The sequence below is a fragment of the Chionomys nivalis genome, chromosome 1 (assembly GCF_950005125.1).
Source record: "Chionomys nivalis chromosome 1, mChiNiv1.1, whole genome shotgun sequence".
Classification (NCBI taxonomy): Eukaryota; Metazoa; Chordata; class Mammalia; order Rodentia; family Cricetidae; genus Chionomys; species Chionomys nivalis.
This window is the reverse complement of record NC_080086.1, coordinates 12,846,539-12,918,627: the sequence shown is the minus strand read 5'-3', so window position 1 is coordinate 12,918,627 and position 72,089 is coordinate 12,846,539. Positions and strand designations below refer to the sequence as shown.

At 40.3% G+C, this 72,089-nt stretch overlaps 1 protein-coding gene across 1 annotated transcript; it reads left to right on the top strand.

The window, feature by feature from the left end:
• Positions 1 to 16,617: 16,617 nt before the first annotated feature.
• Positions 16,618 to 35,063, top strand: Mgst1 (microsomal glutathione S-transferase 1). The gene is made up of 4 exons (XM_057770798.1): positions 16,618 to 16,751; positions 25,387 to 25,543; positions 27,940 to 28,034; positions 34,267 to 35,063. Exons 2-4 carry the CDS (start codon positions 25,418 to 25,420, stop codon positions 34,511 to 34,513), a joined length of 468 nt encoding a protein of 155 aa, XP_057626781.1. The 5' UTR covers positions 16,618 to 16,751; positions 25,387 to 25,417; the 3' UTR covers positions 34,514 to 35,063.
• Positions 35,064 to 72,089: the final 37,026 nt, after the last annotated feature.

Here is a 72,089-nt window from a genome sequence, read left to right as displayed (position 1 = left end):
GCTGTTCCAGGGGCCCATCAAGGGCTGTATCCATCCTTCTTTAAGCAGATTTCTGGTCATTTCTTTGATCATCTTAAGTTTAAGTTCAGGTAATGGCCACTGATCCACCCATATTGGCTTACCCTGGGAGCAGTGGCCTCTACTTTTGGGTGTGAATCCAGGTGTCAGTGGTCTGCCTGATGACACTTTGTTCACTTTTGTCAGCATAAAAGGCTAGGTGGTCAGGGATAATAACGGTATCCATTTGTCCTAACAAATCTTGTCCCAGGAGGTTTGCAAACAACCCTGGGAGGATCAGAGACCTGAACTTTCCTGTCTCCATCCAGCCCCACCCAAGAGCATTTTCATTTCCTCCTGGCAAGTACGGAGCCCTCTTAATTGTCCCTTTCCCCCTTTCCATTTTATCCTTTCCAGGGTGGCTGGGGCATAAGGAGGTGGCCACTTCTTGTCACAGATAATATCTACTTTCCTTTTTGTCTTTGCCTTTGCCTGCCTTATTCCTTCTTCCTGAGACCACTCTTCAGTAAATTGCATCCATTTTTGATCTTCCCCCTTGTCTGTCTTCTTTTTCTCCCATTCTTTTGGTTAATTGGTTATTTTTGGATTCTTTAGACCTCTCCCTGTCTCTGACCTTTTCCTTACCTGCCTTGGAGGGGGAGGCAGAGCAGTGGGGGTGAAAACATACCTTAAAGGCTATAATAGTTCAATAGAATCCCAATGGTGTAGGTCTATCAAATTGTGTTTCCTTTTCTCTAGCCAGAGTCTCCACCTGGTTCCACATGTCTTATGAGAAAAGATTTCCAGTGGGTACCCAGGGGGCCAGGGTAATTATACCCTCCCATACCTGGATTGCATTGTGGTCTGACAAGTCCAGGCCTCTGGAGAGTAGCATATACCTCAGCGCCTTAAGTGCTGGATCATTTTTGTGTGAAGCTGCGTTACCCATCATGGGGTCCCACTCACCTTGACCGATCACTTTGCCTGACCTCCTTAGCCTTATTTCCCAGGAAAAGGTGAGTGTGCTATCCTCCTGCTCCATAGCCCCACGATGCAGGACATATGCAATAAATAGGGAGTCAAGTCAAAGCAGGAACTCAGTTTATTATTGTGAGCATCAGCTTATATAAGTTAAGTGACATCATGTGAGGTGGGGATACCTCCAGCCAATGAGAGACAGCCAAGCCCTCTCTCTGGACGGATGTCAACCTAGATTTTGCTGTCTCATCCCCCCTCAGTAACCTTAAAACTATTCTTCAAACTCAAGCCAGGCTTTTCTCTGTTTTACAGGCCTTGAGGTACAGGCCCTAAGATAATTCTAGCCCAACACCCTACCCTCTCATCTCTTTCCCCACTTCAACCTCTTTTCTCATTGTTCTCCTTTTGTTCGGACTTTTGTTGTTGTTGCTGTTGTTGTTTCAAACTCCGTTAATCTGCTTAAGTTATTGATTTCTTATTGGTTTAATTTTGGTGGTTTGGATATTTCTAGACATTTATTAATTTCTTTTAGGTTTTCAAACTTAATGGGGTATAGGTTTTTAAAATATTCCCTTGTGATTTTTCTGTGTTTCTTTAGTATATAAGATTTTCTCATTTATTTCTAATTTCATTAGTTTTGGTTTCCTTTTTCTTTTGATTAATTCAGCTAAAGATCTCTCAATCTTGCTTATCTTTTCAAAGAACCAACTCTTAGATTCTTAGATTCTAAATATATATATTGTTTTGGAGGGTTTGGCTTGAAATGCATCATTAAGTTATTTATTTGCATTCTTTCTGATTTTGAAACATAGGCATTGCTTGATATAAATTTTCCTCTTAAAACTGACTTTAGCGTATCCCAGAGGTTTGAGTTTGCTGTGTTTCCATTTTTGTTTATTCATGGGAATTTTTTATTTTCTTCTTTATTTCTTCTCTGACCCATTCAATACCCAGTAGCATGTTGTTTAATCTTCATAAGTTTGTTTAACTTCTATATATTCTTTTGTCATTTTTTTATTTTTTGGTATTTTTTATATTATAGTCTGATAAGATAAATGGAGTTATTTCAATTTTTCTATTTTTTTTTGAGATTTGCTTTATATCCAATACATGATCCATTTTAGCGAGACTTCCAAAGGATGTTTAATAGACTATGCATTCTGTGGGATTTGGGTGGAATGTTCTACAGATATATATTAGGCTGATAACCTATCTATTGGAGAAAGTGTGGTTTTAAGGTCATGCACTAGAACTTGGTTGAGATTGATCTATATCTTGAAGTCTAGTAGTACCATTTTTTAAAAATGAAATTGGGTTTGCCAGAATTTAATACTTATATGCTTAGGATTATAATATTGTCTTGGTTCATTGTTCTATTGATCATAATGATGTGTCTTCCTTTATCTTTTTGTTTAATTTTGGTTTAAAATTTATTTCATCAGGTATTAAGATAGTGATGCCTGTGTTTTCTAGTCATATTTGCTTGGAATTTTTTTTCCATCCTTAAAGAAAATTTAAAGTGCTGCTTATTCTTGAAAGTGAGGTGTGTTTGTAGACAGAAAAGAGCTTAAAATTGCTTCTTAACCTAATTGATTACATGGCATATTTTGAGTGGACACTCGATGACACTATTATTCAAAGTCATTACTGAAAGGTGTATACTGATTGCTGTCATTTTGTTGTATTTTGTGCGTAGTCTCAGTCTGTATATTAGTAATTATATCTTCATTTGTTTACTTTCTCTAGTTTCTTGACTGTACATACTCCTCTCTACAGTTCAAGTACTGATTCTAGTATTCTCTGTAGGGTTGGTTTGGTAGACATTGCTTCTTTAGCCTGTTTATATCATGGTAAGTTTTTCTTTCTTCTTCAACCACAGCAGATTAGTTTTGCTGGGTCAATAGTCTAACTTTGCACTTATAGTCTTTTAGAGCTTGAAGTTCAAAGTTCTCCTGGCTTTAAAAGTTTCCATCACCAAATCAGTTATTCTGGTGGGTTGGCCTTTACTTGTGACTTGTGGGTTTCCTCTTACACTTCCATTTGTTTGTTTGTTCTATTTATCTAATATTCTAGCTATAGGATGATGCAGGTTGCTTCTTCTCCAGACCTATCTATTTAGTGTTCTATATGTGTCAGGTCTGTATTGGTCACATCTATGCCATTGATCTGGAATTATAATTTCTTGTCAGTGTCTATAATTTATATATTTGGTCTCTCCCTCAAGTTCTTTCATATTCTTTTCATATATTTTATTTTTTAAAAAATTTCTATGATTGATTGGTTCAATTTCTCTATTTTGTCTTTGGGTCTCATTGATTGGTTCAATTCCTCTGTTTTGTCTTTGGGTCTCAGTTGTCTTCTGTGTGATCCAGATTTGACTGTGTTTCCAATATAGTTATCAATTTTTTCAATTCCATTTTTTTTTTATTTTGGCTTGTGTGTTCTTTCTTATTTGTATCTACTTATTGAACTCACCTTTCCAATTTTGAATTTCATACCTATTTCATTGAGTGATTTGTTTGTGTTTTCTTGTACTTCAATCTGTGGTTTATTCCTGTTCCCTTTAAGTTCATTCATGTTTTTGTGACCTCTTTAAATTACACAAGTTCTTAATCATTTTAAAAATTGTTCTTTTAAATTCTGCCTTCTGAGGGTCTCCTAGGTAGTTCTCATTGTGGAACATTTCTATGGGGCTAGTGGCCTTTGGGGGGTTGTTGATCGCCTTGGTCTTTTCTATTATTTGTGTTTTTGTGATGGGAGCTGGGCAAGTGGCATAATTTCATTGGTCGTGCATCTAATAAGAGAGTTTCTATCACACATATGTTGAGTGTGAGTCTCATTTTTCTTTTGCTATGCAAACGTGGTTGATTTGAGGCCAGGTAGGAGAAGTATGAAAGTTCTTTCAGTGTAGTCTTTGAGAGAGTTGGTGTTGAATTTGGACTGGAGACAGTGAGGTGACTCCAGTTTGGTGGCAACTGGTGTATTGAAGGGGTCCTAAGTGATGACCCATTTTCTTGAGTGATGTTCAAGAAAGGTCTGGGTAGGAAAGGGCAGTGTCGGTGAAGGCCAGGGACCAGGTGAAGTCATCAAGAAAGCATGCGAATACCTATTCTGTTTCTTTTTCTTAACAGCTACATGATACTTTGAAGTTATTTAAAGTCTGTTCTTCAATTTTATAGTCTTTAAGTAGAGGATGAGGCTTGTCTCCAAGTGTAATTTTGAGGCTCAAAATATCATAAGAAAAAAACTGGGGGAAAAATGGATGTGTTTTAGAATTTGAAAGGCACTTGGGGTTTAAAAATTATTTAAACCCATATTCTTGAATAAGCCATCTTTGTCATTGCTTAAAATAAAAATGACATTTAATTTACACAAAATATATTGTCCCTTCCTCTCAATGTTTGTAATTTGGTGTTGTACTCTTAGATCTGTGACACACTAGTAAACATGAGTATTTGATACATGAGAAAATTTTTAATTGAATATAAACATATAGCTCCATAAAAATCTTTCTTGGTTGATCGGAAAGGTTTTGAATGACATAAGTCAAACCAGCAGTTCTCAGTTTGGGGTGAATTATTCTCTACTCACTACAGAAATTTTTAATAATATTTAATAATCTCAGTGCCTGTCACCTACCCCTTCCTAGCACAGAGGCCATTTCTCAGTTATTCTTGCAAATCTGTCCTGTTGCTATGATGTTTCTTTTTCTAGAAAGAAACAGACTTTCATTTTCGGGGCTGTCAAATGAGGAGCTTCCCGAGCACACACAGACTCCCTCTCTTATTGCACATCACAGAGCTCATGCCTCTAGCTTGGAAATAGAAGTCTTTGGTGTTAGCATTTGCCTGCTTGACAGCTCTGTTCTAAATTTTGAAACTTGCGGTGTGTAAAGTGCCTGTCTGACAATGCTATACCAGAGCTTAGTGGTGCAAAATAATTACTGTTCACGGTTCCTTAGCTGGAGTCAATAACTCCCTGCAAAACACAACATAATGCACAGATCTAAAGTTACTAAATCAAAACTGAGAAGAAGAATTTTAAACAAGTTTGGCAGAGGAAAAAAATGGGCTCAATGAGATTTGCCAAGTGATTTCTCATTACCTATGGATGGGTCTAATCTCAGAGGAGTTTTCTGATAGAAAACTTGGTAATTTCTATTAATACATTCTGGTAGTAAGACAGTAATCAAAGAAACTGGCTATTCCACAGGCAGTAAATGCTGTGCACTGCCTGTTTTCTGAATTTGAAATATACTGTGAATTCAGTATTTGAAAGTCACCAGGACATCACTGAAGAGGTGATGTTTTGTGAAGCACATATGTTTTACAAGTACATACATGGTCATATACCCATATAAACCGTAAGTGTAAACTTTTTAACACTAAAGATGTATGTGTACATAAAGACTTGCTTTACTTACTCATTTCAGTTTTATTTTTGGTGACTGGGATGGCAGGTTGCTTTCCCCAAATCCACATATAGGATCCACAAATCTGTAGAGCAGTAGGCCTTAGAAACGTCAATTATTAATCCTGTAAATGGTGGTTATGTCTCGATGTTGCCCGAAGCCTTTGACAGGGAATCCTGGCAAGATTGGGTGGTGTTGCTGGATGGCTTGAATGAGAAGACGAATCTTCAAGAGGACCCTGTGGAATCGACCTTTAGCTTTTCCCCTTCTTCAAACCACACAGGAACCACCAGGATTTCACAAATTCCCATGTGACTGCTTCACCTTTGCTCCTCTCTTTGATTTGATTCAGGGTCCAAGTGAGAGGAGCCAGGATAAATAAGCAGCAATTGTCTCCAAAGCTCATTGCTAACTTCTGTAAAGACCAAATCTTTTAACTGCTAATCTTTGTGCTGTAATTTGGATATGATGAGATGCACTGATTTTGAGTGTTTAGGTTGTCACCAAACATGATCAATGTATATGCCTGTGCAACAAATACTCTAATTTGCACCACTCCAGAAAGTTCTTTATGTTCTGCAATGGGTCTGAGTACTTGTACCTCCAAAATCTGTGTTGAAACCCAGTTGCCACTGTGGTGGTACTGAACGGTTGGGCCTATGGGAAGTGATTAAATTGGAATGGAGTTAGTGTCTTTATAGAAGAGGTTGGAGGGAACTGCCTTGGAAACTGAGTAAGGTCCTGTTCTACAGGCAGAGCACAGCCCTCACTAGCACCAGATCTGCTTGGTATCATGACCTCAGACTTTCTAGTCTCCTAAAGTTCTGTTACCCATAATTCCAAGATGGGCAGAGAAATCGGACACTTAAAAGAAATCTCACACTGGCTCAGAATTGAGAGATAGATGGTTATTTATTTGGGGGAAAACTTAAAAAACCCGGATTCTCTGATTGAATGGCAGATGGGATGAGATCCAAAAGCAATCTGACTAGCCAAGTGGAAACCAGGGGGAACAGAGAGGGGCCAGACATGCTTCCACATCCGGGTAAATAGTCTGTGAGGTCACACCCTAGTAGGCAGGTAGTTACTAGGTGTAAACCTTCTCACAGCATCTCCCCTTTTGTTTAAATAAAAGAGTTCTAAACCTAATACAAAATCATATACAATAAGAACAAATATCCTATTGTAACTAGCTTAAGTCTTGTATAATAAATAGCTTGGCCAAGACATGAGAGGAAAGTAACTACACTTATTTAGTCTCCAACCTCATTGAAGATTTGAGAAGGGAAATAAGGTTACCTGAGTAATTGGGAAGTGCAATCAAACAACTTCCAAAATATACAACAAATCACAGAGGCAACTGGCTACCTGGGCAATTACCCAAATTCATATTAGCAATGTTGAAGCAACCAACTTTGGTTAAGGCCTAGAATAACTGACAGATTATTTTTAAAGGCAAGAAATTTTTTAAAACTGTTTTACCCTGTCTTGGCAATATTTGACAGTCCTGCTTATCCATTTCCAGATACTATGTATTTTGTCAGTGGTTGAGGTATGGTCAGTTCCTTGCCCAGGGGCAAGTTTTGCCAAGAAGAAGATAAGCTACAAGAGGAGTGTCAATTGTGTCTTACTACCACAGAACTCGAAGTCATTTAAATGACATTTTCTTGAGCTCTTTGAAAAGGTTGAAGATTATCTATCTACACAGGATATAATCTCTATGTATCTAAAGAACCTGATTAGTCTAACTACGAATGTGACAAACATAGATTACTATTATCTATAATTTTTAATACCTATCTAACTTTAAAACTAAGACAAAAAACAACTGTGCAATAAATGAGGACAGTAATCTCCAAATGTAAATAATGTATAAGTATCTTGATCAGAGGTAGAAATGTACACTGCAATATGGTAAATACATACATGGTTAATACATAAAAATGTTTTAAACAGAGGTAGAAGCATGCATGCGTATAATATTTAACATAATTCAAATTTGTATCAATATATAAGAATCTTTATGAATCTATTATCCCATCATCCAATTTTCCCTCTTTTTTTTTTAAAAAAAAAGATACCTGAGCTTATAAAATTTCTCCCCCTACCCTCAACTGTATACCAATTATAATCAACCCCTAAATTAGTCCTTTACCACACCGCCTACATATACCTGAAGGCTGAGGTTTCTTATTCTTGCCATTCCCAGATGAGGTATTATTCCTAGAAATTCCTTGCCTGCAATCCCTTTTCAGATGTCCTAATTTACCACAATTAAAACATTTTGCAGTTTGATTTCTCCTCATTGCTTTGGAAATCGCTTTTCCTACCCAAGATTCATCATCGTAGATAAACACCTCAAAATTCATCGTATGCTGAATCCATTCATCCATAGGTGCTGATCTAGACCTTAAAGGTCCAATTATCTTTTTTCATTTTAAGTTTGCATTTTTAAAAGCCAGAGATTCAAGAATTATTAGTCTAGCTTTTGGATCTGTTACTCCTATTTAAAGAGCCTTAATTAATCTTTGCAAAATGTCAGTCTAGGGTTCTCTCTGTCCCTGCCTAACCTTGGTATATGATTTGATCCTTTTTCCTGATTCTTGTATTCGATCCCAAGCATTCAATACTGCTTTGTGGCATAGGGACAATACTTCTTCGTCATAAAAATCTTGGACCTGTGGATCAGCATACGCTCCTATGCCAAGAATTTGATCCTGAGAAACCTCCACACCTTTTGCTCTTCCTTGCTGTTCCATATGTTTGAATTCTTCCCTGAAATAAATTCCAAACATCAAGGAAGGTCCATCATCTAACACTGCTGATGCTAACTGAGAGAAACCATGGGGTGTAGCCCTGATATTTGAAGCCCAAGTCCTTATCATTTCCTTAACAAATGCAGAGTGCAACCCATAAGTAACGATGGCTTGCTTAATTACTTTTAGATCATTCATTCCTATTGGCATCCATCTATCTTCTTTGGCTCCCTTTGAGCCTTTAGAAGTTTATGCTTTGTAAATTACAGGGTATGATGCTAAAACCCTGGGTAAACCAGTTCTTACAGCTGGTGGTGACATTTTATCCTGTCCTTGTGCCTTCTTACCTTGTTCACTAGCTCCAAGGTCTTAATATTTCCCTTCAAATATAACATCTCCTCCTTGAACTACTCTTAGATATCATGTAAATTGCCATCCTGGAGGTACATTCTGTCTGTTACCTTATCAAAACTCTGTGATAACTTCTGGATGTTAAATTCAACAGCCTGAACTCTTTCAGGTAACTTCCTAGTACCCTTAGATATGGAGTCAATCTTGCCTACTATGGTATCCACTTGTTCAAATAACCTCTGATTTTCGATTGTATTAATCCTATCAACTAGGGCCACATACTTCTTTGATGATATAATATGAAGAAGAAAACTGAAACCTAATAACCAGTAAATTGAGGTATCCCCAAAGTCATATAGGCCTTGGGTAATGCCTTCCATTATGATAGCAAAAAGTGATGCAAAATTTCCATTAGAAACAAAATCTGCCATGTTATCTGTTACCAGCAATTGGTGCTGTTTCCAAGTCATGACTGGAATCAATGCAATGGTGCCTTGACAGGTCCTGTGTTAAAATCTGTCTTTGTACTTGTTAAAAATCTGGGGGAAATGAGTCATTACACAGATTAGGTGTAGTAAAATAAATTCTATACATAGAGCAAAAAACACAGAGTCCAGGGACAGGGAACAGAAACCCAGAAGCCGCACATCAGGCTGCTGTCCCGCAACAAGGAATCATCTTGGGCAGGTTGCAGATTGGTACACAGTGGCCTTCTGTGCTTTGGCTGCTGCTTAAGGGTTGCAAATGCCACTGTGGCAGCACTTTGTTGTGGTGGGAGTTTTAAGGGGATTCCGGCCTGTTAAGTGGCTCAGCTATCCCCCCACCCCCCACAGAGGCATGGAGTCTAAATCCATGTTGGGGTGCCAGGTGATGGGCAGAGAAATTGGGGGCTTAAAAGAAATCTCACACTGACTCAGAATTGAGAGATAGACTGTTACTTATTTGGGGGAAAACTTACAAAACCAGGAATCTCTGCTTGAATGGCAGATGGGATGAGATCCAAAAAACAATCCGACTAACCAAGCAGAAACTAAGGGGACCAGAGAGAGAAGCCAGATGTGCTTCTGCATCTGGGTATATAGTCTATGAGGCCACACCCCAGTAGGCGGGTAGTTACTAGCTATAAACCTTCCCATGGCAACTCCACATACCTAAGGTATTTTATCATAGGAACAGACAGAGACTTTTTTTTATTCCCAGTCATTCACCACCCTCATTCTAATAAAAAACAGCCACTTTTCTCATTTCTATTATTGTAAATTAGTTTCCCCTTAAAAAAATCTTTCACAAAATAAAGTTGTATAATTTGTGCCTGGTCTTCTTTTGTTTAGCACAATAATGAGCTTGAATCATGCCATCATATGAGCAGTAGCTTATTGCTTTTTTTCCTATGATATAGACAGGAGAAACTTCTATGAACATACTATAATTAGTTTTTCCACTCTTCTACTCATGAATATTTTGATTGTTCTTGGATGTCTTTCTTTGTGACCATACTTACTTCTTTTGGGTCAATATCTAGGATTAATCTTGTTGGAATATAAATCTGTTTATAATTATGAGAAACTTTGAGACAGTTTTTTCTCATTGTGTGGTATAAGACTTCAATATTCTCTACCATGTTGTGTTTGCTTGTGTCTGCCTACATATTTCTTCCCCTTTAATGCATGCAGAATTAAACTTTTGACAGCATGTGCACTTCCAAAGAGCAGTGTTAATCATGAACTTGAAGAAAAGTGTTTTACCCAAGCAATTGGCCATAGCAAGCAGGATATGCAGAAGTGGATAAAACAGAGGTGCATGCTAGAGAATGACAATCTGACTGCATGCTTTATTTGCAACACACACACACACACACACACACACACACACACACACACACACACACACACACCACTGTTGTTTCTCTTAGTTTCATCCAATTAGACTAAACCATACAGAATCAATTAGAATGTTTTTAAATTCTGGAGAAGACCGAAAATGGATTTGTTCTAGGATCCTGCTTCGTCTTCTGCAGTAACTCATAGTTCTATAGCCTTAAAGCCAACACTTTTAGTTTTCAGCCTTCAAACTATTATGGGTGGCAGGGAAGCCTGTTAGTGCTCATATTAATGTCAGGGTGGTCTATCCCTTTGGACACACCTATAGAAACGTTTGGGAGAATAAACCAAAGCGAATGATAATGATTTTCATATTTCTAACAACTAATGACATGATATACCCTTTAATACACATTTTAGCCAGCCATATATTTTTTGTGATGTTTCTGATCAAATATCTTGCCAATCTTCTGTTTTAATAGTAAACTTTTGTATGTCAGTAATAGTCATATGCATTATTTTGTATGTGTGCTCTTTGTCAATCGTAATATTTTTTGTGACTATGGGACATCTTCTGATGAGTAGATTGTAATTTTCATAAAAACTAATGATCACATTTATCTTCTTTTGTTGTTTTACATATAAAAAAGCTTCTGGATCCTGTCTGTGGCACCTTTGCCTATGCAACATTATAAAGTCTATTTGTGTGTGTTTTTCTAGAAAAAAGTTTTAGAGGATTGTGATCCACTTTGCTTTACTTTCTGTGTGTGGAGCAAGATATTTGTTTTCCACACAGATGTTCAGTTCTGCCATTTCCACACTTTATTCAGAGTCTTCCTTTCTCCACTAGATTGTCTTGATGCATTTGGTGAAATCAATTGCGCAAATAATTGTTTCTTATTGTCTGTACTCTGGTCTGTTTCTTTGACCCATTTGTCCACCCTCAAGCTCTTCTATGTTCTATTGGCTGGTTTCAGTTTGTTCTGCCCTTCTTTTGGTGGATATCTTTTCCTTTTTGTGGGTCTTATCTTCAGAGCTTATTTCATAAGCCAGACTGGATATCAGTGTCCATACATTAAATAGGAAAAATAAGAATTCCTTTATATGACTATGGTCAAAAATAAACAATCTAATACATGTTTTAAAAGTGTATTTTACAGGAGGAAACAAGAACCTTTCCAGCTGTTAAGACTGTCTGCCTTGGGTGGGGAGGAGAAAGCACATTTCCTACCAAGAACAAGCAAACACAAGGTGGGGTGTTGTGGATTTTTACTTTAGCTATGTAAAGATGTGCCACACTTGTTTAATTATGCAAAAGATGCATTGCTGTTTCACCTTGTCTGCCTAAGGCACCTGAATGGAATGGTCTAACAAAAAACTGAACAGCCAATAGCTAGGCAGTAGAGTGATAGGTGGGGCTGGTAGGTAGAGAGAATAATAGGGGTAATCTAGGCTCAGGAGAAGACAGAATGCGTGAGAAAGAAAAGGAAACATGCAACTGCCAGCCAACAGGCATGGAGTCGGACATATAGAAAGAAGGAAAGGCAAAAATTGTAGTAGAAGCCTGCTTGTTCATTCCTGGCTATCCAGACTCAAAATAACCACACAAAAACGATTAATTAAATAACTGCTTGGCCTATTAGCTCTAGTTTCTATATTATTTTGTATTTACTTTGAGGCTCGTGGCCTACCGGCAAAATTCCAAGACGTCTGTCTCTGGTGGTGGCTACATGGCGTTTCCTGACTCTACCTTCTTTCTCCCAGCATTCAGTTGTTTTTCCCCACCTAGCTCTATTCCTCCCTGCTGTAGACTCAATGCAGTTTCTTTATTCATTAGTCAATAAAAGCAACACATATACAGAAGAACTTCCCACATCAAAAAACCCTTGAGGCAAAGCATAGATGAACAGAAACACCTTAAATTAAGTTATAAGAGCTAGCAAGAAACAAGCCTAAGCTAAGCTTGAGCATTCATAATAATAAGTCCCTGTGTCATGACTGGGGAGCTGATTGGTGGTCCAAAACAAAGCCTGTCATAGTGGGGGTATGGATGAGAAAGACAGGATGGTTCATGTCCTGTGGAGAGAGGCAGATCTGTAGAGGTCAAGGTGATGAGGAGCAGGTTGAGGTGGGTGGCCTGTTTGCTATGTGAGGCCATGGTAATATCTGGGCCTGGGCTGCTGCCAAGGGCCATGTCTATGTCTGTGGCCCTGCTGCAAAGCAAGGTCAGTGTTGATGCCCATGGCTTCTGATACCACTAAAGGCCTAGAAGATAGGGCTACACAGAGTTGTTTCTGGCCCCCACTAACTGCAGCACTTGAGAGACCAGGTCCCTGCCCCTTGCTGCTTACTACATAGGGTTATCTAGCCAAGTCAGTGCTAGAGAGCCCACCCTGGTATTGAGGATGAGCAAGACCTGACTGGTTGACCAACCCAGCAACCATGCAGGCCCAGAACCAGGACTATAAATTGACCCACCCCATCATCCACACTATCTGTAATCTTCTGGAACACTTGAAAGGGCCTGTCTGCAGACCCAAAGTTTCAGGATCTCCATGGCACAGACAACTATAAGATATTCAAGAGGTGTCTCAGCGAGGGCCCAGTATTGATAGTGTAGCAGAAACCAGAGTCCTTGAATAAGACCATGACTCATTGCAATGAACACTTGCAGATAAAGATGTTAAGGCTGACGGGTATACCGTGTGACTTACTATGTCACACTATAGCTTCCATGATGAGATTTTTCTTTTTCTTTTAAATTTTATTTTATTTTTTTTCTTGGCAGTGGGGGTGAGATTGCAAGGGCAGAGGGTAGATATGGGATCTCGATGCATGGTGTGAAATCTGCAAGGTATCAATAAAAAGTTAAATTTTTAAAAAAATTATAGGCTGGCCGGGGTCTGAAAAAGCATGGGACAAAACCGGTCTAGCTGAACATAACGGACAATGAGGACTACTGAGAACTGAAGAACAATGGCAATGGGTTCTTGATCCTATTGCACGTAATGGCTTTGTGGGAGCCTAGGTAGTTTGGATGCTCACCTTAATAGACCTGGATGGAGGTGGGTGGTCCTTGGACCTCCCACAGGGCAGGGAAACCTGCTTGCTCTTTGGGCTGAGGAGGGAGGAAGACTTGATTGGGGGGGGGAATGGGAGGTGGTGGCAGGGAAGAGGCAGAAATCTTTAATAATTAAATAAATAAATTAATTAATAAAAAATAAAATATGAAAAAAAATAAAATTAGCAGTTATTCCTCCTAAAAAAAATTATAGGCTAGGGCATGGATATAGTATGGTAGAACATCTGCCTGGCATGCACGAGGCCCTGGGCTAGATCCTCAGTGCTGCCAAATGGCAGTTCATTATAATCCTATAGCAACATTTGCACATTTGGAATGCCGCTTATATTAACTTCACATTTTTGCTTTCCTTGAGCTTAAGGCATGCTTGTTTATTCAAATCTCTAAGTGGATATTCTTAAGTAGTGGGGTGTAAGTTGGCGGAGATTCTTGCTGACTTAAGGAAAAACAAAGATCCAAGGCAATTGAAAAGGGTGATAGAAACCCGTTTTCCACGCATTTGCAGGAGGCCTAGTCTTGCATTGCTGGCAAGCCCGCCTCTTGTTTCCCCGTTGTGTGCAAAAATGTTGGGAGTGCTAGGAGCCTAGTGTTTTGTCCTGGTAGCTCTACCTCTGTCTTTTCCTGCTAGGGAGTTTTCTTTTCATTACAGCAGTTATGTTTTGCAGAATGATCTTTGCTCGCTCCACCTCCAAATCAAGGGCTTTTGAAACTGTTTTATATTTACCGCAGGACTATTTGTCTTGAAGTTTGGAGCGAGTTTTTTTGAAAGGTTTATCCTAATATTAAAAGGGTGGTAAGGGAAAAGGTTGAAAATCAGAATCTTCCTTTTTACTCGAACTAAGACAAGCGAAACAACAATACTTCTCCTTAATCATGTGAGAGCACACCAGGAATACAAGAGGCACCCAAAGCTGTGCTTGCTCCTCACCCGGGCCCCAGGCATCAGCTAAACACAGGATAAAAGCCTGGTGTCTCTGCTCTGTTTTTCTGCCTGTCCCCTTTTCTCTGGGACACTTGTTTGTCTTGGCAGATCAGCACGCTATTCTCTCAAGTAGTAGCTGCCTAGCCTGCCTCATTCTCCTGTAAGCCTGAAAGCACAGAGATCAGACATTGTTCTAAGTCTGCTGCTGCCTTGATTCCAGCACAGAGGACCCTCTATCCAGATACTGGATTATCCCTGAGAGAAAGTCTGCATCCTGTAGCAGAAGCAATCACTTCCTGTAAACTACCTGGCCCATTCAAGTGATAAGAAAACCATCTTCTGATCACTTTGTGGGACCAGACCTGAGCAGGACCAACTTGAGCAAGACCACACTTTGACCAGGACTGCTACGTTATGTACACCTCTCCCTTGCCTCATTTCTTCTTCTACTTAAACCTACAGCTCATGCCCTGGACATAGACTTGGGGTTCCTACACCCCTTTATCTGCTCCTCTTCTTAGAGTGACCACACTGTGTGAATCTTGATGCTCTTAACTGGCCTGCTGGGGACTGCTGGCCAAAGCCATGGTTTTCTACCTTACTGTAGTTATGGGAACACGAATACAAAGTATCCGTTCTTTCATGCCTTTCCTGTCTCATCTCTACTTCATGCTCACTTATTACCCCTATGTTCAGATCTTTTATTCCAAAGTTCAAGGGCAGCTTAATTTTTTTGGCCTTTTCTGTAGTATAAACTTACTTTAGCTATAAATTTTATCCTCAAACCAAATATGCTGGATTCACTTAATAAATTTTTACTGAATTTGTCTATTCCGAGCAAATGCTCATATTATACCAGAGCAACATACGTATGTGTGGTCTTTCTGCTATGTACATACATACAGTCATATTTATCAGACAGCCCATATTTGCTGAAGCATTATAACACAAGCCCCGCATTTGTTGCTTAATTAGCTGATAGCTTGGGCACATTGCAATTAGGTCATTAGATGAATCTGGTTGTTTTTCCTCTATAAAAGCATGGTATTGACCCTTTACTGGCTTTCTGAATATAAGATTATGAAGTCAAGAACTCTCTCATACACTTCCTCCTCTATGATCTTGTCTGCAGGATGTGTGCCATCTTCCTTGGCATAAATGAAGTTCTCTTTATGTCCTGGGGTACTCAAGTTTCACAGGGGAATTCAAGATGGCTGCATCTCCTCTCAAGTTCTGTTCCCTTGTAGTCGGTGTTCCAGCTGGGTTCCAGAGAGGAAGAGCTAACTAAGCCAAGTTTTCAAGTGAATTGAAAAGTGAAACCGAACAGTCTTTTTGGATGGTTTACCAACCATGCCTCTGAAGAAACCATTGTCAGGCCCAACTAATTTCTGCTACGGACAGCAAGGTACCTCTAATTCCTTTTTGGTTTAAGAAGGGGGTAGAACATAGAATTGTCTATTAAACCTTTAAAATAAAAAAGAGAGCAAGTCTTGGAGGAGCAAATCTCAGTACTCAGGGACTGAGGCAGGGATGGTCACAAGTTTGAGTCTAGCCTTAGTATATACAGCAAGTTCCAGACTGGGCTAAGTAGCAAAATCCGCCCTAAAACAAACAAAACCAAACTGAAGAGGCAAACAGACAAAAGTCAACCAAAAATTAAGTGGCACATACTGAAGAAGAAGAAAAACGAAAATGAGGAGGAGAAGGAGGAGGAGGAAGAGGAGGAGGAGGAGAAGGAGGAGGAATAAAAAAAGAAAGGAAAAAGATTCCCAGAGCAGTGTGGGGTACAGGTGTGAAATGGTGTATATCCGTGAGTGAAATTGCACAGACGGGAACATACAACACTTGGAACTTGTCAGAGGAGCCTTCAGAACTGTTCTTGGCCGCTCTGGTGGGGCTGTATGCAATAGCTTTGATGTTGCCCTAACAACCCTGCCTTCTTGCGACACTTTTCCAAAAGTCACTGTGGAAAACACGCAACGTTAATTGCCTAACAGACTCAGAATTTCTCTGGTTCCACTTTGCACCCTGAAGGAGGGGACAAAGATGTCACAGCAATAGACTCCTGCCCCGAGTTTTAAACTTCCCAAAAGTTTTGTTTTTAAGTTTTCCACATGCAACACTTAAAGTGTCTTTTGCTTCCAGCGACATAAAAGTTAGCAGCCTTCCTGTTTCTCTTGCTCCAGAACCACAACAGAACTGCAGAGGTCCTTGGCTGAGCCGGGTCCTGGCCTGCAGCAGAGCTGAATCCAGGCTTCTTCCGGGTGGGAGGTGGCCGCAGGGTGATTCGTGGGTGGGGCTTGGCGAGTTCCGGAGGCCGGCAATTTAAGAAAAGCCTGAAAAGCCGCAGTGCCAGTTCCAGCCTTCTAGGTGAAAAGTCCCCGAGGTGTGCTAGCTTGGCCCCACAGCTTGCGGTGTTTCTCCAGGGACACAGGTGGGTGCACAGCAGGGGTGCTGCGCGGCCGCGATGCTGTGAGCAGGCAAAGAGAGGGTGGTGGGTGCAAGGGGCCTGTGGAGGGCAGGTGTAAGGCAAGAGGGTGGCTGTCTGACAAATCTTTGTTTCCTTTCGCTGCTTAAGTGTCTCCTTTGGTGTCCTGCTCTAAAAGAGAATTGTGCCTTTCTCTTTCTGCATTAGTTTCTGTTTCTAGAACTTCAAGAAGAAACTTGCAAACACGTGTTGTTTCGTGCTTAAGAGACGGTTTTCTTCTTATTTTCAAGCCCAAGTAGCACTCCTTTTTTTGAAAGGGCCATTTGATCTTGAGGGGAGGAAAAAGTACATGTGAGTTGTCGCAAGATGAGAAGCCACTGCGGCTTCAGCAACTTCTGCCTGTTCATACTGCGTAAAACCCTTCAGTGTCTCCTGTGACTCGGACATGTAGACCTTTGCGCATGCGGAAAGGCTGCTTGCTTTTCTAGATTCACCTTTAGTAGGCAAGAGAAACCTCGAAAAGTCTTTAAGATAATACTGTTGTCAGAAGCTGTGCAAAGACTTGGCAGGTCAAGCTATGGTGGTACTGTAGGCAGAGGACCAGAGAGCTGAAGGAGCAGCCTTTGGGGGGCTTAAGGCAGGGGCCAACCTCCTCCTTCTCCACTCCAGTCTGGAGAAAAAGGAAAGGACAAGAGCGTCTGCTTTGGGCTTCAGCCTGTGTTGTGCTCTGGGTGGACTGGGGGCAGTAGTGGAGGTGCCTGGGTCTTCCAGTCTGTTGGGTTCAGTCTCGGGTGTTCCGGGGAATTCCCGGGACTCTGATCACTTGTTTTTTCCTTCCTGCTTTTCCTCTAAGTGGCGTGCGGGAGGATGCCAAATAAGCTGCTTTGTAAGAAAGAGTCCCGGCTGAGGGTCTGTGAGTCTACAGTGTTCAGGAGTCATGCTGGAGGCACTGTTTGTTTTCCAGGAAGTGCCTCTTCCAGTGAGTTAGGGCAGTATTGCTTCTGTTGTTCTTGGTTTATTCCAAATCAAGAGGACAGGTGTGTGCTGGCGATATTTGACTATTTTTACATATGACAAATTTGGTCCCGAATTGAGTATTACTCTGTGATGGACAAATATTTTTAGGAAGTCGTTTTTGGTAATTCCTGAAGTTAGAGAGGAAAGTCAACATGGTCTCCAAAGAACACCTAACACCCCAGGGTCTCATATGATTCCCCATAGCCCCCTCTCCCTCATATCCTCCTCCATATCTATTTCATTACTTATCCCCTAACCTACCTCTCTCTTTCAAACCCACCCCGTCCCCTTGTCCACTTTGAAATCCAAGTCCATATTAATTTATCCCACATCCACCTTCCCTCAACATTCATTCCAGCCCCACAACTACCCTCTCACATAGTCATCCCCTGCATCTCACGCTCCCCTGTAAGCCACTGTATTTGGGCTCCTAAGTTCTCTTTCAATGAGGCCTCTCAGCAAGCTGAGGAGGCTTCGACCATCTCAATCCCTTCAGGACATTGTAGAGCCCACAAGCAGCGGCATGGCTCTTGCAATCCCCTTTTCTGTTATCCCACAATGCCCTTGTAGCATTTGGGAAGTTCAAAATTGAAGAGTCATGGCCTTGTGGCCATGTGCCCAGATTTTCTGTGTTTCACAACACTGAGGCAGGAGAGCTAAATAGTTGTAAGAAGAAAGGAACTTTGCTCTTCTTGGCCAAGGGCCCATGAAGGGAAAGGAGTGCTCTTTAACTGGAGAGGGCATCTTGTCTGTGAAACAGGGTGAAACATGGCGTTGGGCGTTAAAGAGAATCTTCCAGAAAAGCACAGTTTCTTCACAGTTTCTAACACGGAACTCCACAATTCCTAACACTGTAAGGAGCCCGGAAATGATAGGTTGAGAAAACTGGGCCCCAGACTGATGCCTCCACTGTATTATTACTACCCTAAAGTGGACAAAAGTCTTCGCTGTGTTGTGTGTGGTCTTTCATCCCAAGCCATTCATTTCTAGTCAACTGGCTGGTGTCCCTTTGTTCTCTCCCAACAGGAATTCTGGGTAAATGAAGGGAATCTTGTGTAGTGGTGGCTGTCCCTAGAGAGGACCTGGAGCTTAGAGGCTGAACTAGCAGACCTGGAGGCACGTAGCTACAAACAGTTTGGAAAGCAGAGTCCCACAGTTTTAGACTCTTGGGTTAAAGGTTCAACCACCAACATCTCCAGGCTTGGCAATTGGTAGCTTTTGCCATTCTCAGCTTCAGGCAGCAGCGAGTGACAGCAAACTGAGCAAGCAGCAGAAGGTAGTGTTGCTGTTCTTCTATGGGCCTCAAGTTCTGGTCCTCTTAGCCCTGCAGTGACAGGCGTACAGGATCCTTAGCCTTGACAGTGACCAATGTTCTAGTTCCTGGGCTTGGGGCTGGAAGTCTAGTATTTATTGGCTTCTGACAAGTCTTTCTGGGATCAAGGTCCAGAGTTTCTACCTTTGGCCCTTATTGACTTTGTCACTTCTGCTCTACACTGTTTCTTCCCCAGCTGCCTCTCATGGTTATTGCCATGGTCCCTGGTGCCTTAGGACTCTGTGGTCTTCCCTTGGCTTTGTAGGCAGGCCCACTGTGCTAATGATGAACATCACCAATAGTCAAGAAGCTGGATGTGGTGATACAGGCTTATAATTCCATCACTTGGGAGGCCGGGGTAGGAGTGTAGAGAGTTTGAGGCTAGTCTGGGCTATATTGGGAGGCTCTGTCTCAAAAGACCACACACACAAGGTAGATGATAAAAAGCTACTCACAAAAAGGTTTTGGATGCTGTCATAGCAGGAAGCAATACAGGAAGGTGTCTCTATTCCAGCTTACAAAGTAATTCAGAAAGGGAATCTTGGCATAGACCATAGCAGACATGCATGTAAGTTAAGGACTGTATTTGCACCAATTGTGGCATCGTCCCTATGCAAATGAGAAGCTTTATTTATTTATTTATTTATTTATTTATTTATTTATTTATTTGTTCACCTCTACCCCCATGGACACCCTCCCTGACAACCAGCTTTCAGTGGACATATTTTCGTCACTACACAGCCTTGTCATTATTCTGGTTTCAATTAGGGATAAGCAGGCTCATGACAGAAGAAAAAAAAAGCGGAGTTCTATTGTTTTCCTCCATGTTGTCATTGTTTCCTATTTGTTAATGTTCTTAGCATTACTCTTCATCCCCTCCTCCACATCCCTAGGAAGTGGAAGATGTCTGAGAGAGGAGGCTCATGGGCACATGGTGTATAGTGGCAGGGACTTGGTACTGGCCAGTGTCCCAGAATCACAGGCCTGAGGAGTTCTCCCACATTCCTGACAACCTAGCAACTCCACTTTTTATCAGCTCCTTGTTTATTGTTTGCAGCTGCAGAAAACCTCCATCTCCCTTTTTTTCCACCTGCTAATGCCTCTGTATTTTCCCACTGACAGTTCTAGAAGGTTCCTGGTTTTTCTCTCCTTCTCCACCATGCTGAACAACAACAAAAAAATAACCACCACCAACAAAAGCTTCCTGACTTGTTGTTCCAGCCCTAAAAACATTTTGTTCTGGGAACAATCACACAGACTTTTATTTTGAAGGTTATTAAATAGCAGAATTTTCTACTTGATAAACTTCCTGAGTTTTTTTTTTTTTTTAATTCAAAGTTTTTGTTGTATTTCTTCAGATCTCTGTTCCGAGGCATGGGCCATAGGGATTCTTTATTAAGCTAATTAACTTTGCAGGAGCTCTGAAGGATAGGGCATTTTACCATGACTTTTATTCCCCCAATACCAGAGCAATAGCAGCTATATTAAAAACTACTGAGAGTATTATCTTGCACTGAGATAACTCACTATGCTTTCAAGACCATGAACTCATGGAAGTGAATTAATTTACTGTCATATTTGGAATTTAAAAACAATTTAGAGAATAGCGAGCCCATTATTTCGTGAACTTCATCCAACTGTAGATAAAAAAAAATCAGAAGAAAGTGTGTCTGTGCTGAGTGTGCGCAGAAGTTTTCTTCTCACTGACTTCTGAACGGTGCTGTGCAGCTGTTTGTGTGCTGCATGTGGTGTTGGGTATGGAAGATGGAGATGAGATGCTGTCCTAGCTCCACTCATTTACTGTCATAGGTCATCCCGACCAAAAGTCAGTTGGGAAGGACAGGGTTTAGTTAGCTTACACTTCCAGGTCACAGTCTATCATTGAGGGAAGTCAGGGCAGGAACTGAAGCCAAAACCATAAAAGATCTCTCTCTCTCTCTCTCTCTCTCTCTCTGCTTTCTTATTCAGCACAGGCCTACCTGCCTAGGGATGGTGCTGCCTATAGTAGGCTGGGACCTCTGACATCAATCAACAGTTTCTCATGGATGTGGCTGCAAGCCAATTTGATTGTGGCAGTCTTTCCGTTGAGGGTTCCTCTTCCCAATGAATTTATTTATTTTTTTTTTTTTTGGTTTTTCGAGACAGGGTTTCTCTGTAGCTTTGGAGCCTGTCCTGGAACTCCCTTTGTAGACCAGGCTGGCCTCGAACTCACAGAGATCCGCCTGCCTCTGCCTCCCGAGTGCTGGGATTAAAGGCGTGCACCACCACCGCCTGACTGAATTTAGGTTTTGTTAAGCAATAAAAACTGCCCAGCACATATGATTTAAAGTATTGGAAGCTGTCTGGGAGGTGTGCATCAGCAATGCGGTAGAAGACATTTGAACATCTGTGAATATGGTACTCTCAGGAAGCTTCCAAACAGGACCCTTGGAGATGATGTGTAGTTTCTGCTAGACTACATGCAAGGCACATCGTTTTTATCTTAAGAAGACAAATTTAGAGTTGTTTTTTTTTGTTTTTTTTTTTTTTAAGGAAGCTTCAGTTTTATTATCTGTAATATAGCAAAGCACCTGGCACATGGCTTAACGGGAAAGGAGGAAGACTGTAAGGGATAGGAGATGTGTCAGCTAGGGTCAGCTACTAGTAGACATCCAAGGTTTAGTTGAATTATGTTTGATTAAACAGAATCAAGAGGTTGAAAGGCAAATGCAGAAATTTTCCCAAGGAGTCAGCACAATGTTTTAACATGTGGAATGAGATGTCAGAGACCAGGGTTTGTACCCCAACCCCTGTCCGTATTCTGTTTCTATGAAACAGATTACAGTATGCTCACAAACTTCATGTAGGGTTTTGCAGTAAAGTCTGAGGTATTGCTAGATACAACAGAGTCTTACAAAATTAAGTGTTAGTGGAGATGCTTTTGATTACATTCTTCAGCAACACATGAACAACTGACTAGCAGCAAATAGAAGACAGATGTAGCTTCATAGACTATAGTAAAATGGAAAAAGCTTCTGGAGGTTAAGCTAGAAAGCTACAGGAAGGAGTAAAAGGGCATGAATGGACATCATGGAGCAGCCAAGAAGATTCAATGCTGTCTAAGGTGAGTGTGAGAGAAAATAAATACTGCAAGGAGGGCAGAAAGGCTGATGTCAGGGTCAGAGGCTACCAGAAAGGGCAGGGAACTCAGTTGTTAAGCCTAACCCTAGTTACTGTCTGTGCCATTTCTCCTGAACACAGCATATCTTTAACCCCAGGATCCTTCAGTTTATTATTTACTTAGTTTGTTTAGTGTGTGTGCATGTGTGTGCTTGTGCACACTTCTTGGTGTATATGCATGTGTTTGACAACTTTCAGGAATTGATTCTCTCCTTCCACCATATGGGTTTTGGGGTTTGCACTCAGGTTGCCATGCTCAGCCGCAGGCACCTCTACATGGTAAACCATCCTGCTAACCCCTTGGTTTCCACTTGACAACTTTTTAGATGGATGTGAATATAAAATGAGAAATGATCTGATCTGTCCTGTGTTGGCAAAAGAGCTTCACAAAAACCTGGAATGGAATATAACAATGGCTTATTTATTTTGGGATAAACTCACACAAAGGGAAGTGATCCATAGTCCTCTGCATGAGTTGGGAACTGGAACCAAATCCAGCAGCCAAGAGGTCTGTGCACACTTTTTGTCTGCATTTATAGTACATGAGACCATGCCCAAAGTGAGCTGTTATCTTAAAGGCTATTGCCTAAAGGAGTTCCCACAGCACCTCTCCCTTTTGTCTAAATAAGAGAGTTCTAGGCCTAATACAAAACTATATACAATAAGAATAAATATCAAGTGTTGTTCAAGGAAAAGAAGAGGCAAAATTTTACATAAAAATTAGAATTACAGCCAGCATGAACAACATCAAACAAGCATATACTAAATGTTTCAATAGTTATCCTATCCTAAGGAGTCTAAGTCTTATATTAAAAATGGCCTGGCTAAGTCATGAGAGGAAAGTAACTATGAATATCTAGTCTTCAACCCACATCAAAGACCTGAGAAGGAAAATTATATTACTTGAGTAAACAGGAAGTGCAATCAGGAATTTCTGAAAAGTACAAGAAATGACAGAGACAACTTGCTACATGGGCAATCACTCAAAGTCTCATTTGCAACATTGGGGCAACCAACTTTGGCTAAGGCCTAGAGTGTCTGACAGACCATTTTCAGAGGCAGGAAAATTTGAAAAACTGTCCTAGCCTGTATTGGCAAGGTTTGTCAGTCTTTTGCTTGTATCCTGCTTGCCTGGTCTAAACATCATACATTTTGTCAGTGGCCAAGACATGAACAGTTCTTTGCCCAAAGGCCAATTTGCCAAGAAGAAAACAAATTCCAAGGGAGTGTCTTCAGTGTTTAACATTCTCTCTGGAATAGATTGGTGCTGCCTGGAGCAATCGTGTCTCATGTCAACAGAATTCTAAGTTATTTAAATGTCATATTCTACAATTTATTGAAGTGTTTAAAGATTACCTATCTATGTGGAATACATACAATCTATGCATTTAATGAACTTGATTAGTCTAACTATAAGCATGAAAAATATGGATGGATGACTATTGACCTACAATTCTTAATACTTATATAGCTTAAAGATTAAGGACTCATATTAAAAACTTAAACAATCTTTAAACAAATGTGAAGCAAAATGAGGACAATGACCTTGAAATGTAAGCGATATATAATCTTGATCAGAAGTAGAAATGTATAGTGCAATATAATAAATATATCCTAGAATTGCATCAATATACAAATCACCTTAAGCAGAGGTAGAAACATGCATGCATATGATATGAAAAATAACTTCGCATAGGCACACAAATATTGTAAACAGAAATAGGAGCATATTCAATATAACAAATATAATTTGAATTTGTATCAATATATAAGAATTTATACCAATGTAAATTGCCTATAAATAATAGCTCACAAGTAATCTCACTAATACTCACACTATTATTATTAGTGTGAGTAGCCTCACACTAATCTACCTATTATCTCAACCCATTCATTCCCTCTCCTTTTTTTTCAAGAGAAATGCATGAGCTTACTTCAGTTCTACCTCCAACCCTATACCACTTATAACCAACCCCTAATAATGTCCCTAGCCCATTCTCCTTTTCCCGATTCATATTTCCACATGCACAGCTTCCTTGCTGTGGGCTTGTGGGTCTAGTACTGGGATATTTCCAGTGTCTTTTCTTCTTCTTCCACCGGGACTGCTGTTATACTGACAAGGGTATGGTGAAGTTTATTGAGCCGGGTTTTGTGATACAAGCCTGTAGTTTCAGTACTTTGGAGGCAGAGACTAGAGGATCAGGAATTCAAATTTACTCTGTCTATAGCCAGGGAGAGGCCAGCCTGAGATACCTAAGAAACATGCCTCCCAAATGAGCAGATAAATGAAGAATAAACTAATAAAGTATGGGTGGCCTCCCCTGCTATAGTTGGTTACTATTGCATGCGTTTCCAATGCTTGCTTTGTTTAAATATGATAGTAAGTATTGTTAGAGACTGCTAGTATTCCTATTTTATAGATAGAGGTCTAAAGTCTCAGAGAACTTCTATTCCTCAAGCAAGGTCAGTAACCAAACTCAGGGACTTGAATTCAAGTTTTGGGTTCCTGAGAGGTTGGACAGAACTGAAAGAATAGACAGCAGTGAGCTAGGTTTCTGGCCCAGATCATGCATTAGATTTTAGGCATTCCCAGTAACATGGCAGTCCTGCTGTGGCTGGAGCTTGGTGCTTTTGAAGATCCTGCCACGACCTCTGCACTATTCTTTGAACCCTTCGTTCTTCCTGATACAAATCTCTATTTTATTCCATGTTTGGGGCATTTTGATTGTTTTTATGCTCCAATAACCCTTATACTTCCTTTTAGCATTTTATGGGTATCTTCATCCAGATAAATCGTTATACAATTTATTCTAGAAATATGTTTGCTTTGAATTGATAATTAAATTGTTTGAGACAGGAGTTTACCATGTAGGCCAGACTGACTTGAAGCTTACTGTGGAGCTTATGGTTGTCTTAAACTCAGAGCAATCCTCCTGCCTAGTCTAGCAACAGTTGGATTATAGGAGTGAATCACCGTTTAAATTGCTTTTTTTGTTGTTGTTGTTGAAAACTTTGTGAGGATGTAATCATTTCCCTTGTAAGCAGTCCATGATACTGATTTTTAAAGAACAATGTGGTTAGTGCAGTTATATCGGCTCAATAAGTGATCAAGTTACCCGGGGTGTTTCTGCTTCCCCTGTTTCTTGTTTACAGTCATTTAAAGATTGAGAGCAAGACTTGAAGAATGGCTGACCTCAAGCAGCTCATGGACAATGAGGTGTTTATGGCCTTCTCCTCCTACGCAACGATCATTCTTATGAAGATGATGTTCATGAGCACGGCAACTGCGTTTCAGAGGTTGACCAACAAGGTAAGAGTTCAGAGGCAACCTCTGCTCACTTTCATGAGTTAAAATTCTGGAGAACAGCCTTCTTCATTTCTATTGCACCTTTTAAAATATGCTCAGTCAGTAGCAGGTTGTGCTGTGAATGAAGTCTGGGTGTTTCTCATGGCACAAGACTTTTGCTTTCATGATGAAACCATGATAGTTGTCACTTTATGGGTATATCCTTTTGTGATTCGCATAGCAAATGAAATTTTCAGTGTTCAGGTTTGGCTCATAGTAATCTCATGGCCGGGGGGATCATGGGATAGAACGCTCTTTTGTTTCTCACATGTACTGAACCCCTTCATCATTTTGTGGCATCATTAGCAATCTCAGTTGAAATGAAGCCTGGTCTCCTTTAGGAGAAATGAAAGAGAGGGAACAAGAAGCTGCCCAAGTCATTGTGGTCCATGGCTGCAGAGTGTCACTGAAGGGGAGGCTTATGAAGTATGTATTCCTCATGGCTCTGCAGGGCAGCAAGTTCAAGATCAAGATGCCAGATCTGATGTCTAGCCAGGGACCCTTTTGTGATCTGCACGGGGCATCATCTCCTTGTGTTCATATTAGATGAAAGAAAAAGAGGGGAGTAGAAGATGTGCCCTCATGACCTTATGATACCATAGAGGCCCTACCTTCAGACACCATCACCCTGGGAATTCGGCTACAGCTTATGCATTTTGTGAGGACAGAAACAGCAGTCAATGGTAGTACTTGCTTGGCCTCACATGACGGGAAGGATGGGGCTAAGATGAAAACTCACCTAGAGAAATGGACTGTAGTTCAGTGGGAGAGTGCTTGCTTGGAATACAGAAGGCCTTGATCACGTTCCAGCAACCCTCTCCAATTCAGGTTGGCTTAAACCCCAACTTTGGATATTTCTCACTGTGGTTTGTTTATTTCTTTATTCAAAATTCATATGTTGGACGGCCAATTCATTCCAGGTACTCATATAGAGGACACCATGAGGAGCAAGGCCAACAGACCTGGCCTCAGGAGCTGACTCTCACATCTCTGCTTAGCAATTCTCCTTAACATCTTTAATTGTAATAAATAATCATATGTTAAGAAAATGTTATAATAGTTATATTTTTCAAGCTAAAGTTAAAAATATTTTACAGTCTTTTTTATTATAAATTATTAAACAGTGATGATCTTAAATGCACATTTCAAGTTTCAAGGAATGGGGCAATAGTTTCAAACAGCATAGTCATTACAGGAAGGAGTCCATCCCTTGCTACTTCCTTCAGCTTACCTTTTCTGAAGGCCTTGGAAGGCAAAGGCATTACTTGCTGAAAACCGAGCACCTGGCACGTTGATACACTTGAGGGAGGGTGTGGCAGGGTCACTCTGTAAAGGACACCAGGGTACCATGTTGATGGTCTGCTCTGGCTGAGAATTATATCTCTTATGTCTTTACTCTCTTGGTAACTATTTTTTTTAATTATTTAGTCTGTCATTATGTGTGTGTGTGAGCATGAGAGACAGAGATATAGAGAGAGAGAAAGAGAGAGAGAGAGATTAAAATTCTGCATGTGCTGTGTGTGCAGGTAACATTTTGGGGGTCAGTTCTTCCCTTCTTCTGTGGATTCTGGGATGTGAACTCAGTCATCAGACCTGTGCAACAAGTTCTTTTACCTGCAGAGTCAACTCCCTGCTCCCTCTTTAAGATTTTTATATTCTAGCCTTTATTGAGGTTTTCATTCTTGCTGATTTGAAAACATTTTTGTGTTGATAAAGATTCAGGCTCGGTCTGAACATGCTTCCCCTCCTCGCTCTTCCTCTGTTTGATTGATTGGTTGACAATTTCTTTCTGTAAGGGCCAACCAGGATGCCTGGGCTTCTTTTATTAAGACTCAAATTACTGGTGCTTGGGTTGTCGCTCAGTCAGTCAGATGCATGCCGTGCAAGCGTGAGGACCCGAGTTTGATCTTCTGCATCTATGTTAGGGATGCCAGATATGGTGGTCTACATTTACAGTCTCACCGATGGGGAGGAGGTGGAGACTGGCGGGTTTCTGAGGTTCAGTGGCATCCACTGTGAACAAGGTTCACAGTAATTCCCAATTGAAATGAAACTTGAAAATCCAAGGCCTCTACATGAACATGCACCCAAGTGTATATGTTCCTGTGCTCATGTGTGCACCCATACAAACCTGCACACACACATACACACCCAAATGCAAATTAGCAAACTGGTCACTATGCCCACTGCTCCTTCACAGTTCACAGTATTTGGAATTCGGGTGCTCCTTTTTTCCGTTTGTTTTTGTTGTTAAGTTGATACTAATGGTTGAACATAGGGGTTTGTGCTCATCATCAAGCAATATATCTATCCCTGACATAAGTGGATTTTCTTCTTCTTCTTTTTGGTATTTGGAATAGATTTTTGCCAACCCAGAAGACTGCGCTAGCTTTGGCAAGGGAGAGAATGCCAAGAAGTACCTTCGGACGGACGAAAAGGTAGAACGGGTGCGAAGGTGAGCTTGTGCCTCTGGAAATTTCTCACCCTAGAGCCATGGTCAAGGAGTCCAGCCTTGCTTAGGACTCAGAGAAGAAAGGGAGAAAGCAGTCATTTACTGTGGTCCATGGCATGAAGTATAGCAAATCTCCACATGGTGCTATAGCTGCTCCTGTCACCCATTTTGCTAGAAAATTTTGCTAGAATTTGGTTGGGGCTGGAATCTCTGCTCCGTTTGGGGATACCCTGAAATAATAGTAGATAGGTGGTAAGGTGCAGGCAGACAATTCTCGCAGGCATGTCACCTCTCTCCCAAATTGAGACCATCCATTTGTCCATGCACACAGAAGGTCAGGTGCTTTTGTAGAAGAACTAGAATATAAAGTTGAAACTTTTCAGATAAGTAAGTTATGCCTTGGCTGCCTTGTAGTTCTGTCTCTCTCTGCTGATTTGTTTCTGTATCTCCTTCATAGCTATTATATTTAACATATTGCAAGTTCAATGAACACTGAAGAGAGAGAAGCTGGATTCCCTTCTCACAGTTCTGTTTCAAATGTGCCTGGAACTGTGATTTTTCTTAATATTCATCATAAAGTCATGTGATGTGCTATTATTTTATGCAGATATTCAATGCCAAATTTAAGTAATTGCTTCCCCCTTTTTATAACACATGAACTATCAGAGGTACCTACTGTCTTCCCAGTTACTATTATCCAACACTCTTCTGAGCTGTGAAACAATTCCGTACACACCCCAGCCAGTGATGTTACAAAAAGTTAAAGGATTAAGGAAGTTTTATAGACACCAAGCAGCCTTGTAGTCCTGTGATGGAGAGCAACCTGATGGTCCTGTGATGGAGAGCAACCTGATGGTTCTGTGATGGAGAGTTAAGTCAGAAAAGTAGCACATACTTGAATAGATTTCCTCAGTTTCATGTAAATGACCATGAAACAGAAGTAGAGAGCAAAGAGTTTTCCCTCTGCACATGGGGTCAGGTAAACTCTGTGGATCATGTCTGTGTCACCCCCAGCTCGCTTCTCTGGGAAGGTCTGAAAGCCCTCCTGGGACAGTTACGGATTCTCTCATGCCATAACGTATACAGGCTCACACTGAATTGTCTTCTGGGATCATACACTCATACTTGCTTCCAAATTTTGCATCGGATGTAAAGTAAGCTCTTCTCTCAATTCCCTCAACAAATCAACTGAAAAACCTGTGCACAGAAATGGGCTTGAGGAAATTGAAGTGCACGGGAGTTTACACTGTGTACTGCAGACATTTCTCAAGCAAGAATGTTTTTCTCTGAAGAGGAAGTGTGTGTGCTAGGTTCTTAAGCGCTTTCCATACACTTGCTTCTGCTTCTGCAGGTGTGCTGGGGAACTCAGTCCTCCTACGTGAGCCAGTCGTCAAAACAGGTTGTGCCAAGAAAATGCACCAGAAATAGTTCCAGGACAAAAGAATCACAGTAAAAACCTCAAACGGTGTCAAGTGTTATGAGGGCAGAGAATCAGATTAGAGCGATGTGTCAGATGCCACGGAGACGTTAAACCGTTTAAGTCTTTATCTGTTCCTTCTCGGTTTCTCTTTGACAGCAACAGTAGCATGGTTGATGCTAATCGTGCTGTTCTATTCATACAATAGGCCAGGACTAGAAAACACCGACTGTACCGCAATGGCATTATTAGCAAGATGGAGAGGAGCATGCAAGCCTCCTCTACCGAAACTTAAAAACATTTTATTTTGAGAGATCAGATCCTCTTTGTTATTTACCCATCTGCTACCCTTACCCTCCTGTGGGTACTTTGAGAGGAGAAATCTATAGTCTAGTCTGATGTTCTTCTCAGACTACAAATACGTGTAACTGATATTTAATTCCATTGACCTTAGCTCTAGGTGCCTAGAGAGGCAGAACACCAGTGTGCACAGCGCCCTCTGGTGGTCATAATCTGAACTTACAGTGTAGCAATAGGCAACCTTTTGCAGAAGGCCAATGATCACATTTCCAGTAACTTTTTTTTTTGAGAACTGATTGCCTTCATTAAATAAAACACTAGCACTCATGTGTGTTATGGCGTAAATGAATGGCAAACAGAAATTATTATAGAATATTTAGCTTTAATAAGGACTTACAGAACCGAGGTTCCCGTGGAGAACAGGAAAGCAGAAGGGAAGGCGGGGAGCACACCCGCAATATTTATTAGTAAAAAATATCCTCAGGGGACCCCGCCCTACAAGCAAGGTGATTGGTTGGGGCTTCCCCTACATCACCCCCTTTTGTCTAAATAAGATAGAGCCAAACCGATTACAACTATATACAATAGGAACAAATAATAAATATACTAAACATTTTATTTCAAGGAGTCTAAATAATGTAGAGAGTAACTGCAATTATCTAATCTTTAACTCAGTCAAAGATCTGAGAATGGAATTAACAAACAAGAAATATCCAAAATGTGCAACAAATGACAGAGACAACTGACTACCTGGGCAATCACCCAAAGTCTCGTTTGCAATGTTGAGTCAACCAACTTTGGCTAAGGCCTAACATAACTGACATACCATTATTAAAGGCAAGGAACTTTCTTAGAACTACCCTACCCTGTCTTGGCAAGATAAGACAATCTTGTTTTATCCACTTATGGATATTTTGTATCTTTGTCAGTAGTTGAGGTATGGGCTTTTCTTAACCCAAAGACCAGTTCTGCCAAGAAGACAAGCTCCCAGTGGAGTGTCTTTGGTGCTCAACGTTCTCTCGAGAGTAGAGTGGTGTTGCCAGGAGTGATTGTGTCTCATTGGCACGGAATTCTAGGTCAGATTAAAGGCCATTTTTTACAGCTCTTCGAAGAGGCTGAAGATTCTATTATCTATACTAAATATAATCTCTATGTATCTAAAAAACCTGATTATCCTAAAAATAAATATGACAAACATATAATTCTCAATACCTATCTAACTTGAAGACTAAGAGAATAAATAACTGTGCAATATATGAAGACAATGATCTCCAACTGTAAACAATGTCATTACATATCAAATGTAAACAATGTTATGATGGAGGTGGTTCTTGTATTTTATCTGTTGCTTTCATTGGTTAACTAATAAAGAAAACTGCCTTAGCCCATTTGATAGGCCAAACCTTAGGTGGGTGGAGTAAACAGAAGAGAATGCTGGGAGAAAGAAGCTGAGTCGGGAGTCGCCATGATTCTCCCACTCCAGACTGACGCAGGTTAAGATTCTCCCTGGTAAGCCAGCTCATGGTACTACACAGAATATTAGAAATGGGTTAGATCAATATGTAAGAGCTAGCCAATAAGAGGCCGAAACTAATGGGCCAGGCAATGTTTAAAAGAATACAGTTTCCGTGTAATTATTTGGGGGCATAAGCTAGCCATGTGGGCGGCCGGGTGCCGGGGACGCAGCCCCGCCGCTCATATTACAACAGAGTGGCGCCCAAGGTCATTGGTTAAATAATAAAGAAACTGCCTAGGCCCATTTATAGGCCAGCCCTTAGGTGGGTGGAGTAAACAGACAGAATGTTGGGAGAAAGAAGCCGAGTAAGGAGTCGCCATGATTCTCCCACTCCAGACAGACGCAGGTTAAGATCTTTCCTGGTAAGCCAGCTCGTGGTATTACATAAAATATTAAAAATGGGTTAGATCAATATGTAAGAGCTAGCCAATAAGAGACTGGAGCTAATGGACCAGACAGTGTTTAAAAGAATACAGTTTCCGTGTAATTATTTCGGGGCATAAGCTAGCCATGCGGGCGGCCGGGTGCTGGGGACGCAGCCCCGCCGCTCATATTACTACAATGTTATTATATAAATAATATCAGAGGTAGAAATGTACATTGTAATATGGTAAATGTATCAATACAATATAGACAAAGTTATAAGCATACTCTTATAAAAAAATAGAGGTAGGAGCACTCACATTCATTATTCAATATATCAATATACAAGGAACAGTACCAATACAATTTTCCAAAAACAGTAATTCACAAATACCAATCATCCCATCAAACCAGTTAATCCCCCCTTTTTAAAATAAATTTTAGAAGTTTTTGAATCTCTTTTTACTTTTTTTTTATAAGCCTGTTGCTAATTCCATAGTCAAATGGCAGAGTGGTGCTACCAATGAAATGGAAGCTATCCTTGAATTAGTCATATAGGACCATAGCTGCAAGCTTAAAGTAGCATGTGTTGACATATCAAGGGATGTAACTTAGTGTTAGTAGTTTGAGTTCCACACAGACACAAACCAGAGTTGATTAGAAAATACTTTACATATATATGGATTTATCTACTTAATCATATTTCACCTTATTCTGAGAGGAATTTAAGACCACACACACACACTCAATGCTACAAGATAAATGAAACTCAAAAGGGAATCAAGACGGATATAAAAGTGAGTTATTATGAAGAGCTTGAGTTTAGTTTTAGGGAAATGCCAGGAATCTATAACACACTGTCTTCAGGAGTGAAGAACACACCTTCCTCCAGAGTGTTCCTAGAACCTGAGGGACCCAAGTGAGAATTCCATCAAGAGACTGAGCTATGGGTTAGAGGCTAAAGTAAACATCCTTTGTGACCCCAATTCTTGGACAAAGCAGCTACTGGAAGGTTCTTGTATGTCTATCATGGTCCAGCTTTCCTTGGGATGCTATCAAACATCTCTCAAGAAGATGTGAGAACAACATACATGTAGTGACCAAGCAATGACAGGAAGCGGTTATCTGTACCTGTGAAGGCGTGGTGGGATACAAAGAGTACATCTCTGTAGCATTCCTCTATTTCATGGAGGAAGAAGAAGAGATGAGAAAATGTTAATTTAGAAAACTCTGTGAGAATTCAGACACCCTACTGTATGCTTAGAATCAGAACCCTGTCTGAGCAGAGGGCATTGGGGAAATATGGCTAGGCCCTCCTACCTCCCCACTCCTTGCATAGTTGGCTACTGCTTGATAATTCATTTAAAATTCTCAAAGCAACTGTTGTCCAGGTCCAGCAGATTCTGAAAACCAGAAAGCCTGATCTGAGGGAATGAACTGTGGCAGTGACTCCCGAACCTTGGTGGGAAGCTTGGCCATAGCGTGGAGTACCACTCATAGGGTTGAGGGGAATCCATCAGGGCAGAAAATGGTCACTCCCAAAGAAAGTGTGACATACTGTATATACTACTCTTGTTTAAGGTATTGAATCTATGCAGCTCGTTTATTTATTTATATGAGATTTTTTTTTAATACCAGTTCAAATTCCCACTCTCTCCCCTCCTCCCATTCCCTCCACAAACCCTCCCATTCTATCCCCTCTACTGGTCAATCAGCTTTTATTTAAAATATAATTGACAGAATACAATTGTCCCACACCAAGAGTTCAAGTCAAAAAAGCCCAAGGTGCCACAAGCCAGAGGAAAAATTCTGACTGAAAAGTGTTTTAGGTTTCCTTCTAGTGGCGGTACACAAACAGAGTCTAAGAAATCATATTCTCTTTCCTTCTCTGTCCATCTTCCTTCCCCAACTCAGTCACTTCTGTGTAGACCTGTACTTTTGCCCTTTCTTTTCTAGTTCCTTCCATGGTTTGAATACAGAATGCCTGAAATCTCACCCATTTCTGGGGTGATGGTTTTATCTGGATGTAAAAGAGCATACGACTTGATGATGGATTACACAGAGGGATTTCTGTTTAATCACTCTGAAGTTAGGGAGAGGGAAAGGGGAAGTTTTGAGCAAGACCATAAGCGAAAGAATTTTCTTTCCTTGGGAACAAGAATTTTCTATCAAATGAGACTTGAATTTGAAAGAATGATATCTCATACTCACAAAAGTGGTGTGTGTTTTTCTAGATAGATGACATTTTAATATTCTGGAAACAGTAAACTGCTGTCTCAAGATAAAATAAAGATTTTTCAAAATGCGGTGTTCTAAATAAAAACCATGTTAGTAAGGAAGCAGGGCAGCTGGGAAGAACTGAGATTATCCCTTTGTAATGTAAGATCCTGTAGCAGTGCTCCGTGTACATGGATCCACGTCTGTAATTGTAGCACTTGTCAGTAGAGGCAGACGCTCTAGGAGCATGAGGAAAATCTGGCCACATAGAAAGTTTCAGGCCAGCTTCGGCTAACCTTGTCTCTAACCAAATGAAACCCACCCAACCCTTACATCCATCAAGACATCATTTTGTTTTAGAAGAGAGGGAAGGATGCAGGCATCCCACTGATTTTTGAACTTTGTGTTATCACCTCTCACAGGGCCCACCTGAATGATATTGAAAACATTGTTCCCTTTCTTGGTATTGGCCTCCTGTACTCCCTGAGTGGTCCAGATCTCTCGACAGCCCTCCTGCACTTCAGAATCTTCGTCGGTGCTCGGATCTACCACACGATTGCCTACTTGACTCCCCTTCCTCAGCCAAACAGGGCCTTGGCATTTTTCGGTGGCTTTGGAGTCACTCTGTCAATGGCTTACAGGCTGCTCAAGAGTAGGCTGTACCTGTAAAGAGAATTACAATTCTTGTCATCTGATTGCTTTTTTGAAGAAAGAATTCTATTTCCAATGTATTCCAACAATTTCTAAGGTTATGTGTAGGAGAGGAGCAGAGAAATTAGGAGTCCGAGAAAACTCAGTTTAAAGACTAGTACCAATTGTCTCTCTTCTTGTTTTGTAATAGGGGTAGACATTTAATATAATCAACCTTAACCATGTTCTCTAGCTCCTACAGTACTTTGTGGTAAGTCTCAATTGTGTCGTAATTTGTAATACTTATCTACATTTCGTCTCATGCATCTGTAAAAGAGTATGTGAAACCTGGCTTTCGTACTTGCTGAACGAGGCACATGAATTAAAAACATTAGAAATGAATTTTGTTGTTTCTTTTTCAAAGGATTTCATTTACTTACTTTGTTTGCATGTTTGTTTGTTTGTTTAAGTATGGTTTCTCTGTGTTACAGCTCTGCCTATCCTGGAACTTGCTCCATAGACCAGGCTGGTCTTAAACTCACAGAGATCTGCCTGCCTCTGACTCCTGATTAAAGGGGTGCACAACCACTGTTCAGTTTATTTTTAATTTTTATTGATGTTTATGACTATGTCTCTGCGCGTGTATGCATGTGTGTGCAGGTACCCACAGAAACCCCTGGACCTGGAGTTACAGGCGGGAACTGATCTCAAGTCCTCTAGAAGAGCGAAGTCTTCTTACCTGCTGAGTCGTATCTCCAGTCCCTGCTTAGTTTATTTTTCCTGTTTTTTAATAGTAAAAAAAAAAAATATAGAAAGGTTGGACAACTGAATAACAACCCTCTCCATGCCCATCATGTTGAATCACTGACTTTTAACATTTTGCCTCTTTCGCTTTGGCTATTTTTCAGGTTGTATTTTTGGAACATGTGAATATCAATTGCAGACACCAGGGTATTTTCTTCTAACCTTGCTATGCTACCCCCATGAAGAAGGCAGTGTGCAGAGGTCCACAATAACTGTCCCACCCATGAACTATAACACCACAGTTACACTAGTTGATATAGTCTCCACACTCAGTTTCTGTTGGTTTCCCAACAATAACCTCCACAGCTGTCTTGTTTCTGACCTAGGTACCAGATAAGGAGCACAGACAGCCGCTGGATGACCATTGTTAAGAGTTTCACTAAGATGGAAGAATTTTCTTGCTCAGTTGATGTTTTCTTTTGTAAAATATGTTTTGAGAATAATTTTTAATTAGAAAACACATACACAGAACATTGTGTGAACACATACATGTATGTGTATATAAAACACACAGAACATACAGAAGAACATTGTGGCATTTCAGACATACTTTCCTATAGTTGATCCCCTCCCCCACTCCTCTCCTCCACCTCTGGCCTGCCCACTCTACTTTCCAGTCATGTGTTTATTGCCTGCCCCTCCCCTCTGATAGGTCCCTTTTTAGTTTCTCCAACTCCTACCCACACTCATTCCCACATACACACATATATGAAATTCTGCATGTGAGGCACGGACATGTGTTATCTATAAACTGATATTTTTTGAAGAGTATTGGTTAGCTATTTTACAGCACAGATTTAGTCTGGATTTGTTTTATCTCTACCTTCTTACTCTTAGGTCTAGATTAAGTACTTCCGGTGGCCCATCTCACACGCTATAATTTATGAGTAAGGAGATGACATCAGTTTTCCTCATTGTTATTCTGATTATAAATTGAAATCACAGGTAAATGGAGTCATATTAATCAGGCTGTCCCTTGGGAAGATGTGGCTTTATCTTTATAATCATATAGGGATCATAACAAATTTCTCCAAACAAGTTTAGCACTTGGTTCGGTTTCAATGTAAAAATATAAATATACAAACACAAAAGTGAAGTATTTGTAAGCATACATAAACCCACATAAATGTAGATTACTGGTCTCAAATGGAATTATGGATTCTTAAAGCTTATACTGAAGGGTGAACTATTAAAGTCTCAACATTTTCTTTGCACATGCCGCCATTTATATCCATTATCCTTCCCATCACTGGACAGGATCAATTTTTACTGCATGAGTATTGTTTTTTTAAAAAGGATTTTCTTGTTTTTAGTTTATATGTGAGGCTTGCCTGCATGTGTGGGCACAGCATGGATGCAATGCCCACAGAGTCCAGAAGAGGGCATCAGACACCTTGGAACTGGAGTAACAGAGGTTGTGAGCTGCCACAAGGGTAGTAGGGACCAAACCCAAGTTCTCTTTAAGATCAGCTGGAGCTCACAACTGCTGAGACATCTCTCCATCCCTGAATACCTATTTCTTAAACAACAATTTTAGTGACCTTTACAAATTGTTTATTTAAGTTTATCTCTCAAGAGGAAAATCATTGTGACATTTCAGTTCTGATAGTCCGAGGACATCTAATGTTCAGAAACAAAACCCATCAGGCAAGGAACTTTGTGCATGGGAATCAAAGTGAAAAATCTGAAACTTGGGGATTGGATTTGTAGTCACATCAGATAGGCACAGACAGACAGATAGACAGACACACACAAACACACACATACAGACAAGCAGACACAAACATACACACGGAGACACACCACACAGGCACACCTATACATACATACATGCATTCATCAATGTACACTGTCATCACATACCTATACACACATAAAAACACATATACACACAAACACTAACGCATATACACCAATGCACACACAGACACACATGCACACACAGATATACACACTAGGTTTGAGCAACCATCTTACTGTGTCTGAGTCAGTGCCTTTGTGGTTTTAAATGGGGTTCTTGAAGGTTTTTATGTAGGGTAAGCATATGAACTAGCATGCCTTAAACAAGAATTCTTCCATGTAAACACACCAGTCATCTGTTTTAGTCACATGCAGTCAGTAGCTGAGCTTCCTCTCACTTTGAGTAGTAGCTACATTTAACCTTTGCCATTTCTCCCACTGTTTCTTTAAATTTCAAGTCTCAGATTCCCAGCAGGATGGATTGTGGCTATTCTAATATGTTTCTATCTAGTCCTTACTATTTAACAACCATTTGAAGGTAATTAGGAAAATGGATATGAAATCTCTAAGGTCTAAAATCTATGTATAAATGCAGAATCCACTTAAAGAAAAATAAAGTTCCCAAGGATTACCCATTTCAGGTTCCAAATTAAGCAATAGCTGTAAGTAAATTCAGAATAGTTTCTAACTAAGTTTTCGTTCACAAGAGAAGCTGTGTTGAGAAAACTATCAATGAAACTGGGTTGATGGGGAGAGGGGAGGGGCAGGGGTTATTTGCTCATCTTGCCTTTCCTGCATCAGGGAATTCTCACTTTGTCTATGGTCTGTGGCTGGTGACAGGAAACTGAGGGGTCCACACTGCTGACATTATACCTGTAACCTACGAAGGACACTAGTACCAATCAAGAGAGCCCCCAAAGGTTCATGTGTAAAAGTATTTAGACACTTAGGAGGCCACTCCTATCATACTGGAACCTTAGGCGGAGGACTCTAGTGGCACCTTCTAAGTTTCTGTGGGTGTCCCTTGAAGAGAATATTGGAACCTTAGTCCTGTCTCACATCTTTCCTGCTCCTGCGATGTGAACAGAGAGAGGACACTTTGTAGGTCCTGCTAACAAGAAAACTAGTATCTTATCTGTGCTTGGTTGTCTAGTCAACTGTCAAAGTATAATTGCACAACCTGTGCCCTGCTGTCATTAGTGGGGCACCTTAAAAACCTCTAAGAACAGCTAATAATTATCTCCAAAATCCAGCATTCTCTGATTCTATGTCTAGAAGTTTCTTTAGCCAACAAAGTGAAGAGAATGGAGTTTCTGGCCCACAATGCATTGCACTTGCACCCAAAGAACCATCCTAGGGTGTCTTGTTTGGCTTCTATAAACCATTCTTTCAAGGACTCTACTTTATAATTTACAATTTTAATAAATAGGATTTGGGGGTGTTGCATAGCTGAATCACCCTGACTTTTAGCCTCTTGCTTTGGTAGCTTCCAACAATCCATTTAGAAAGAGCAACACAAAACTCCTCTGATCATCTCCCCCCTGCCAGCCTGAAATGTCAGCCCTGTGGGATGTTGATAGGTCTCCCTGCTATGAGGCAAAGCAGTTCCACTTCCCGTGTACCTTTCCAGGTCCTTGATTCACTGTAAATTCTATGTAAACTGTTGAATTTGACAAGGAGGAGTTGTTGAAGGCAGACAACTGGGAAGGGTCGATGTTGGGTTGAATTTGGCACCAATCTCTCATTCTTGACAGTTCAAGTGCAAGATGGTGGATGAGCTATAGGAACCATGAGCCTCCTCAGTCAGCGAGTGCAGACCCTGACTCACATTTAATTCAGAAAAGCCTGACAGCCCCGCATGAGCTGTGAACTGTGAAAACGGAGAGATTAAGACTGTGTGCACGAGTGTGCCATTATTTCTTTCCACCGGACTTTAGGAAAATCCAAACCAGGACAATATGGACTCCAATACATCACCAAAAGATCGTCATTAGTGACTTCAAGAAAATATTACAGGCATGACACCAAGGCCACATGATTTTAGTGATTGACAGTTAAGAGGAAAATTAATGAAGGGTTAGAAGATAAAAATTCTACATCATTTTGCTTCAGTCACACACATCTACACTGTATTCACACAAGGCTGCCTATAATTAAGAAAAATGTTAAGATGGCAAGGTGGCTCAGCAGGTGTGGGCACCTACTAGCAAGTCTGATGATCTGAGTTCAATACCGGGATCTCACATCGTGGGAGGAGAAAACAGGCTCCAAGCTGTCCCGTGTCCTCCACATGTGCACACATGTATCAAACATGAATGCACATACATATAATAAGCATTAAAACTCTAAATGAGAAAAACTGTTAAGGCCAGGCAGTGGTGGTACATGCCTTTAATCCCAGCACTCAGGAGGCAGAGGCAGGAAGATCTCTCTGAGCTTGGGGCCAGCCTGGTCTACAGAGTTAATTCCAGCACAGTTATTGAAATAGTTTGGAATGTGAACAGAATATTGGTTTTGTAAAATGCCTCTGTCTCTCTCAGTCCTGGCCCTGAGACTTTCTTGTGCCTGAGATATCATCATGATGTTTAATTGCTGTTTGAGCCCCGTCTCTAACCTTAAATGCTTTGATGCATGGCCCACTGTGTCCATAGTTGATCCCACAGTCACCCTAAAGTAGTACACAGCATCCCTTGACACAGTAGCTGCACAAAGGCCTCTGTAGGGTTGAGGGGTCCTGACTGAGTCGGCTCTTATGTCGTCTAGAAATTGCTTGATGGCTGAGCAGTTATATATGTCTGGGTGCACCTGCACTTTGGGAATCAACTAAAAGAAGAATGATCTGAAAGGACCCCAACGAAGACTCTTGAAGACAACTCGAAGCTATTCTTTCTGTCTCATTGTCCATGACAGGACTTGGTAGATTCTGGCCTCTGAGGTAAATCTGTCTGTTAATGGTATTTAAAAATGATATGTTCTTGGAATACAGCTGTGTTTGTTTATTTTAATATTTTCTCCAACTTCTTTCCTGCCGCAATAGCAGAATGAAGTAAGCCTCTGCAAAGGAGACTTCCGCAACTCACAAGACAGGCATATTTACTAGCTGGTCATTCATAGAACAAATTTTCTGACTTTTGCTGCAGTTGGCTGACCTGGGAGTATCACCATGACTGTGACAAGGGAACAAGGAAGGAAATGGAGCCCTATAAACCACCCTCCAAGAAAACATCAGTGCACCATGCCAACTAACATGCCAATAGACAAAGAAAGTCACATGTCACACAACTGACCTCAGAATAAAAGGGTTTAGTCTCAGGTTTCCAAGTGAAAGCAGCATCAGCATCACAAGACACAGGGTAGGTGTGATGGAGGAGTGATTGATGGAAAAAACCGTTCATTCCCACTTTGTGATGCTGTTATGACGTTCTCTGCAGAGACAAGGACGAGCGTTGTTTAACTCTAAAACCTCATGGCATGAAGGCAGCCTTTGTTCTAATGCGTCAGTCATCATCTTATCAGATTAATTGTAACCCATGATATGCTCTGTGTGACAACAATGGTTGCCACTAAGCTTTAAAAAATGCAAGCGTATGAATTTGCAACATGCTGCCTTAGGAAGACAGATGGGATAGGAACAAATATTTGGATAGCCTTATCGCCTCTAGAACCAAGCTGGTTCCCAAACTGTGCCCCGTCTGTTCTCTTGAAATTATCATCTGCACCCTGCTCCCAACCAAACACTTCATAAAATTTAATGTTTTGTTTTCTATCGGTGTAGTCAATGCAGATCAGAAAGCATTACTGGCCTAAAGGTCATGGTCATGTTGGTGTTTGATGTAACAATTAATATTAGTCCATGGCTGATATTTGTCATGAAAATAAATACTACTTTAAATTTTTGTGTTACTCAATCTATAAACTTAATAGCCAAATGTGATAGTTTTTTTTTTCCCATTGTAACTTACCCTTTGTAACGTTATTTTTAAAGGTGGGACTCAAGAACTTATTCTAATGATTTCTTTCTCACCGGCCCACCTACGCACAGATGAATCACCTCATGCTCTCTCTATTACAACGCAGTAGATGACTGAAGTGATCAGTGACTGAGAATTCCGTTTGTTCTGGAGGAGGGGTTGGTCTACTCATTTCTAGCGATAGAATGGGAGCCTTACCATGCGGGAGTAATTACAGCAGAGAACCCGTAACCTCATTAAAGAGGTCAGAGATGATTTGTGAGCTAAATAGCATTTTGAGGATTTCATGCCTTAGAATAATAATGTTTAAATTAATTTTTTCTGAATCAATGTCATGTCACCCAAACATCACGGACACTCCAAAACATTAAATAAATATGGAGTTCTTCCTGTTTTAGGATTTTTTCTCCTTATTTTTTTTTTTCAGAAGGGGAATACATTGTGACGTGAATAGACCAGTCTTTGATAGATATTAGTGTCAGGTGTGGGAGCAACAGAAAGACCAGAAGCCAATGAGATGGAATTCCTTTTCCTATTCATTCTGCGTTTCCAAAATCTTGATCCTGCGAGTTAGATTCCTATAGGCCAAATCTCCATATACAAGCTAGGAAGAAGTCTTTAATTCTTCATGAAACTTTTTATTTTTATTAAAAATTTCCACCTCCTCCCCACCTCCCATTTCCCTCCCCCTCCTCCACTCTTCTCTCCCTCCCTCTCCAGTCTAAAGAGCAGTCAGGGTTCCCTGCCCTGTGTGAAGTCCAAGGCCCTTCCCCTTCCATCCAGGTCTAGGAAGGTGAGCATCCAAACAGGCTAGGCTCCCACAAAGCCAGTACATGCAGTAGGATCAAAACCCAGTGCCATTGTCCTTGGCTTCTCATCAGCCCTCATTGTCCGCCATGTTCAGAGAGTCCGGTTTTATCCCATGGTTTTTCAGTCCCAGCCCAGGTGGCCTTGGTGAGCTCCCAATAGATCAGTCCCACTGTCTAAGTGGATGGGTGCACCCCCTTCATGAAACTTTTTACTAAGAACCTCCCATGTGGTAGGCGCTTGGTGTACAGCCCTGAAGAGACAAGGGTTTGTAAAGAAATCAAAAGAGCTCATTAAAATAACCAAAATCAAACTATACATGGGATCCTCTGGCAGGATCCAATTCACTATAGTCTGTTAGTCAAATCTGCCTTGGCATGCTTCAGTAGAGACCACAGGATGAAACGGTGTTTTACTAATAAACATTTGTAATCAGTTTAGTGTCGAAGACATTAGCCATGAGTGAAGATTCAAGAGTTACATCTTCTGGATAAAATTTTCTATTTTCTTATTAGCGGACCTGAATTAAGAATGAGAGAGGAATAGAGAGAGAGAGGAAGAAGAAGAGGAGGGGGAGGGGGAGTAGACTGACTTTTTTCCAGGACAGCTTCATCTACATTGTGAGTTTCAAGCTGGCCATGGCTATAGAATGAGACATGGTCTTGAAAAACTAAGAGAGAAAGAACAGAGAGAAGTCCATCATTATTGTCATTACACATAGAAGCACACCATATCATTGTAGCTATTAGTCTGCTCTTGTTTTCTGGGTTCCTTTGTGAGGCACTAGTTTCTGTCTCTTGACTCATAAAGTCTGAAATATTTACTAGTACTCTTTATAAGACATGGGGGCCTGTGATGCACACAGTTGCTTAAGACGTTATAGGAGAGTGAGTTATCTAACTGTTTGGCACATACTAACTGGTCCTAAGACTTAATCAAAGCAACTACAGTGATAATGACTTTCCTTTTCACAATAAGAGCGCTGGAGATTTATAGGTATAGAACATGCTGAAATCTTGAAAAGTTGGGCATTCTTCTAGGAGAAAGGAAAGGATGGCTATTTTGATAACTTATCAAAGATTATGGTGTTATCGTTCCTATTCTTGAGGAATTCTGACCTCTTTTTTTTGTCAACCATGTTCTTCAGGGAGTTACAGTCTCTCTTGCTTGCCTATCAAAGTTCCCATTGCAAATTTCCCATCCCACTGCCCCTTCTTCCTGGTATGTGCTCTCAGTCACATCACAGACTCTCTGCACCTTTTTAGCGCTAAGACGAAATGAGAAGCACCTGAGCAAAAAGGTACCAGCTACTCACTGGGGAAGATAGGGACCCAGTGCTTCCTGTTTATCTGGGGCTCTTTGTTGAGTTCTAAATGTATATCTTACTGAAAATGGACCATCAGGGCTGGTGAGATAACTGAGTTTTTAAAACCACTTGCCACAAAAATCTGACCAAATGACTTCTTACAGTACTAAGAATACCACATGACTGCCATATATATCCTCTCTATTTTAACTAAAATTAATTGTTTATGTTTATTAATTGTTTGTGTTGTATTTCAAGCACCAGGGAGGTGGAAACAGGAAGTCTGTGGGACTCACTGATCAGCCAGCATAGCCTATTTGGCAAACTTCAGGTCATTTTTGAGACATGGTTGTCTCAAAAAACAAAAGACAAAATACCCGAGGTGCTTGTCTCATGAGCAATGACATTCTGTCCTCGAGCTTCTGCAAACATGGAGAGAGAGAGAGAGAGAGAGAGAGAGAGAGAGAGAGAGAGAGAGAGAGAGAGAGAGAGGAGAGAGAGAGAGAGAGAGAGAGAGAGAGAGAGAAGAGAAAAGAAAAAAAAGTCATGGAAGTGGACACCTCTCCAATGCCTAAACTTTGAATTACGCCCCCTGGTGGCTGAGTTTTCACCACAGGCTGAGGTTTCACTGTTACTGTGATGAAAACTAGATTTTTATTGAAGGTTTGGGAGGCAAGGTCTCTCTCGTTTTGGTTATAGTAAATGGATAGAACTCACGACAGCTCCAGCGTGAGGCTATGAAATCAATTCTTTCTCAGAAATGGTAGCTAAAACCATTCCTGTTAATCACATCAGAAGCCAAGTCTTTATGCCAACAGAGCGGACGACGACTTTAGAAACAAAAATTAGAAGCAAACGAAGAGGAGTTCAGAAAGAGCTGACAATATCTGCAGCTAATTCAACATTGTTGTTTTCTTTCTGGGACATGTAGAGCCACGGTGAGAGCTCACACCTCCCACGTTCAGTGCAGTCATGGTGATTGCTTTTAAAACTGTGCCTAGTTTCCTGATGCATTTAAACTGTTAGTGTTTCCAGTGAAAGTGGCATGGGATTCCACTTGGGGCCTCCGTGTCTTCTCACTGTTCTGCCATACAAACAGGTCCTAAATCTATTAATTAAAAACCCATTCAAAATCCCTCTACTCAAAACAGAATCAGTAAGCATTACAGCTAGCATCCTGATTAGAGTTTTGAGATGCATTTCTAAATAGAAAAAAAAAAATATGATTCCTGCTTTTAAGCACTAACTCCAAATAAAATACTAGACAAAATATATGGAAATGATTTAGAATAAGATTTATTGGGGCACCCTTTACTGCAGCAAAAGCACTTCAAGTCCTTAAAATATTCCCCAGGAGAGAAATTCGATGACTCACGCAAAGTATTATTATGTAGCTATAATAAGGAGAAGACCCTGGGTGTGCTGCTATGGCTACCATGGAGCAATATAAAGGATACAAGAGGATTGTGATGCATGTGAGCTTGCAGTCTAAAAGCCACAAAAAGACAAACTGTGAAGTTCAGAAACAAGTAACAAGGTGAATTTTCTTAATATTTCCTTTGGGAGCTACAACCTTCTGAAGTGTATGTTGCATAGTAACCAAATGAAATATAGTTAGCCTTTTTGTTGAAGTGGGAGCGGCGGGGCTGCGTCCCTGGCACCCGGCCGCCCGCATGGCTTTACCTGAAATAATTACACAGAAACTGTATTCTTTTAAACACTGCTTGGCCCATTAGCTCTAGCCTCTTACTGGCTAGCTCTCATATCTAGATTAACACATTTCTAACAATCTGTGTAACACCACGATCTGGGCTTACCAGGGAGATCTTAACCTGCGTCTGTGTCTGGTGGGCGAATCATGGCGACTCACTGACTCGGCTTCTTTCTCCCAGCATCCTGTTCTGTTTACTCTGCCTATCTTAATTCTACCCTATCAGAGGCCAAGCAATTTCTTTATTAATTAACCAGTGAAAGCAACAGATAGAAAGATGACCCACCTCCATCACCTTCTTATAAAGCAGCATAAATGAACAGAGAGGATACCTCCATGAGAACCCTTCTGGTGACACAATTCCCACCAAGAACCTGTCCCAGGAGACTTGACAGTATAATGTCTTGGAGAACAAAAACAGAATAGCAAGAATATCACTGGCAGTTGAGAAAATATCATTCTGAAACTAAGATATGCATTGTGGAGTAAAATGAAAAAAGTAGTTAAACTAGAGTTATTAAAATCAGAATTTGAGGCAGGACATATATGGATTACAGAAATGAACTTGAATAAGCAAAAATAAAAGAATTATATATATATATATATATATATATATATATATATATATATATATATTGTTTTTTCGAGACAGGGTTTCTCTGTAGCTTTGGTGCCTGTCCCGGAACTAGCTCTTGTAGACCAGGTTGGCCTCAAACTCACAGAGATCTGCCTGCCTCTGCCTCCCGAGTGCTGGCATTAAAGGCGTGCACCACCACCACCTGGCAGAATTCCATATTTTTAAGTTTGACCCAGAAGTATTAGTTTGAACTGATACTGTGTTTTATCGTGTGTGTATATGTTTGTGTGTGTGTGTGTGGTGTATTTATCTACTAAAAAGAGCTAACAGCCAGATGCAAGAAACGTAGGATGGACCAGTATGACCTGACAAATGGGGAAGAAGAATACTATTCAAGATTTCTGTTGGCATGTCAAAAGGACTGTAGTTAAATATATAGGTTCTATGTCAATAAATTGTCATATGACAAAGATCTTTAAACTAGGTAGTCATATATATATATATATATATATATATATATATACACATACACATATACATGTGCACACACACATACAGACTAATTTGAATATTGGGGATCTTGCTTTTCTTTTAAAACATTGCAAGAATTTATCCTACTTTTTCCTTATAAATTAAGCCTGAGCATAACCAATAGTTGATGAGAGGGAAATGCCTTTTTGTGGAAGCAAACCAGCTAATAATTGAAAAAATAATTTATCTTTTCAACACCTAATGAGATAATGGATTTAAACAAAGATTATCAATGACTGTTAACAGAAAAACTAGACAGCCAGAAATTATTTACTCCCAAGAGACTCACACAACATCATCCATAAAACTAGGGATAAAAGCCAAGAAAACTCTCCAGAAGTCTCCATGAAATGAGAACTCAGACTGAGAACTGCCCACAAAAGAAGCTCATTTTTCAATAAAGAATTGTGGAGAGAAGATGGAGAGACAGAGAGCTATGCAGGAAAAAAATTTCTATCAATGGAAAGAAGTGGGATGAGGTATGGATGTTGCTTGAATTCTAATTACAAAACAAAACTATTAAAGAACTATGAATCATTATTGAATTTTGGTATTAATTTTGGAATTAATATAATTTTGGCTAGAAGCAGGAAGAGGGAACCACACATCCTCCTCTGTCTCTCTCCATCCATTCCTTTGAGACACAGTCTCTCTCTGAGCCTTCACTGTGCTAGACTGGAGCACCAGCAATGGCGCCAGCAATCCTCCTGTCTCTATTCCTCTCAAAGATCAAGAAAGATGTCTGGCTTGTTACCCTGGTGTGCAGCAAGCATTCTTTTGTTTGTTTGTTTGTTTGTTTTTATTCATTTTCCATTACAACCACAGTTCTTCCTCTAAACCCAAAAGAATTATATGCTGTCTGCTGAACTAATATTTATAAGTTCCATAGAGGAAGGCATATATATGTATATATATATATATATATACATATAATCTTGAGTTCTTTTTAGTTGATACTATGCATAGCAAAGCTTTGCATTTTTCCAAGTCCCTGTTCTTTCTCTCTTAAAGTGTGTAGAGGTCAGATGGGGTAGGAATTCAAATATATAATATTCTGTGTGTTTCCATGTGAATAGCAGAGATCATATCTTTGAAATATATTCACCCAGTAATACAATGACTCTTTTGAACTACTCTGGATATTTACTTATTTATTTGTTTATTTATTTACCATTAATGTTATGCCTTGAGACGTTAATAACTCAAAGGAAAGAGAGAATATGTACTCTGAGAATGAAAAGTTCACAAATCAGAGCGGATGCGAGTGGAACATAGGTAAATGATTCATTTATAAAACACAGGAGTGCTCAGTTGACAGAGCGTTTGCCATTGAACTGCAAGAGCCTGCCTTTGAGCTTCCAGAACCTAGGTACAGTAGTGCACCTCTAACCCCAGAACTGGGGAGACAGAGACAAGTGGATATTTGGGGTTTCCTGGCCAGCTGGTCTAGTCAAATCTGCAAGCTCCAACTGCAAGGAGAGACAATGTCTCGCAAATAAAGGGAGAGTGATGGAAAAAGACACCCAGCAGTGACCTCCAGTCTCTGCACACAGAGAGCTCTAAGATGTTCCCAGAGTCCACGAGCACCTGGATTTTGTAAGTAGGTGTGTTCTCACAGAGGACTGTGTCTGCCTATAATTGCATAAAAAGTACCATCCATCCAATTCTGACTCCTTGGATCTATATATGTGACGTTATAGAGAACCAGAGTTTTAAAAGATGGGATTAGAGATTTGCAGATGAGCCTGGACCAGGTTTTGATCAAGTGGTGCATCTGAAAAGGAGACCAACAGAGGGGCACAGAAGGCCGAACAAGTGGAGGAGGAGACAAGCTGGAGTCAGGCAACTGCAATCCAAGAAACAGCAAGAATTTCAGATGGTCAGAAGCCTGGAACAAAGTCTGCAGTGGATTCTTCCTTCAAACTCAGGCCAAACCAGCCCTGTTGACAAGATTTCAGGCTTCTGTCTGCCAGGATGCAAAGGGAACACATTTCTGCTTTAGATCACTAAGTCGGTGGTCCTTTGTTCTGATAGAACTGGGGACTGAATCTGCCTCACCTCTCATAGCCCACTCTGGGAGGGTCCCATCTTGCAAAGTTCCTCTGAGCTGATTTTGATAGTTGACTTGACTGGACTTGGCACCATGGGAATGTCTAAGAGGGAATTTCCAGAAAGGCTCAACTACGTAGGAAGACCCACTGTGCTGTGGGTGGTACCATCTCTTAGGGTAGCTCCTCAGCCCCATAAAACTCAGGAAAATGTGCTCAACATCAACATCCATATTTCTTCATCTGCCTCCTGAGTTACCTGCAGTGTTACCAGCTGCCTCAGACTCCTGACGCCATGTCTGCCCTTCCTGATGGGCCTGGGCCCTCTTAAATCAGCCTCTCTAGCAAAAGCTGTCTTTCTTAGCTGTTTTTTTTTTTGTTGTTGTTGTTGGTATTTATTACAAAAAGGAGAAAAGTTAGTGATACAGAACCCAAATCCAATGTGAGGATGGCAGGAGTAAAGTAACAGCCCAGGGGTGGTTTGGAAGGGAGGGTCCAAAGATCACAAGCATCTCATTCTTGGTTCTCCTCACTGATGGTTGTCTGGAGGCCAGGAATGATGGTTGAGGGATTCAGGAGACAGCCAGCATCAGAGCACCAGCAAGGGCTACCCCAGCCATCTCCTTTGTAGTGTGGACTTGATGGAAGTTCTAAGGGAGGTTGTAGGTGGACAATACAGGTGGAGATAAGAGAAGGAGTGGAGTGGGGAGGAGAGGGAGACAGGTCAGAAGTAATGTACTGAGAGAAGAGACCATGGGTGTCTCCAGCCTGGGCTTACTAGAATGAGATTAGGTTCAATAGCAGCTGTGTCCACAGAAGTAGAACTGAGCCAGTGTTTATCAGAGAAGCAGACGCCAGAAGACAACTGAACACGGGGACTTGAGTCAGGACTCTCCAGAAACAACTTCTTCCTGTATTCCATTTTCACTTTGACAACAAGAAGAATGTCAAAGAAAAGAATTAATGAGTGGTGTGCAGTGCAATAAGACCAAAACCCAACGAATGAAAAAGACAAGGAGAAATTTAATCGGCATGAGCAGAGAAAGTGAAAAATTTTTTATGTTATAAATGTAGTGAGTGTTGAAGCTCTGGAGGGAAAGCTGTGAGATCATAGGTAGAAATGTCCTAAAGTCCCCTTTATGAAGGCTTAGCAAAGTGGCTCAGAGGCTAAAAGTTTTCGCAGTAAAGCCCGATGACATGCAATCTGTCTCTGGGACCCACGAGGTAGAAAGGAGAGATCTGACTCATACAAATTGCCCTCTCCTCTGACCTTCGCACAGATCCTGTGATGGAGGCACACACACACACGTGCACATACACACACATGCATATACACATAGAGTAAAGTACAATGTAATACATGTTAAAATTCCCTGTAGGTACATGAATTGTAATATATAATATTTGACCTTGTGATACATGGAGATAGCAAAAATTACCAGTTGAGACTTTCATGATTATTCTTAAACAAAATCTATAATGATTTTTTATAGCTAACAATTTAGAATTAACTTATTTTCCATCTGTCTTCATGCAGAAGAATCAAGTTCAGGCAGCTGCAACTGAATCTAAAGCAGCTCCCATTCCACAAGCACCACCCAGGAGAAGCCTGCCTATGTGCTGGTGACTGCTTCCATTTGGCCTTGGTGACTGCTGCATGGTTCACCATCATTCTCATGAAGAGCTCCAAGGAGGCTGATTGATAGGTCAGGGTGCGTGGAGGGTCGCTTTGAAAATGTATGGTGCAGTTTGGATCTCTGTAATTCACAAGTGCCACATCTGCACATAGCTTGCTAGATAGAGTATAAAAATAGCTGTGTGAGGGCGTTCTACGTGGATGCTTTCCTGAGCACACAGTTCTGCAAGTTCTGCTTTCTGCCCTTACTCTGCCTTGTTTGGCTATCCAGCATCTTGGGTGTTAAGGCTTCTTTCCCAGGGAGGTGGCTCTGTTGTCTTCCAGTGCTTGTCAACCTTCAAATGCAGTGACTAAGGAGCCCGGCTATGTGGCAGAGATCAAGAAATAAATCTAAAGCACCGAGGTAGTGAGCAGTGTAGAATTCCCGAACTCTTTTGGAGCAGACTGGTAACTTCCCACTGCCACTAGATGTCCCTCTGTGGCTTTTCTTTTGGACAGCACTGCTGTGCACAGGGCAAGTCATTTCGGCTCTGCCGGATGGAAGAAAAGTGCTCTGTAGGCTCGAAGGAAGCAGTTTACATTGGGATGTTATCCAAGCTGTGACCGCCACCATCACGTAGCCCTCTTATGCATGTCGTTATGATGCAGAAAGCAGGGCACTCTGTACAGAGGTCAGGAAGTCTTGCCAACTTTCACTCACTAAACTTTGCCACCCTACTCTCAGTAACCCAGACCAAAGCTTCTAAGACAATGTTGAATGAATAACTAGTTTTGTGTTTGTATGTCAGGATGGGTACCAGTCTGTGGAGGTGTGGGTTGGTGTGTGCATGGGTATGTACATGTGCGTGTGTGCATGCATGCATTTGTGTGTGAGTGTGTGTGCTGAATGTGTGTATGAGCTGAGTGTGATAGAGGTCCATGTCTGATATTGTTCCTCAGTAGCCACACACCTTGACTTGCAGACATAGTCTCTCACTGGGACCTCAGGTTCACTGATGCTAAAGATCTGTTCTCGCCTCCCTGGCTCTGGGATTTCAATAGTGTGAGACCACAACAGACTTTTCATGCGGCTTCTGGGGATTGGATTCAGGTTATCATGCATGGATGGGAAACATTTTACTGAGTTCCATCCCTAGACTCATAGATTACTCTTTAAACACTTTTTTGTGCTTCTGATTTCTTGCAGCCCAATAAACAGTCTGACTGTTCCCAATCAGAATTTCTGCCACATGCCACTCAGCACAGGAGTCTGACTGCCCCCCAAACAGTTTTCTTACTGATTAATCCTGCTTACCAATTCTGTGCTCAGATTTCTGCATTCCTTACTTTTCTTTTTGCCTTTTGACAGGAAGCAACTTAAGGGAATAGGGTTTATTTTGGCTGAAATTTGGGAGGGGGGTGTTCAGTTGATTGTGTTAGATAAAGTATGGTGTCAGTGGTGTGAGTTGGCTGGACATGGTGCATTTGCAATCAGGAAGCAGAGAGAAGGCAGGGAATGGGACCAGGCTTGTGGAAATCTCAGGATTTGACCCCAGTCACCTCTGTTGAAGTTCCACTTTTTAAAGGTGCCACAACTTTCCAAGAACAGTAGGACCAGCCGTTGACCAAGGATTGACAGGAGCCTGTTGGGGCCCTTCACATTCTAATCTCGACAAATCAGCAATAGTAAGATGTCTATTTACAAGTTTGCTATTTGTGTTATTGCAGGCTGGCTAGAGAAGCACACTTTGATTGGCACTGACCTTGGCTAATTTGGCATCTTTGAAGAAAAGCAAGTGCCCACAAGCAACCAGACAGGAGTGGGTGGTGCTCACAACAGCTTAGAAGATTCAAATGGAGTCATGCTCTGTGAGTGTCTGTACTCTGCAGCTCCTGCCCTGGGCCAGTGTGGTCCTTCTGCCCTTGGCCAGGTGTGATCCTTCTGCCCTTGGCCAGGTGTGGTCCTTCTGCCCTGGGCCAGGTGTGGTCCTTCTGCCCTGGGCCAGGTGTGGTCCTTCTGCCCTTGGCCAGGTGTGATCCTTCTGCCCTTGGCCAGGTGTGGTCCTTCTGCCCTGGGCCAGGTGTGGTCCTTCTGCCCTGGGCCAGGTGCAGTCCTTCTGAATCACTGCAGAGTTTATTTGACTGAAGCCACTTTTAACAGAGGACAAGAAGGAATGGAGGGAAGTAGCAACCATGGAGAAATGATTGTTTTTACAATTTATGGGCCTTTCGCAGTGAAGTAAGTGAGTCTTTTAAATGCCACTTGGCATGTTTGAAGAGGTAAAAGTGGCATGGAGATTGTAAATACCATGCAGTTGGATCCATTTCGATAATTAGGTATAGTGACACCTAGGTTGTATATGGCAAGCTGGTTTATTCAGCAACCAGCTCTAACTACAGAATTAGTAGAAGAGGTTTTACAGCTTTGCAAACTTGAAAAAAATACTTTTCTTATTCACTGCCTGAGCCCTTTCTGTCCCAATAAGGACTTATTAAGTTAGTTATCTGCAATGCAAGTACACAGTTCCTTTGTGATCTTGAGTAATTTTCTAATCCAGAGACTTGTCAGAAGAAAAACAAACTATGCCTCCTCCTCTGATTCTGTGGGTTAGCTTAAACCAAGACTGAGTATGTTTGCTTATTATCTCAAACCCCTTGAATTTCAAATTTCAGAAGTGCTCTCTCTCTCTCTCTCTCTCTCTCTCTCTCTCTCTCTCTCTCTCTCCTCTCTCTCTCTCTCTCTCTCTTTGTTAGGCTAAGCATTGGTGAAGTTGACCACTCCCCAAGGATGGCAGTATATTTGTTCCTCATTTGTATAGCCCACTTCATAGAAATGATCTCTTTTCATCAACAGAGACTCCTTATAGGATATATATGATAAGGGAATACATACATACACATGTCCACAAACACCATATTAATAGTCAGTCTTAAATAACCCATTAAAATAAATTTCTTGGAAATAAATGGTCACATCCTTCTTTGTGAACTGCTTAAGAAAAGTACACATCACAAATAACAGTCAAAAAGAAAACTCTTCCTGTATACAGACTTGGTATGGGACAATTCTGTATTTTGTTAATTATGTTTTAAATAAATGCTGATTGGCCAGTAGCCAGGCAGAAAGTATAGGCAGAACAGCCAGACAGAAAGTAGAGGCGGGTTAAGGAGAACAGGAGAATTCTGGGAAGAAGACACAGTCCTGCCCAGACATGGAAGAGGACGATGTGACCTGCCCTGCTGAAAAAGGTACCAAGCCATGTGGCTAGTATATACTAGAATAATGGGCTAATATAAGTTATAAGAGTTAATAAGAAACCTGAGCTAATGGGCCAATCTGTTTATAACTAATGCAGACTCTCTGTGTGATTTCTTTGGGGCTAAACGGCTGTGGGACCTGGTGGGAGGACAGAAATCAGGCAGGACAAAAAACTCAGTCAACACAGACTTCATGTGTTTAAATTAAAAGCAGAGAATATAAAATATAATTGTCTCATGGCTGAGGAGACAACTCAGTGGGTAAGGTACATTCCTTGCAAACCGAGATCCCAATTTCAACTCTCGAACTCATTGGCAAAAATAAAACAAAACAAGCAAAGAACAAGCAAAGATTGAGTGTGGTACATGCTTGTAATCCTTAAGGCATGGGGTTGGGGGTGAAGAAAGACCTTCTTGGTGAGCTCAAGACCAGTGAAATATTCACTGGTGGATAATATGTCAGGAATGAAACATGAGGTCATCCTCTTATCATATACACACACATATGTACACCTACAAATTCCTGCATACACACTTGTACCCACACATGTGCATGAACATGCATATACCCATGAAAGGAAAAAGTTATTAACATCTTGTTGGTTTAAACATAAGTTTGAGATCAGCTGCAGTGAGAGTGATGTGACCATAGACACAGCAAAGTGCTAGTTTGAAATGATGCTAAGATAATTTAAACTTTAAAATTTTTTAAAAACTATTTATTTATTTAAAAACAATATTTTCTCATTTTACATACCAATCCTAGTTCCCATTACCTCCCCTCCTCCTGCTCCTTCTACCTTCCTTTAATCCCACACTCAGCCACTCTTTAGAGAGCATAAGCTTCCAATGGGGAGTCAACAAAGTCTAGCATATCACATTAAGGCAGGATCAAGGCCCTCTCCACTATGTCTGGGCTGAGCAAGGTATCCCTCCAAAAAGAATGGGCTTCAGAAAGCAAGTTCAAGCAGTAGGAATAAATCCTGCTCCCACTGTCAGTGACCCCACGGAGTGCCCCAGCCATACAACTCTCACCCTAGTTTGGTCCTATGCTGATTCCCCAATAGTCAATCTGGAGTTAGCGAGCTCCCATTAGTTCAGGTTAGCTGTTTCAGTGGGTTTCTATCATAGTCTTGACCCTTTTGTTCATATTATCTCTTCTCCCTCTCTTTGACTGGACTTTGGGAGCTCAGCCCAGTGCTTCCCTGTGGATGTCTGCATCTGCTTCCATTGGTTGCTCGATGAAGTTTCTATGATGACAATTAAGGTATTCATCAACCTAATTATAGTGGAAGGCCAGTTCAGATACTGTCTCCACTGTTGCTTAGGGTCTTAGCTGGGATCATCCTTGTGGATTCCTGGGAATTTTCCTAGTGACTGGTTTCTTGCTAGCCTCATAATGGCTCCCTCAATCAACATATCTCTTTCTTTGCTTTCCCTCTCTGTCCTTCCTGATCTCAACTATCCTGTTGCCTCATGTTATCCTCCCTCTTCCTTCCCCCCTTCTCCTCCCCTTCTGCCCTCACTTCTCCCCCTGCCCCAACGTTCTCAATTTTCTCAGGAGATCTTGTCTATTTTGCTAACATTATTTATTTATTGTTTGAGCCATTGAGTCCAAGTAGTGTTGTCCATACATGAATAGGTTTGTGGGTAATCCACGGGATCAGTGGTCATATCCCCAAAGCAAATGGCTCTCACTCACCAAGAGGCCATGAATACTCCTCAGCTAGTGTATGGCCTTGGCAGCCTCTGTTATGGCATGATCTTGCATAGATCCATATAGGTAATCACAGAGAATGTGAGTACATGTATACAGCTATGTATGTTATGTCAGGTCCAGAGCATAACATCATTAGCCCTCATCCTTCTCCTGTTTCAGTGTTTTCAGCCCCTCTTCCATGCATTCCCTGAGCCTGATGAGGAGTGGTTTGATATTGATTTCACAGTGAAGTCCAATCTAGAGCTGAACACCCACAGTCGTTATTCTCAGCACTTTGCACAGCAATGTGCCTGTGGACTCACCACTACCCAGAGCAATAAGAAATTTATCTCACCAAGGTTGAGGGCAGCACAAATCTGTGGGTTTAAACATTAATAAGGCAGCTTGACAATGTGACAGCTTAGCCATTATCAATAGGTTCTCCTCTAAGGCCTATGACTTCCCTAGCCATTAATTTTGACTGTGTTTACAATACCAGTCATGAATTCCCTCTTGTGATCAGGTCTTAGATCCAGTCAAGATGGTGGTTGGTTTCTCAGATAAACAGTCATGCCATTATTGCACCACTGGGCACACATCCTGCCTATCATGTTGGTAGTAGAACATACAGGGTCCATCATTGGATAAGATCAATGTCCTTTCTCCCCCAGAAGCTTGCAGAGGGTTTTCCAGCACAATGAAAGCTACACCGTAGAAAGAGAATTTCTTGTGGGGGAGTAGTGAGGGAGAGATATTATCAAGACACATTGAAACCCTATGAACTTTTCAAATATATATATATATATATATATATATATATATATATATATATATAAAATGAGGTGAAAAGGCAAGACAGAACATCCAAAGCTGTAGTGGCATTTCATTTGCACTTTAATAAATAAAGTTTGCCTGAGGATCAGATAAATGAAACAGCCACACTGACCAGCCTTACAGACCACGCAACAATAATACGCATGTTTAATCCCACTAGTCACTTTAGTTTGCCATAGAAATCAGGCAGTAGTGGTGCACGCCCTTAATCCCAGAACTAGAGAGGATTATAAAATAGGAGGAAACAGGTTTCAGGCTCAGCTACATTTTGAGATTCCAGGAGGCAGGATCACCGTTTCGTACTGAGATCGAGGTAAGAGCTAGTGGCTGACTACTTTGATTTACTGAGCTTCAGGTTGAACCTCAAGTTCTGTTCCTGAGTTTTTATTAATTGTGCTCCACAAAGATTGTCCTCTGCCCTCCACATGTGTGCTATGCACATACTTCACTCACACATTTGAATAAGCATATACACACTCACACACAATTATACATACACATACAGCAACAACAAACTGAGGCTCTTTGATGCTCATTAAACAATAACCTTACTTTAAAAAATTTCTCCCAACTCTCGACCACCAACATTTTACTTTGTCTTCATGACTTTGATTACTCTATGTGAGTGGAAGCATACAGAATTCAATTCTCTTTTTGTGACTGGTTTACTTCACTTAGCATTGCTTTCTCAATGGTGTTCATCAGCGTTGTGGTATATATCAGAATTTCCTTCTTGGAAAGGTGGAATAATATTCTTTTTATGATGTGCTACATTTTGCCTATCCACTCTCCTGATAATGTTCAAATGACTGCCTCTAAATTATAGTGATCGCAAATGATATTACCATGTATATCAAGTGTAAAAAGCATCATTTCAAAACCATGCTTTAAATTATGTGATTATTGTATTTATAACTTTTTAAGGTGACTCCACAGTATTCACAATGGCCATTTAATTTTGTCTTCTCATCAACAATGCATTAGCATCCAGTCTTTGCATTCTTGCCTACATTTGTCATTTTCTGCTTCTTTTTACAGTAGTAGCCAACCTCTTGGTGTGAAGAGATTTCTCGGGGCAGCTTTGATTTGTATTTTTCTGAGGATTGGTGAGGCTGAGGGGGTTTTAGCATGATCTTTGCTCCTACATATACCTTCTTCAGATAAACATCTTTTGAATGGAGCTGATGTGGGAGTCCCCTTTGTATGCTGTGAATATCATTGGTTAATAAAGGAACTGCTTTAACCTATAGCAGAGCCGGGGGAACAGAGCTAGGCAGGTGGGCAAACTAAACAGAATGCTGGGAGAAAGGAGTTAGAGAGAAGCCTTGTAGCCCCACTGGAGAAGATGCTGGAACTTTACCCAGTAAGTCACAGCCATGTGACGACACACAGATTAATAGAAATGGGTTAAATTAATATTTAAGAGTTAGCCAATAAGAAGCTAGAGCTAATGGGCCAAGCAGAGATTTAAATAATATAGTTTCTTTGTGATTATTTCAGCTCTGTGTGGCTGGGTTTGGTTCTGAGTGGCTGGGTTAAACAAGCAGCCCCCTACAACAGATTGGTGGGCCAATGTGGTAGACCAAAATCCACATAAATCCTGGGAAAGCTTGGAAAGAAATCCTAGACACAAAAGACCAGTGTTAAACACAGCTTCTTGATATCCAGCATTTTGCTGGTGGCATACTGTGGCTCCTTTAACAGAGGTTTTCCTGACTTAGCAATAGCTGAGGGGGTGGTGTTGAAATGCTGGCTTTCTGGACCATGCTGCCTACAAGAAATCTGACTTTTTCTGGAGGTCCGATTATGGAACCTTTGAATAGGGTTTGTGAGCCCAGGTGCTTATATGCCAGCTTGGGAGAGTAGTTGAGACCATGACTAAAGCTCAGCATTGCTGCCTGGGCAGGCAGCCGATCTGGACTTCTGGGAGTGCACAGGCAGAAGAGCATGGTGGTTTTCCTGCCGCCATACACAGAGATATTTCCAGGAAGCAAAATGCTCAGCATGGCATATCTAGCTTTTACTCAGATAAAAAGAATTTATGTACTGCTTGCTCATTCTCAGAGTTAAAGTCCTGAGCATAGTTCCTACCTGGCGGTCACACATCTGGCAGTAATGGTACCTCCACCATTTTGAAAGTAGAGAGAGACAGAACCAGCAACCAGAGCTGCTGCAACCAAGATGCTTACCATTTTAAAAGCTCTTCAAGATATTAAAGAATTACAAATACACAATAGGAAAGATTCAGATATAAAAGACCTCTAAATGGGTGACAGTGTTGGATAAATGTACATATGCTCGGGATAGAGAAGAAAAAGAGTATAGAGAGTTATAAAAGAAGTAAATGGTTTTTTAAAATAAAACAGTTTTTAAAAATACAGAGTACAGATAGTCATAGATTAAAGGAGTAAAAATAATAAAATCAATATTAAACTTGTAGAAAAAGTAATAGAGTAAAAACAAGCCATGTAAAGATGTAATATACATAGAAAGTCTGGATTATGTGTATTATTGTGTTATCTTTGAAATATTTTGACTGCAGAGAAACATTTGATTCTAGGGATTCCTAAGCTAAGCCATCATATATATATATATATAAATATATATATATATATATTTATATATATATATGTTATCTTAAATTCAAAATTAGAGTCTAAGGATATGTTGCTTTGGAAAAGAGGTTCTTCTTTTGTTTCCACAAAGAATGAGAACCTATGGATTGCTTCCAGACTAATATGGTTTAATGGAGAAAGACCCCCTGAACGGTTGCCTTGAACACCCCTCAAAAGATTACTTCACCCAATAAATATCAGGAAGCAGTGTAGATAATAGCTCTCCCATAATTCCCAAATATTGTTTATAAATGTTCTTTTAGATTTAAACAGGGATATGCTGTAGAGATTTGCATTGGTATAGATCTTGGTTTATTGATACAAACTTAAGGTCAGTTTTGTTATATGTATATTTCTGCTCTTGATTAAAGTATTGTGTTTGTGTAGCTCATTTAAAAAATATAATGTATAATTAAAAAATACAGGTTAATAGATAATCATCTATAATAATCAAGCTTGAGTCATGTTACTTAGATTTTCTAAATGTACAGAGATGTATTTCAGATACATAAGCATTCTCCAAACCTTTTAAAAACTACAGAATATGACATTTAAATGTTTGAGAACTTAGGACTTTTTATGACAGGGGAACATAGCTGCTCCTGGCAGCAATAGCTACTTCAAGAGGAAGTTGGGCATCAAACAGGCTCCTCATAGAGTTTGTTAGCCATTTGGGCAAGAAACTGCTCTTGCCTGGACTGCTTAACTGGACATGCAGGACCCATGAAGAAATGATTGCTGAACTTGCCTAAAGGTGAGATGATCCTTTGGGGTTTCTGCTTCATGAAAGAGTCTGATGTGGAATTCCCCTCTGTATGCTGTGAATAGCATTGGTTAATAAAGGAACTACTTTGGGCCTATAGAAGGGCTATAGGGGAACAGAACTAGGTGGGGAAAACTAAACTGAATGCTGGGAGAAAGGAGGTGAAGTCAGAGAGAAGTCGTGCAGCCCCTCCAGAGCCAGAAGGATCTTTACTTGGTAAGCCACAGATATGTGGTGATACTCAGATTAATAGAAATGTGTTAAAATAATATGTAAGAGTTAGTCAATAAGAAGCTAGAGCTAATGGGCCAAGCAGTGATTTAATAGGGGAACAGAGCTATGTGAGGAAAACTAAACAGAATACTGGAAAAAATGAAAAGGGGTTATAGAGAAGACATGTAGCCCCACTGGAGAACAGTCCCTGGAATTTTACTTGGTAAGCCACAGCCATGTGGAAATACACAGATTAATAGAAATGGCTTAAGTTAGTATGTAAGAGTTATCCATTAAGAATCTAGAGCTCATGGGCCAAGCAGTGATTTAAATAATATAGCTTCTGTGTGCTTATTTCAGTTCTGAGAGGCCGGGACAAACAAACAGCCCCTTACAACATGGAGCTGCCTTGATTATTGTGTTTTAGCTGTCTAGACATTTGGATACTTATCACTTATTAGGTGATTTCCAAGCATTTTCTTCTAATTTGTGGATTAGTTTTTACTTTATTGATAACCTTTTTAATGAAAAAAATTTTTAAAAATCCCACAAAAGAAATTATGAAGTATCAGTAAAATATGGTTATAATTGTAGCTGCACCAGAGGTTGAGGCATAAGGATGATGTGATGATAAATTTTCCATGTAAAATTGATAGGATCTTAAGACACACTATTACATGTTTGCTGGGGTGGGGGTGGATTTCTAGGGGTGTTTAACTTAGAAGAAAGATTGTCCCTAAATATGGGGGCAATACCTCAAAGGCTCTGGTACAGGCTGAATAAAGAGAGAAAGACAGGTCCAGAATTTGTGAAAAGAGACAAAAAAAAGAGAAAAGAATTCTAATATCTGACAGCATAGCAAGTAAAACTTTCACATGCATGATGAAAAACAGCAAGGCACAAATATGAGACTTTCAGAAAATGCAAACTTACATAAAATTTCACAAAACAATCAGAGAAAGGGCCTGAATGAGGAGACTTGAAGCAAAGCATCAAAGAACAGCTTTGCATAAGGAACTTTCAGATGACTCCATTGGAACAGAGTGAGTAGAATTAGGAGACTCGATGCTAAAAGACATAGGTCATCATCCTACATTTCTGTTCTCAGTAATGATAAAGATACTTTCCAAAGACAAAAGCAGAGATGGTCATTAATAAATGTACACCTTGGTGGCTCTATGAAACTTATTTAAAATTAGAGAAAAACAGTCCTCAAAAATCAATTAAAATGGCTAAATTTTAAGGAAAATGGGATAACTCTCCAATTACGGTGGGGAATTATAGTATCATTAAACTTTGATGTATGTACACATATCTATATCACATCAAGATCTACAAAGCCTACATTCTTTTTAAGCATAGAGAAGACACTTGGTCAACTGGATATCTAATGATCCATGAAGAAAATGTAAACATGCCAAAGGTTTGATATCATTCATGGCATAGAGCCTAGTCTTAGTGTACTTAGCTAAAATCAAGACAAGGAAAAATAGGAAACATTTTTATATGCTTAAGTTTTAATGACAACACTTCTGTGTTATCTGTGGGCTAAAGAATACCTAGCACTGTGGGGTTTTAAACATAAGGATCCTAAACTCTGGAACTTATAGTATCAACCAAAGCTGTACTTTTAGACTTAAATATTTATATAAGAAAGCTGAAAAGATAAAAGTATCAAAACCACACAATTTTCCTATTGGTATACAATGGTTCACACACAGATGCTCAACTGGCTAAGATACCAAGAGTAAAAACACACCCCTGAATGGATCAAATATCCCACACTTCCTTCTTTGAAGGATTAAGGAGCCTTGTGGAAGAGGGGGCAAAAAGAGTGTAAGAGCCAGAGGTGATGGGGACTACAAGGGACACAGCAGGGCAGCTGCACAGCCAAACACACTGGGTGTGACATCATCATGCACAGATCTATGTAGACCTAAATTAGATCAAATCCCAGCATAGAGGTGGTAGCTGGGCATGAAATCCATTACAATAACAAGGGTGTTATCATCAATTGTCAACTTATAGGAGATAAACGAGAAAGAGAAAGAAAGAAATATGAAACAAACATGTACACTATAAGAACAATAAGAACAATTATAAGTATCTTGGACACATCTAGACAAAGTTTAGCTGGGACAAATGACAGGAAATCCAGCATAACCAAATGTATCAATAAGTACTAAATATGCTTCTAGACTCAAAAAGATGTCTCTTTATCCATGAATATTGTGTAGAATTATTAATAGAGAAAATGTCTGGAATGCTGGTATGTCTTCACATTCACATAAAAACTTTACAGTCTTTAGAGAGCCACAAAAATCTGTTAAATCCTAGTTGATTTGGATGACAAATGGAAATAACACTAACATTAACCTCATAATAGCATAAGAATAGCAAGAATTAAATTATATGAAGCACATAGTACCTAACTGATAGGAGACTGTTAATAAATGTTACCCATTATTATTATTTGGTCACATAATCTTTGAATGCTTATATTAACAGGTCATATACTGTTAGTCTGTTATAATATTGCAATTGGGGCAGCAATCTTTTTTTCATTCCTCCATCTTTTCCTTCCTTCTTTCTTTTCCTCTCTCCCTCTCTCCTCCCTCCTTTTCTCTTTCTTTCTTTCTTTCTTTCTTTCTTTCTTTCTTTCTTTCTTTCTTTCTTTCTTTCTTTCTTTGACAGTTTAAATTTATAGGTGAGATCAAATCACGTTAGACAGAAGATTTGGGTTTGAATTTACCCTGCTAACTAAGATAATGGATATAACCTGAATTTTAACATCCTTAATAAGCATTTTGTGACTCCTGGGAATCACAATGTGGTAGCCAACCTTCATTGTCAACTTATCTGCATTTAGAATCGCCTACGAGAAATGATTCTGGACAAGTGACTCTGAGGCCTTTTTCAGACAGGATTGAATGTGGGAGTCACCATCCATGGGGCTGTGCTGGGGTATTGGCACTGAATCAAACGAGAAAAGAAGAAAACTACCAAAAGCTATGGATTCATCTCTCTCTACTTTCTGGTCTGTGAGATGTGAGCAAGCAGCCTTCTATTCCACCAGCCAGGTATGGGCTGCTCCCACCATTACGTCTTCCCAAACTGGGAGCTCAAGCTCAGAGGAATATTTAACCTTCCCTCGTTAAATTATGTTTTGCAAGGTTCTGTCACAGCCATGAGAAATGTTACTAATGCAAGCTGTTTTCTGAGAGAGACATCTCCCAGAGTCTATGTCTGGATGGAAAGGACAGTAACTATTCTCTCATCACATGGGAATCCTCTTTTCCTTCCTCCCCAGGTCCAATAAGTGACTTCCTACATATTCTTATAGTTAAGTTTCAAATGTCTCATTTACTCTATTTTCTGCAAAAATCTCATCCTCTCTTTCGGGAAGACTACTCTATCACATATGAAAGCACGTGTTGTGGACTGTTGCCAATATTTGTTTACATTTGTTTTTATTCCTAAACTATGTAATTAATAGTGTTATTTAATCTTGGCATTGCTAGCATATAATTTCTGGCACATAGAAAGTTTTCACTAATTGCCAAACAAATAAATGAAGATGTATTATTATAACATATGCAGCTATGATATTATTCTTTTTGTCAACACAATATTAATTACGGAGTTTAATTGGAGTGAGTGTAAGCTTTCTGGATACTGTAGTGTCAACAGGTGAATGTTCTAATGTTGCACTGTGCCCATTTGGCTTTATATGAGCAGTATAATGCACTTTCTGTGTGGCGTCATTTTGGCTACGTCCTCAGAAATCTCTTTTTGATTTATGACTTCAGTATCTAGGAAACCCGAGGCTCTCACATACCACTGTGTGGTTCTTCCTGAGGAGATGTGAACAGCTGTCTCCCTAAACAAGGCCCTGATGACAGGCTAAAGCAACAGGTCTATCTTGGTGAACCACTGAGTTTACTGGGATGATGAGGATTACTTACCTGGGCATGGGAACCTGAGAGGTACTTGCATCACCAAAAAAGCCCATTTCAGAAAGGACACTGGATCACAAAAGCTGCATCGAGGAACCCCACCAGAGTCTCACAGTGTTTCTGGCAGAGGGGCCTCTGGAACCTTCAATTTTCTGAGCTTCCTGAGTCTTAGGAACCTTTGCTTTTTTCCTGCAGGAGGGAGGATTTCTGATAAGGAGAGATGCAAGTTCAGTGCTCACATTCACAAAAGAAAACATGTCTTCCTGTGTAAGAACACATGCCTTTCTCCAAAAGCATGAAGTCCCAGTAAGAGGCTGATGTGAGTGGAGAGTACCACAGGTTTCACCACAAATTTTGAGCCAAAGTTTGGTTGAGTGATTTACTGACTCAAGTTAGAGTAAAATCCGACAAAGGTGTTCAAATAATTTGCTTAAAATAGCGTGATTGAACAACTCAGTTAATTATGCATCATTTCGTTGAAGGAATGAAATATTCACACTGAAGTAGAAGCATCTCGTATTCTTATATCTATATCCTCCCTTTTGAAACTAAAGATCTCATTCCCAAGGTCCTCACTGACACTGTCCATCATCTTACAGTATGTTCTAGAATTTTCCTTCATCTCAGGTGTCTTGAAGGACCATGAGCAGTCTAGAGCTAGAAAGCCAAAGAAGCAGGCAGTAAAGAAAGGCAGGGAGACCACGATGGTGAGTCAAAAGTAGGACTTCTCAGATTTGTATGTTGTGACAAGTTATGTAATCTGTGTAACCTGAGATTTATCACAGTCTTCCTGCCTCTGCCATCCAAGTTATTACAGGTGTGCACCACCATGCTAAGCCCTTCTGGACAAACAGTAAATGCATTTACATTAACCCCAAATATTACCCAGACACTGGAGTTACTCAGAGCTTATAAAAATATAAATTCCTCGACATTTGGAGATGATATTTCTGTCAGCTGGAGAAGTCCCCAAATGGATTCTAATTCTTTATTCAGATGCACATTAAACGCTTAATAAACACACACATACATGCATAGTTATAGACACACATGCACACACACTCACCCATAATACACACACACTCATGTGCACTCACTCATTCTCTCTCCCCAATTCACACCCCATTTCTTATTTTAAAATAGGCATTTTTCATAATCAATAACTATATGGGTGATAGAAAGAAAAATCCAGCTGCAGGCACTTCCGGCAAAAAATAAATATGTCTAAGCAAATGTTTTAAAAGATGTTTCTGTCATATTTAGCCACTTCAGATGGATCATATTTTAGGACTCAGCCTGTCATTTTCAAGAACTGGCCTACAAAGCCATTTTAAGCTGGGCACAGTGGTGTCATCTTGCCATCCCAGCATTCTAGGGGAAGAGACAGTAGAAGCTCAAGTTCAAGACCAGCCTGGGTTACCTACTGAGATTGGGACTCAGGAAGCCAGGACTAAAGCTGAATGACTTGTCTGTCTGCCCTCCATGCTCATGGCCCTGTTTGAGCCTTAACACCACAAAGCAGAATTAGAAACCCGCCTTGAATGAGATTTCAAAACTGCACTGATAATATTGACTTTTTTCCTTCTCTCAGACTCCTCCATCAATAAAATGTACTATGTGGGACTTTACACTAAGATAATACTTTTATTAAGTTAAATGGTGAGGATTCTATGTTAGCTGCAAATTAGGAGTGACATTTCTACTCTTTTGTGTTGTTTATTATGACATTGCATTTCCTTCCTTTTCTTCTAGGTTTCAAATTCTCTGTGATTTAGCTACAGAATGTTTTCCACTTTTCCTTATCTTAAAAATAAAAGAGAAGATGGGTGAGGGTGGGGGTCATGTTTCAGCCTGAGATAAACGGCTTCTAGTTCAACCAAGAGAAGTAAGCTAGAGGCTGAAAAGGCATGTGGGGCCCTAAACTTCCAGATTGCCATTTAGCTGCTATCATTTATATACACAGATCCATGCTTTTCTAGTGGACATGCATATAGTATGAAATTCAAGTGATTAGGCTGACAAATCATTTACTTTATTTAAACTATTGATCTGACATGATATTTTCATCTATATCATTTTTTTTCTAGAGCTGAAGGTAGTTTTAAAAAATATTTTCAATGATCACTGGTGTAGGAGGTCCTTCTATATTTGTGCTGCTTTCATTAGTTAAATAAATAAACTGCTTTGGCCTTTTGATAGGGAAAAACTTAGATAGGTGGGGAGACAGAATTGAATGCTGGGAGAAAGAAGGCAGAGTCAGAGAGAGCCGCCTGCCATGAAGCTGCCAGGTCAGACATGCTGAATCTTTCCCAGTAAGCCACGACCTTGTGGTGACATACAGATTATTAGAAATGGGTTGAATCAATATGTGAGAATTAGCCAATAGGAGGCTAGAAATAATGGGCCAGGCAGTAATTTAAATAATACAATTTATGTGTGATCATTTCAGGTGTAAGCTAGCTGGGCGGGACAGAACAAAGGGCCCCATTCTTCTTACTACAGAGTGGCGTGCCAACATGATGGACTAAATCCACTTAATAACCTGAGAGGGCTTTAAAAGGAATTCTAGACACAAATCTAGAGTTAAACACAGCTTTTTGCTATTTGCTGGCGGGGTGCTGCAGAGAAGTTTTCCTGACTCAGCAGCAGGAAAAAAGTGGCAGTTTTAAAATGCCAGCTTTCTGGGCTGTGCCACCAGCACAATCTCTGTCTCTTGCAGGAGAAAAAGCATTTAGATGGGGTCTGTGAGTAAAATGCTACGGCTTGCTTTTGCAATGTGGACTCATTGTGTACCTGGAACTGTGCACGGCTCAGGGGTTCTGGCTCTGCCATGCTGAACTGTGCTGAACTCAGGCAGGAACTATCATAATTATCATAATAACAGCACAGTTAAGGTTTAGATTGGGCAGGAAACAGGTGGTACCGTATTACCCCTACATGGTGCAACTTAAGTTTTTAAGAAGTGCTTAACATTTTAAGAAGTGCTCCTAGATAGTAAAGAATTACAGAATCCCAATAGGACAGATTCAGACATAAAAGACCTCTAAATGGGTCATACTGTTAGATAAATGAAGGCTTGAGAGAGAGAAGAAAAAGAGGATAAAGAGTCATCAAAAAGTTAGTGTTTTTTTTAAAGGGTAAAGTCTTTAAAGAGACAGAGTACAGATAGTTATAGATTAAAAGAAATAAAAATAAGCCATGTAAAAATGGAAAATTCACAGACAGTCTATATTATGTACATTGTGTTTTCTTTAAATTTTTTGACTGTGAAGGAGCTAAATACAGAGAGACATTTCATTGTGTGGTCTGCTAAGCTAAACCAGCATATATGTTCTAAAGGTATCTTGACTTCAAAATTTGGGTCTAAGTATATGATGCTTTGAAAAAGAGGTTCTTCTTTTGTTTTCACAGAAGATGAGACCCTGTGGATTACTTCTAGACCAATATGGTATGATAGACCATGCCCTCCTGAAAGGTTGCCATAAACACCCTCAAAAACTTGCTTTGCTCAACTGCCAACTGAAATGAACCTGGCACACAGAATATACTAAGAAAGACTGGTTAACAGAGCCCCCATACAGCACAAAACAGTCTGGAGAGAAATAACTATGTCCACATTCCCAAATATTGTTTATAAATGTTCTTCTACATTTAAAGAGGGATATGATATAGATATGAATAATTTGCATTAATATGAATCTTGGTTTACTGATACTAATTTAAGGTCAATCTTGTTACGTGTATATGTATTTCTGCTCTTGATTAAGGTATTGTGATTGTGTAGTTTATTTAAAAATGTAATGTATAATTAGGAAATATAGGTTGTTAATGGATAATCATCTTTAATAGTCAAGTTTGTAGTCATGTTAAAGATTTTCTAGATGTGCATAGATATATTTCAGATAGGCATTATTTATATCTTTCAAAGACTACAGAATATGACATTTTAATAACTTAGAGCTTTTCTTGACAACGAGACATGTCTGCTCCTGGCAGCACCAAGCTACTTCCTGGGGAAGATGGGCATTGTAGAGGTTCCTTATGGAGTTTGATAGCCATTTGGGCAAGAAACTGCTCTTTCCTGGACTGTTGCATAAACTGGACACAACCCACAGAGAGAGTCCTGCTGAACTTGCCGAAAGGTGAGATGGTCCTTCGGGGTTCCTGTTTCATGAAAGAGTTTGCTAGACATTCTGCAGGACATAGAAGAAAGTGACTGAATTGTCTTTGAATTTTCCTGCTTCGTGGAAATATCTGCTGGATACTATGGGCCTGTAGGCTGAAGATGGATGCACCAATGGTACAAAAGAACTTTGGGTGACTGTCCAGGCAATGAGATGTCTCTGTCATTTCTAGAGTTTTGGAAATTGCTTACTTCTTGTTTATTTAGATAATATTATATCCTTCTGGAGTCTTCTGGAGTTGAAGAATAGATAGATAATTATAGTTATAGTTTTCCATTGTTATGATAAAAGATAAAATAGATTTAAATATTGTAACTGTAATTCTTGCTTGATAATTTTGTTATATGCAATTTTACTATGTTAAAGTGAAAGCCTCTTTTGTTTAAACAGAAAAAGGGGAAATGGTGTAGGAGGTACTTCTATATTTGTGTTTCTTTCATTGGTTAAATAAATAAACTGCCTTGGCCTTTTGATAGGGCAGAACTTAGGCAAGGAGACAGAACTGAATGCTTGGAGAAAAAGGCAGAGTCAGAGAAAGCTGCCCACCATGAAGCTGCCAGGTCAGACATGCTGAATCTTTCCCAGTAAACCATGACCTCGTGGTGACATACAGTTTATTAGAAATGAGTTGAATCAATATGTGAGAATTAGCCAATAGGAGGCTAGAAATAATGAGTCAGGCAGTAATTTAAATAATATAATTTCTGTGTGATCATTTCGAGTGTAAGCTAGCTGGGTGGGATGGAACAAGGGGCCCCACTCTTCTTACTACAGATTACTATATGTGAAATGTTACAAGAATTTGCATTTCATAGCTTTTAAACACATTTCTGAATTTATGTAATATTATGATTTTAGATGTCATTTTTTTTCTTCCTTTTTGAGACAAAGTTTCTAGACTGATTTCAAACTCACTACATAGTCTAGACTGGCCTTGAATTCATGGAAGCCCTCTTGCCTTGGCCCCCCATGTTTTCCATGATCTAATTATATTCTTTTTTTTTGTTTGTTTGTTTTTGTTTTTTTCGAGACAGGGTTTCTCTGTGGTTTTGGAGCCCGTCCTGGAACTAGCTCTTGTAGACCAGAGCAGGCTGGTCTCGAACTCACAAAGATCCACCTGCCTCTGCCTCCCGAGTGCTGGGATTAAAGGCGTGCGCCACCACCGCTCGGCTCTAATTATATTCTTCATTAATTCTTTTCTGGTGGTATTTGGTTTTGTCCTAGGTGTCCAGCCTATCTAGTCTCTTTATTAATGTCTTGGCATCTTTCTAGTTTGAATAAAGACAGAAAAACTTTGCTCTGCCAATTTGGAGGTTACATTGTTTCTTTTTAAAAAATTTTTCTTTTGTTTTTGATTTTCCAGACAGGGTTTCTCTGTAGCTTTGGAGCCTACTTTGGAACTATCTCTGTAGAGCAGGCTGGCCTCAAACTCCCTGAGATCACCTTGCTTCTACCTCTCAAGTTCTGGGATTAAAGGCATGCACCACCTCCTGGTTGGATATTGTTTCTAAGTTATACATAGCTTATATATAATTATTAATGAACATGTAAGATTAATTTCCACAGTGAGGAGAAAGAAATTCTGCATGGCAAGGATGTGAAGCCGTTCTCCTACTTCCTTGTCCTGAACAAAATCTGTCTGACTACAGAAGGACAGGTGAGCAAACTTCTCAATGAGAGTAGAGGCTGTTTGTTTATTCTTAAGCAACAGTCATGGGAAACTTACAGACAAAAGTCTATATTTTTAAATAAATATTTGTAGCCATATTCTAGAATGACCTTGAAATTAATTCCAGGTACAGAGCTTCTAATTACAATGAATGCTGCATGATTAGCAGCCGTTTTCAGGAGTGTTTGCACACATGGTTGCTCCTTGGTGTCTGCAGGGGATTAGATACCAAACTCTGCAGATGCTCCATGGTGCATATTTGCATACACCCTCCACACATCCTTTCCTTTACCTTTAGGCCTGGCCAAACTTTTGGCATCAAAACACGATGATGTTACATCTTCAGAATTGTACACTCCAGAACCCTGAAATTAAGTCACAAAAGAAAAATTACAGAAAAGTTCAGAAAGTTTTAAGTGAGTGTATGGTTTACGTTGAGCCTCACTCATACCTCTCCTGGGTACCCATGACCCTCAGGTGGAAAGTAGGGTACAACTAGACCATCATTTTGGATGACTTAAAACCCTGATGTTCACATTGTTATTTCTTGTTGATTTTGGAACAACAGCAAATATTGTATGATCCTGCTTAGTGCAGGTACAACCCCCTCCTGCAATGATAGTTTGGATCTACATTTGATTGAATTCATAGATACATAACACACAGATACAGGCTTGCTCATCATAACTGAGTAGCTGCCTTCACTGTATATTATAGGACCAATGGGAGCTACAGCCTTCATTAGACAACTCACACATCAGTCTGGGTTGATATGTAAGAAGATATACAAAGAAATTAAAAAAAACTTCATAGCTTTTTATAGATTCCTTGGTCATCACCAGTGGGGCTGGGGAGATGGCTTAACTAGTTAAGGGCTCTTTGTATGAGTATGAGGACACAGGTTCAGATCCTGACACTAGTGTAGACAGCCAGGTATGGAAGCAATTTATAATCTCTTCTCCCAAGAAGTGGAGACAAGCAGATCATTAGAGCTCACTGACCAGCCAGAGAAGTTGAATTAACAAGCTCTAGGTTTCATTAGAGACCCTGTCTCAGAAAACAAAGGGGAGATGAGTGGGCACAATGGCTCAGATTATAAAGGCGTTTGTTTCTGAGCCTGACTTCCCTGTTTCAGTCAACATAACCCATACCCAGATGATGGAATGAACTGTCTCCTGAAACGTGTCCTCTGACCTTCACATGCATACTGTGGCCAAGGGCATGGTGGCACACAGACACATATAAATAAATGACATTTAGTAAATTTTTAAAAGATAGCATGAAAACTGAGGAAGACATTTGACATTGAACTCTGGTCTCCATACAAGTGTGCACACAAATGGACATGAATCCACATGCATATGGGTACATCTTCTTCCAACACAACACCACAGCACGTACACACACACAAACATAAAATATACACATAGTACCTAACACAAGGCAGCCAACTGAGAATAAAACAACTTGCTTAACCTATAACTTCTAAATTAATTGATTGTTAAGATAACCAATAGATTATTTGACTCAATAATAAGATAACCAATAGATTATTTGACTCAATAAGGTTTTTTGTTCATGTGTGTGTGTGTGCGTGTGTATGTGTGGTTTTGCTTTGTTCTAGGTACTCTGCTCGCCTCTGAGAATGTTCTGTGGTCTCTGCTGGATTTCTATAGGGATAAGTGTCTGCTCTAGGAGCTGAGCAAGCTCTTTGTCCAAATTCCTGCTGATAGGGACTAGTGGGGTGAGCAAGAGAAGAGAATTCGGGTGGTCTTGCCCCAGATCTGACCTTCCTGGGTAGTCGTATGATTTCTGAGTTTAAGTTTGCTTAATACCACAAACAGAATTCTAAAGAGATAAGCAGGTGAATCAACCTCTGTAATTTATAGTAGGTAAGTAATAATCTTGGTATTTGAGACTATTTAGATCAAATTTGCAGAATTTGAGAAAATGGGCTGTTAAATCACCATATTGTAGATGTAAAATCTGACAGTTAGGGTTTCAATCCAAGGACCCAAACCTCATAGCTGCTGGTCTAACCCAAGCACTAAAGCCAGTGTTCAAGGATAGCAACAACTATTCAAATGTAATTGAGGTCCTGCCGTAACTGCATAACTAAACCACAGCTACAAAGGGAGGATGAGGACTCTGCAGTTTCGAGCCCAAATAGCAATTCCGCTCTTTGCTGTAGAGATTAACTTTATAACTCGGTGGCTGATTGCACACAGGCTCCTTCATCTGGAAAACGAAGTCCAAAGAGGACATAGAGAACACTCAACAATTGAGCATCATCTGTAGGCCCCACGTTTCACTTGGACTGTGTCTTTTAACCCTCGAAGCATGATATGCTGGAGATTATGAGCTTTATTTTATGAAAACTAAACTCAAATGCTCTAAGGCTATGGACAAGGATACGCAGTCTGGTGAGGGGTAGAACCAGTAGTAAAACTGGACAGGTGTTAGCTCAGGGCTTATGTTCTGTGTAGGGTGTCTCACCAAGGGTCTGAGCATAGTTTGAAAGAAAGAAAATATATCTACTGGTGATGAAGATGATGGTAGGGAAATGTTAGCATGGAGATTTTTTTGGTCAGATTTACATAAAGGAGGCTAGATGAAATTTTCTCTTTAGTCATTGAACAGAAATAACTCAGCAACTATCACACACACATACATATTCATGTATAAATAATGTCTGTCTACACAGCCCAGATTGAGTACCAAAAGGTCTAAAGAAAAGAGTCTATCTAGGTCTCTCTTGCAGAGCCAACGAAGTTATTAAGGCTCCTTGCATTAGCACCATTGACTTCCAAATAGCTACATCTCTAGGAAGTCCCATGTGTAACTCAGAGGCAGCTCTACTAGCCAATACTCCTATGTATAGTCACCTGTCACCTCTTATACACACCCAAAAAGGAGAAAGACCACTGAAGGATCAGCCCTTTAAAGTTTGTGAACTTCAAGCTCCATGTGGATAATCACGAATGGTTTTATTGAGGGTAGCTATGTCCATGTCCATCCTGAAGGAAACAGCTACACAACAGCAACAAAACAAGTTTTCTTGCTCACCTGTACCCAGGGGAGAATACCAATGGCATTTTAGAGAATTTTCTAGGAGGCTTTATATTCCTAGAGGATTAGGAAGTTAGAACTCTGAGTTCTCAAGCTGTATAGTCTTTGTTGAAAGTTGTCTGTCTACCAACTAGACACACATGGAAAATACAGCTCACTCCCACACCTTGGTTAACTCAATGAAAGGGCAAGTAGTATTCTTGCCTTCCTCCTCAACTTGTGGGGAGGTTGTGATGTTGCATGTT

Coding starts and splice junctions, on each gene's coding strand:
- Mgst1 (XM_057770798.1), top strand. CDS start 25,418: ATGGCTGACCTCAAGCAGCTCATGGACAATGAGGTGTTTATGGCCTTC. Junction 25,544..27,939: donor TTCAGAGGTTGACCAACAAG/GTAAGAGTTCAG, acceptor TATTTGGAATAG/ATTTTTGCCAACCCAGAAGA. Junction 28,035..34,266: donor AAGGTAGAACGGGTGCGAAG/GTGAGCTTGTGC, acceptor CACCTCTCACAG/GGCCCACCTGAATGATATTG.